We start from the raw sequence: 72,089 nt of genomic DNA, 5'->3' as shown, positions 1-72,089 counted from the left end.
ATCTGCCCATTTTGTTAGCTACCATATACTCAAGTGACTGACACATGCAGGTGCTTGAGAAACACCTGTTTCATAAATGCACGTACACTCGAGGGAGTGTTCGGAGGAATGAATCCCAAGTATTAACATGCTTAGAACAGCACCTAGTCCAGGGCGGGTGCTCAATAATGTCATCCTTATTTTTAATATTGTCATAGAATATTCCAGCTATATTATCTTCAGCATTAATGATATTGAGATGGTCCAAGTTTCTGAATGGATTCACTCATTGTGTGAAGTGCCCACTGCAAAGCACTAACATCCATTATTCTGCTAGATAGAATTAGTGAATTAGTAAGTTGGTCTTCTTATTTAAAGTGAGTTTTTTGTGTGAATTGGTTGGTATGATTCCTCCTCCTTGTCCCAAAACTGATTACATCTGGATTAAAAAAAGAAAGAAAGAAGGAATAATCATGTGGCCTGCTTTGCAAAGCTGAAGGCTGGCCATTGGGCAAGAATTACTTTCCTTTAAGCCCCTGCCAGAAGCCATCAGCTTGCTGCTCTCTCTGTACTTCTACTGTGCCCTTCATCCTTCCTCTTTACTATAACCCTTAGACTCCAGTTTTGTTGCACTGAATTTAGCTAAATTATAGTTTGTCACTTTGTTACTTGAGGGAGGGTCAGCCTTTTTGTTCAATTCAGGCCTTCAACTGACTGGATGAGGGCCTCTCACATTGGGGATGCAATCTGCTTTACTCAGCCTATCTACTCAAATGTTAACCTCCTCCAAAATACTCTCACAGACATATCTAGAATGTTTGACCAAATATTTGGGTACTCCATGGTCCAGTCAAGTTAACACATAAAATGAACCATCACTAGGGACAGAAGATGAAAACTGTAAAGCCCAGCGGATTGGTGAACCCTGTATCTCCATAACCCCAGGTTATCTGTATGAATTGGGTTATATCATTTCAACCTGACACAGAGCCATGGGTGAACCTTCTCTGGACACCACCTGAGTGATTAAGGGTTTAAAGAAGACAGTTCTGTTTTGGTCAAAAAGATCATTCCCTTTTACAATGAGGGAATAGCTCAAGGTATACATATATACAATTTTTTGACAATTAAGTTCACCCAAGATATCCATATCATGTGAAACAGTGTAAAACTGAGTGGATACCATGATTCTCTGCTCCAAGGTTGCTGTCTGCTGTCAGGATAAGTGCCCACAAGACATCTCTATTGGAGCCCTATCCACCCTGTGCCTCATTCTTCCCCCAATCCTCTTCTCATGCTTCTAGAACCTAGGTCCTAAACACATCTGTCACCAACACAAGGGCAGTTCAGACCCCAGGTTCCCCTAATGAGACTGAGAGTTTGACTAGCATCTAAACATGAAGTCCAGAAACACGGACAACTTGGATTCATACGAGTTTAGCACCACCTGCGTGCAGAGCACTGAGACAGGCCTGCTGGAGAGAGGAGACTACTGTGCAGGGCACAAAGACCATGTCTGCAGGGATGTTTTAAGGCCTGGAAAATCCCTTTTTGGGTAAGTGCCCTCCTTATGCCATTGTTTATACATCGTGCAGCATATTGTTCTTGGTGCAGAGCTGGCATCTCTACATTGAGGAACCTTCTATGGTCTTTGCGTGCTTGGTAGAGCCATGGGATATCCCTTCAGGAACATACACACTCAGGCAATAGAAATAGATCCTGCAATCTGTGACAAGAGTCCACATGGCCAAGTGTTCTAAATCATTCTCCGGATTCCTCTGCATCCACGGGTCTGGGTCAACAGTTAAAGGGCTGAGTGGAGTGACTGCTAAAAAAGAAGAGCCATGTGGGGAGTGGGCACAAGGGGTGGAGGGATGCATTTATACGGTGACTGAAAAACAATAATGTACAACAAAAATTTCACAATAGAAAAAAAAAGAAGAGCCATGAAATGTAGTCACCAAAAAGCAGAAGATTCACCATGAAACAAAGTAGAGAAAAGAGCCACTGGGGCCACCTGTAGTACCATTTCCACCTGGAGGAGAGAAGAGGTCAGGGTCAATGTCATCCTGGCTCCACTCCAGTTTCTTGGCCCTTCCTTAGCTTCCACATCTAGGGCCTACAGACGCAACCTTCATCTCCTACTGAGTGGTTCACACTTGCACAGCAATTGAGGCCCGGGAAGAGTAATGTCTGCTTTTCCTCACAAAATTAAAAAATAAGCTGCACATTCATCTTTTCACCTGAGTCTCTCAACTTGAAGTTACCGGAGGACAAGTAACCGAACAGGTGGACAATCCAGGACTAGAGAACTCAGAGGAGGTGACACTCGGGACAGTGTCCTTTCTCATGCTCCCATGGCCAAAGACCACTCATCCAAGGAGAGGTGGTGGCTTAAAGTGCTGAGCGACTGGCCCTGGGTCACATAACAAGTCGTATCTGGCTCCCATATCTGTACTTTTCTCCAGGAACACACATGGGCTGAGGCAATCAGACAAGATGTGCACACACAGAGGGGCTACTAAGAGATCTGTCCCAAATTAGGTGGGGCACCCCACAGCAAGGATCCCATTCATTATCTCTGCTTCTAGCTGTTTCCCTTTCTTTTTCCCTAACCCTCGCCCACAGTGACTATTTGGCAATTTCTCAGTTGTTTTCAAGTCCAAACAACGTGTTGGTGAGAGTGTCTTATACCTGAGGGACAGTCTTTCCTTAAAGAAGGAACTAGGAAGTAAAATTTATTGTCCACAAAAAAAAGTGGCCATATTAATCTCCATTTAAGAGTATATGAGCTCATATATGTTCCCACACATTGACCAACATAGGATCTTATCATTCTTTTTAGTTATTGTCAATCTGATAGGTGACAAGTAGCATCTAGTAGCACCATTAGTTGCCTTTTTCCTAATTGGTGGTACTTGTTATCAGTCACAGTCCAGTCAGCAAAACAGAAAATTTCCTCCAGCCTTCTAGTCCGTCTCCTGTAATTGGTGTGGAAAAACTTGAAACAACCGCAACAAAAATCGGCTGGCAAAGAAGAAATGGAGTCAAAGGGACTGGAGCGCCAGCATCACAAAGCAGAGTTGAGGAGAACAGATTTGGAGCTGGGACTTGAGCTTCAGGACCAGCAGACTAGTATAGTTCCCCATATTCACTGGGAAATCATATTTCTTCTGTGAATTTTCTATTTACAGAAAACGCACTGATTGCTTTTGCACTGTCCTTTCTTAGTTATTTACAGAAGTTCATTATTCATTTTTTATATAAACTCTTTGTTTTATACAGGCAGTAGACACACACACACAGTCTGTAGGGTCTTCAGATAGATCCCAGATCCCACACTCACGCTGTCTTTCTCCTCGCTCTCTGCTGCCCATTCTGGGTTTCCTTTGTGACATCTAAATTTGTGGTTTTCTTGTGTTCAGTGCCCAGAATTCTCTTCAGTTTAAACTCATGAACTAGGTCCTGACCTAATCTAGTTTTCAGGGCTTTAAAAACAACCTCGATGCTGACGTATTCCAAAGGTAAATTCTGGAATCATATATCCAACTGCCTATTTGACAGTTGGTATCTAATAAGCATCTCAACTTTAAGTCACTGAAAATTGAAATCTCCTTTAAAAAAACAAAAACCAAATAAAAACAAACACAAATCACCCTCCTTTCTTATTGTTTCCCGGTCAGTTAATGGCAACTCCATACTTCTAGGATTTCAGGTTAAAATACCTGAAATCATTCACAACCTTGCTTTCTCTGTCATCATGTATCCTGTCTGAGTGTAATCGAGGTTTTACGCCATTGAGGGTTTTCATCCAGGAATGTGGGAAAGCTCTGCAGTTTGAGCACAAGACTCCTAAAACCTACTTAATTATATTAATAGCTGTGGTGTAAGCATCCTTGAATTATTAGACAAACTCTATTTGATTATGATTCACTAATTATTAACATGCCTTCTGATTTATTTTACTGATATTTTACCTATGCATCCATAGTGTTTTTAAAATCTGAATTTCTTTTATTTTATACTTTTAGAATAATTGAACCAAGATTTTATTATTCTCAACAAAGAAGGTGGATGACTTTTCACTTTTTCCCATGACCTGTTGAAAATAATGTTAACATGTTTGTGGGTGTTTTCTGATAAATTTCCTACTTTACCACTTCTTTAAGATGCTTCCCTGAAGAATCTGCCTGTTAATTCTAAAAGTTACATGCTGAAAATTTCCCTAGGAAAGAGCAGAAAGGCCCCTAATTATTGTGAAAACATTTCCCTCTACACACATTTTCAGGTTATTTGTCTATGTAAATTTTACCTTTAAACCCAGCCTGCACTCCTCTGTCTTGCCCATCTGTCAGATACTTATATAGACGCCACTCAAATATTTTGCAAATCAAACACAATAAATGAAATGTCAATTTGTAGTTATAATTCAAACCCATGATATTTGACTATTTGAAATATGTCAAAGCATCTCATCTACACCCAGCACTTATTCACCACCGTGGACTGAGGTCTGGCAGATATTTGAGCACGGGATTAATTACTGGAAATAGCATATGTTCCCTGTCATCAAAGTGTATGATATTCTAAGAGAGATTTAAAAATCAGCCTGTCGAAGTACTACACAGAACATATTGCTACTGTGGTATATCCGATTCCTGCACCAAAGACCCAGGGTTAATTTATTAAATTTGACAAAAAAAAAAAAAATCCTACCAAGGGTTTATACATTTCATTTAATATATTTCAACTTTTATTATTCCAATAATTTCCTAGGGTCCTGTACTTTTCAAGGGCAAAGTCCTGCCCTCTACTTTTATCCATCCCTGCTCCCCACCACCCTCCCTTGCCCAACACACACATATACTCGGCCAGGGCTTTATAATTGAGAGTCACTTAAACAAACGCTTGTCATTAATTGACTCCCCAGAACAGGAGCACTTCTTCATTTCTTATTCCCATCCCATATTCTGCGCAACATTAGGGATATTGTGGGTTTCAGGGTTGTTAATAAAAGTGATAAATATAATAAGCTTAAAATAGTTGTGCCTAAAACTGTTTGAAAACTACCGTCTGCTGCATTTTCTGTTGTGGGTTACTCTTGTCTTCTCAGGTGACCAGTAAATTTGTTTATGGGCATCTCCTTAGTCTTTCCCTCAACTTGATGCATGATTAGGGCAATTGTTTCCATTTTCCTATAGTGGTTTCTCAGCTTTAAAATAGGGATAATGAGAATACTGTATTCCATTCAGTGTACCATTCACGTTATAGTGTCTAAATAATGAGAATATAACCATTCATAAGTTGTTATCATAACTGAATAAATTATATAAAGCATCAGAGAGATATTAAACATACTTATGACAGTTGCTGGTTGTTAGCGTGACAGGTGTATACAAAGGTGCAAAAGCCACTATTCCATGTCCCCCAAAGACAATGATGCTGCATTTGTGCCTTGCTCAGCTCAGAATTTTATTATGCAAAAATTCTACCCTTGTGAATTAACACAGGATCATCTTTTTTAGTCTTATACAAAGGCTATACACACATTTTTGAATTCAAATAGCAAACGAAATATCCTCATGTCTCTACCAAATACTACATTAATAATACCTAAGGATATCTAGTGGGCATCAAAATAAAATGCAATCAGTGCATTTGGCACCTAAGATATTAAGTAGTAAATTATATGTAAGTGAAAACCTACATTACGCTGAAATGGAAAGCACTTTGATGCAAATAGATTACCAATTTGAATGCAACTTATCCATGTGGGATGACATTTTGAAAAAGTTAAAACCCTCCACTGAAAAACCATAACTATATACAAAGCTGAATGCTTAATAAAAGACTCCTGCTTAAAACAAATGAGAGAAAAAAAAGATTTTGTAAGTTGAAATTATTTAAGATAGTGACTGAGCCACAAGATATTGCCAAACATGGCAATTCTCTCAACTGAAAATGAGATAAGCAGAGAAGTAATTTTGAAAATATTACTGATGAGTTTGCTTCCATTAAAGCCAGGACCTTATAATAAAGTCTGCTTTGCGCATAAATAAAATATTTAAACTTAATGTGCTTTAAATACTTTTACATTTTAAAATATTTTTCGACCACTTTAACGTTGTAGGAGAAATTAACTATTAAAATGGAATGAAATCATATATATACAGGCACACATTTTCTCTTCCTCCCGGGGCTCCTTTAAAGTCAGCTGTGTCCCCAAGTCATTCCACTGGAGGGTCCCAATATTTCCTAGATTCGTGTCCAGATTGTAGAAGCGCTTCCCTTTCCCTGAATTCGTGTCTTTCTCCCCAGAAACCATCCTGAATCTGAAAAGAGACCGCAGCACGCTCTGATTTCGAGCCGTCAGTCCCCTGAATAAACGGGCGCTTTTGTGAACGGTCTGCTAGGATCTCCCAGGAGAAAGGAAAGGACGGATGGACGCGGGGCAGGTGCAGACGGTGAAAGGCTCTGGCGACGCCGCGGCGCAGCTCCCCTCGGCGTCAGGCCCGAGAAGGAGGCGTTGACTCCGGTTCTCGGGCCCCACGCGGTCCCTGAGCCCGGCGGCGCCCCTCCCGGGCCGGGGCTCAGCGGACGGCGAAGCGCCGGGTCTCCCCGTGGAGGCGGCGCCCGAGTGCGCGGCGCCGGAGCCCCAGGCGGGTCCCGCTGTGCGGGCGGCGCCGGCTGGTCGATTACGGCGAGTTCGGGCGCCCCCTGCCGGCCGTTGGGGACAGCGAAGGGAGCTTTGCGCGCGCTGCTGAGCGGCAGCTGCGCGCAGTTTCACTGTGGTCCAGGTGAAGCGCTGAGATTCTGGCCTCCCTGGTCTCTGTGCTGACGACAATGGTGATGCTGTGCTTCATCCTTCACATTTTACCCGTTAGTGTATATCGTTTTACATTTTTCCAATCATTTCCCATATTCGTGTAAGTTGGTAGCATAAGTACTTATTCCTTTTCATCCACAAGAGCCAGAAGCTCAGTGTTTTCCACAGAGGAGCCACCAAAATGTCTGTAATTCACTCACTCTGCGGTGCAGGGGCCATAAGCCTCACAGGTCTTGTCTCCCATGCGTCTCATAAATTTATGGTGAGAATTAATACGAGCAATCTATACGAACCATCTGGAATATATATTAAATGTGGTTATTTTATAATTATTAGAATTATTAATCATGTTGATCTCATTTTACTCTCTGAGAAATAATTGCCAATTGATAATTTCATTTTGCTTATTGCAAATACTTTGTTATTTGGTCAAGGCATCTACAAATGTGGAAGTGGAAGACAAATTAATGAAGAAATAAAGAATTTGTAATCAGTGAGACAATAAAGGAACATCAATTTGTTAAAGTGTAGGGTTTTCCAGAAAAGAAGTGATGGTTCAATACATGCAGTTTGCACAGGCATCTAATGTTGTGGGTAAGGAGGTGGAGTTTGGGATCTGACATAGTAGGTTTTGAAACCTAGATTTGCCATTTACTTATTAGATCGTTTTATTTATATAAACTCTTAGCAGGTGGCTCTTTGGAAAGGAGAATATTAACACCTCAGTCTCAACTATGTTGGAAGGATTAAATGAGTCCCTTAGAAAAGGCAAAGTAATTTGAAGGTGCCATCAGCAGCAGCAGCATTTTTGATAATGACTGAAAGAAGTCTGTGGAATTTGTCTCGTTAGGTCCTTGATGATCATGATCAGAGTAACATTGTAACATTTAATCAGTAATCAATTCAGGATTAATGTACCATAAGAAAATGAAGGCAGCATCAAGGAATGTGTTATTTATCCTCAAATAAATGTAGAGAATGGAAAATACTCTAACAAACCTTGCCATAACCACAATACCATGGGATCTTCTTATCACGGTATTATGAACTGAATGTTTGCATGCACCCAAAATTCATGTGATGAAACCCTATACCCCCCAATAGGATGGAATCAGGAGGTGAGGTCTTTGGAAGGTAATTGGGATTAGATGAAGTTATGAGAGTGGAGCTTCATGAGTGGGATTAAGGCCTATATGAGAGTCCCTCAGATCTCCACCATGTGAGGATACAAAGAGAAGTTGGCAGCCTGCAACCTAGAAGCGAGCTCAACCATGCTGGCACCCTGATCTCAGACTTCCAGCCTCCAGAACTGTGACAAATAAATTCCTGTTGTTTATAAGCCACCCAGTCCATAGTACTTAGTTACAGCAGCCTGAACTAAGACACATGGCATCATTCATACAGTACCTATGATACACTGCTTCAAATAGTGCCTGAGTATTTCAAGTTCAAATCGTACATGACAGAGATGAAATTGTCATGTATAATTATTCTTAATCCCTTTCTTTAAGAGAAAACCTGATATCTGTGCTCACTGGTAAAGAGCATAGACGCTGAGAGAGAGAAGAGGAATGACGGCCCCATGGAAAAGGCAAATGAGTATTAACAAGAGAAGGGACCAGCAAGGAGGATGAGGCTACAAGAAAGAATACACTGGTGTTCAGTTCTCCCAGGGGATAATGCCAAATACATTTCTAAAATAATTTGTATTCTTTAGTTTTTGAAAAAATCTCGGGGGCCATTTAACCAACTGTTCCTACCCATGGCCTGGTCTAAATATTTACATCAACCATTCCTTTAGTGAGTAACTAGTCAGATGGGGGCAGTGAAATCAGTCATTTGCTGGCCTTCATGTACCAGTGAAAGCCAGTGAGTGTCCGTATCTTGAGAGTCAAAGTATGTTTCCTTAATTCCTGAATTTTCCTGTCAACTTGTTAATGAAGAAAAGTCAAGGCCCTACTTGATTCCAGGGCCTAAATTATTTTTATTTATTTTCCTATTATCCTTAAATAGGCCAGAAAGAGGATATTATTTCTTTTAAATTTAATCTGCTAAGGGAAAAATATTCTTAAGGCAGTAAGCCATTCTGCCTGGTTTCTTAGGAAACTCACATTTACTTGAATGCAAAAGTGGGTGTGTAATATCTATCAGAGAGGGGCTGAGGAAAGGATCTACTGGTGAATCCAGACTCATTCAATGTGTAAACATGTTTTGAGTTTACGCTTTGTAATATATTGATCTGAAGATCTGCTTCTTAGTACAATATATTTCTGTACACGTTTAAAATTATTATAAATGTTTAGGCATATAAAGACTTAATATGTGATTGTGATAGGTATCAAAGGAAAACGCCTCTCTCAATTTGTTGTCTGATTTTACTAATTCATGGTACTGATATTAAATCCTAGCCACCAATTATGCAAAAGTTCTTATTGACAGGACTAGGAAAATTCTGTTTTTCCCATGCCAAACTGTTGTATTTGTTAATTATTCAGAAGACAATCCATTGTAATATTTTCTAAAAAGTGTTCAAAGTTGATGTAAATTTTTCATGATGTAGATTTTTAACATCCTCAACACTGAGAAACACCCTTACATAAAACTGATCTGCGTGAGGAGACAGAAGCTTGGCCTAGCTCCATATCCACTTCTGTTCTCACAGACAATTGAGACTTTTTATCATTATTTTATAAAAGAAAGTCCCTTTTACGAATCCCAAGCCTCACCATGTTGCACTGCTCCAGGGTGCAAAACCTCTGTGACACCAAACAGATGGACAATTCCAGAAGGCTTAGCTTTGGGGAGAGAGTTCCTTGATGCTAAGTACAGAAAAGATATTGATGCTTTGTCAGTTACCTCCTCTCTCCCATACCAACATCTACCTTTTTACTGGCTAGTTTGGATCAACATTAAAGGTGCTTAATTTTTATCTTCTTCATCCTAAATATGATCGTTCAGTCCTCAGCCCTACAACCGTTACCTGTATTACCTCACTCCTGTCATTCTCTTCATACTCAAAACTTCTTGAACGTTCTCTGCACTATCGGTCCCTACTTCTTCACCTGCAGCTCATTTCTGCTCTTGCTGTCCTGTGGCTTCAGCCTCCCTGTTCTGAAACAGCTCAGCCAAGGTTGACAACACACTCCGTCTTACTGAGCTCAGAGGTCACCGTCAGTCAGCCTTAGCCGACACCTCAGAAGCATCTGACTCTTTGGACCACGTCCTCCTTTTAGAGTCGGACCTTCATCTGGCTTCTGTGTCACCACCATCTTCTGCTTTTCTGCTCCTCCTCCTCCTCTCTCTCCTTTGTTGACTGCTCCCTCTCATCTCATCTTAGGGAATTTTGGTGTTTCTGAAAATTCTGTGCTAGGCACCACAGTTTATCCTCTCTGTACACGCAGTCTCAACCTCCCAAATAGTTCCAAATTTCATCTCTATGATTATGACTTATATACATATGTCTTTACCCAGAACCTGTCTCCAAATGTGAGACCCATATTTCTACCTGCTACCCTAGAACACCTCCACTTACCATGTCCAAACTTGAAGCATCATGCATTTTCATTGTATCTGGCACCCCCCACAGTGCCAAAAAATAGAAAGTATATTCACAACTTATTTGTTGAAGTTTAAATTCCATGAATGTATAACATATTTCACTTTAGATTCTTGTTCATGCACTTGCTGAAATGGAGTCAACAACCATTAGACATGATTTCTCCAAGAAAGCATAAGTACAACTGAATAGCTCCAGCTGCTACAATCTGTCAGAGTGTCTTGTGCATCTCCTCCAGAGCCCTAGAGAGGGTTCCTACTAATGACTTCCCTGTCAATGGCTCCACCTGTCCTCTCTGCCAGAAAGCTCCATTAAAGAAAGCAATATCTTTGTTTTATTCACAAACACAAGTGAATTACTTGGAGCAGAGATACTTAAAAATATTTTATGAATCAATGAAATGAATAAAAATATTTATGGTCCTTTTGGATTTGAAGGCAGACTGAACATGTAAGGGCACTTTTTATCTCTTTAAGAGTATGAGTAAGACTCAACATTTAAAATATAGATTTTACACTCCCAAAGCAAGTGAAAATAGAAGACAAAGCGAACCACATAACATGAAGAATAAATTTTCTAAATACAACAATCATCATAGAGAAATAGATAAATTCTAATTATTACAAATTAAAAACACAGTTTCTCTTGATTCAAAAGTACAGTTTCCTCTTGTTATTAAAAAATAATCTGGAAAAGTGACAACGCATTTTATAACTGAAGCAGAAAAAACGTCTTTGAATTGAGTAAATATTTACAGCTTGAGGCCATTTACAAGTAGGTAAGACTCAACTGTGGAAAACTGGGTCTAAGTCTCCTTTCCAACTTCCGGGGTTTCTGTGACTTGAGGACACAGAGGGAGCACTGACTGACTTTCGCTTCTTAACTTCCAGTCTGACAACGTCTGGGCACCGCAGCTGTATTCTTTCTTCCTCAGATGGAGACTGGTTCTTTGGAAATACCTCTTCACAGCCAGGCTGGAGCCCTCACTGCCCAGGAGGCTCTTTTCCTCCCCCATCTCCCGCACAAACTGGTCTCCAGATCTTCCACCTGCTGATCCAGTCCAGTGAGGACCTGCAGCTGTTAGTGCTGAGGAGGCTGAAGGTCTGCTGGATCGTCTCAGGGACAAAGAGGTGGCCTGAGCTTTCGGAACTGGCTGCCATCCAGCTGCTTCTGGGGGAACCTGAAAACATTTCTTGTCCTTCAGGCTGGAAAAGAAGGGAGACTCTCCCCATTGGTCCAGAACTGTGCAGGCCTCCTGCTTTGGCAGGCCATGGTTCTGGGCCAGGTCACAGCTACGGGTGCAGACAGAGCTGGACAACATCATCCTCGGTGTCATCGGCGAAGAGGGTGGCCGGCCCTTGTGATGCAGACGTCTGGCTGTGCGAGCCTTTATCCAGCTACTCTGAGTGTCTTCTTGCAAATGAGATCCTTAAACAAGCTAGAATTGCCATTTTCAGTACTTATCCCAATTCGGTTCCCACTCTCTTCTTCTTTTATGGGCCTCGGGTAACGTCATGACTTTAACACTTCTTTTGTATTATTATACTGGAAATTAAGCATATTCATAGAAAATGACAGAAGTCTCAATCCAATAGGATGTATCCATCTAAATGAGACCCAATGTTGAAGTAAAAGCCTGAGTCTCAATATAGCTCTCCTTTTTTTTTTTTTTTCTGCTGAGAAAGGTTTGCCTGGGCCCAACATCTATGCCAATCTTCCTCTATTTTGTATGTGGGTTACCACCACAGCGTGGCCGCCAATGAGTTTTGTAGTTCTGCACCCAGAAACCCAACCCAGACTGCCAAAGCAGAGTGCGCTGAACTTAACCACTAGGCCACAAGGATGGCCCCTAACTCTCCTTTTTAATTCTAATAAGGAGAGGACTTAGAGCTTTGATCTTGGATGCCATTTTTACACTTTTTAAATTGCACTGAAATACAACTGGCCTCACCCCTCTGCATTTCCCTTTTGAGGGGCTAATACATTTGATTTGAATCCTTCCACATTTCCTTTCAGGAGCTATGGCACGCGTGCTCTGATATAGTCTACAGACAATAGTGGCATAAAACCAGAACACAAGGGTTAATTCATGCAGTTCTCTTCATTCTGTCACCAAAAAGGTGCCGACTGCACAATGTGACAGACATGTGCTTGGCAACGTGGATTCAGGGAAATGAAGACAGGGATGGCGAGTGCCCTCCGGGAAGCAGGGCAGACAGACACTAAAGGCAGGAGCAAGTCCTCAGAGCTGGTGAAGAGGAGGGACTGGGAGTCAGCACTTTCTGAAAAGGTTCCATTTTCTGACAAAATCCATAGATCCTGAATTTAAATACCAGATTTTCATGTCGTCTTCTAAAAACCTGAGACAACTTTAGTAGTGGTCACACAGGAAATTGTAAAGATTAAATAAACTTTGCAAATTACAGGCTGAGAATCTGAATGTAGTAAAAGAGAGCAGCCTTTAGAAATGACGCAAATAATCCATAATCAATCTACAAAACAAAATTGGGGTGAAGTTATTATGAGCCAAGTTGAGGACTATACCCTGAGGCCTTCCTTCCCCAAAGAAGGAAGGGCGCCAATGAAGTGGGGTTGTACAGAGTTCCAAGATATACCATCTTGGAACAAAGAGCATACATCACATATGACAGAAATATCTTTTATTACTTGCAGGAGATGCTCAGCTGGCACAACAGGTCGGTGGTCACCAAGTGAGCACAGCAGGTCAGCAATTAATCGTTAGTTTTCAGGGAGAGATGCTTATCCTAAAGGAATTGCCAATATGGGGAAGCTACACCCCTGTGTTTAGGGGCATCACTCTTATCTTTGGGGCATTTTAAATGTTTAAAGCAGACGTACAATGCATGCTCAACAGGCCACATCAGGCCCTTTTAGACAAACAAGGTCAGGCTGAATTAGTTTTACACCTAATGGCTTCCTCATATACTCCAATATATCCTATTGCTTTCCATTTATTTATCATTTCTCCATTTTCGATCTATAATCTTTCAATATAAAGCATTGATGATCAAAATATTGTCCCTCAGGGGCCGGCACAGTGGCATACTGCTTAGGTAGCCCACGTTTGCAGGTTCGGATCTTGGGCGCAGACCAACGCACTGCTTATCAAGCCATGCTGTGGCAGGCTTCCCACATATAAAGTAGAGGAAGATGGCCACGGATGTCAGCCCAGGGACAATCATCCTCAGTAAAAAGAGGAGGATTGGCAACAGATATTTGCTCAGGGCTAATCTTCTTCACCAAAAAACAAGCAAACAAACAAACAAATTGTCCCTCAGCACCAGGATTGTTGCTGCCTGCCTTGGGTCCATCATGTCCCTCTGTGCCAGGCTTTTATCTCATTGATTTGCCTAGTTATCTACATTGGGGAGAAATAGTCAGACAAGCATAGAGGTATATATTAACAGAGAAAGCTTTTCATAGGTTATATATTTCTCAATTAATTTTAGATTGTTCCACAAACATTGTACATGTGTTTTTACATGACTCACATGCTCACATTGTTTACAATTATAAAAGATTGAGTTTAAGACATTCACTTACTTTTTCATGTGCTTTAGCAGAGATGATACAGTAGAAGATTCATCAGGTATAGAAACACAGCATTCAGTTTGAATGACTGTATATATACCACCTTGGGATGCTGACAGACTATCTAAAGCTATTGTAATTTGAAGGACAGCCTTTCTCATTTAAAGACATTTCAGTATTTACTAAGGCTATTCCTGCTTGAATATCATTAAGGGCTTATAGAGTAAATTTAGTCAGAGCTTCTATATGTGATGTGACATCTTCTAGCCCCAAAGAAGGAACAAATATAGCTGCTCCGTGGCCATATGAGTGGAACACTGAATGCGCCCATCTGGGCTTAAAGAGAAGAAGGCTGGCAACAGGTGTTAGCTCAGTGTGAATCCTTCCCTGCATCCAAGGGAAGCTCAGGGTGCAGTCTTTTAGCCATCCAGGCAGTAGCCAAGGCCAGAGATTTGTTCCACATGACCACCGAGTTCCATTAGGAGCCACCCAATAAATGCCTGCCCTTGGAGACCAGTCTGTTCTAAATCAATGACTTTCTTTAAGTATGATAGTATTCTTAAACCTTAAATGGAACAATTATAAAACAGGTAAGTGGTTTAAGCATTACAAAGGTTTAAATAAGGAGATATAAGGTTGGGAACACAGGCCTGGTCTGGAATCTTGGGACAGCTGTCTACAATGGATGCCTTCTTCTTCTCATCCTGGTATGGTCCTTTCCAACAGGGCTGCAAAGAGTCTGTCGTCTGTTACCTTTTCCAATAAACAAAATCTCCAGGTTGAAGTCCATGATCCTTAAGGTCTTCATCTCCTAGGAGCTCACTGTGAAAAGAATCAGCTACCAACCTCTCATTTCTTTTAAGTGTCTCAATGAGACTTTAACAATAATGTAAGATATCTCCTTTAAGCAAAATTGGTTCATACATTTCTTCGTCTGATTGCATAGGTCGTCCAGTTGTTATCTCGAAAGAGGACAGCTGATGCTTACCAAAGTTGTAGCTCCAAGATTGAGGAACACTAGCGGAAGAGCTTTTGGCCATGAGAGATTAAATGCTCTGAAAGCTTTGCCAATTGAGTTTTGATTGTGCCGTTAGTTAAAATGTTGCATTATTGGCCAAATGTCACAAATAGTTTTAATTATTTGTTTGATGAAATGAGTTCCCTGGTCACTGTGTAACTCAATAGGAATTCCTCAAACAGGAATTATTCTTTCCAATAATAATTTACCTAAAGCCATTGCTCTTCTGCAAGAAAAGGCCTTAACCCAAAGTGAGAACATACAGATCATTACAAGATAAATTTATTCTTGAGATGGTGGCATTTGAACGAAGTCCAATTGCCATATCTCAAAGGGTCCCTTAGGAAGGGGAAAGTGGCCTTGTGACCCAGGAAATAGTTTCCCTAGATTATATTTTGGGCATAGAGCACAACAAGTATAGGCTTTATGAGCCACTATGGGAGAACACTTTCTTTTCCCCCATAAAATCATCTTTTCAGGTGCCCAATGGGTTAACTGGTGTATAGGCTGGAGCAGTGGCAATTGTGCTCCAACAGGCACTATGGTTTGTTAGCAGGGCCTGAACCACATCTGCGTGGTGGTGTCAAAAATTCCTCCTTTTGATGCCACCTTTGTTTCTCTTCTATGGTGATTTTTTGAGCCTATAGAAGGAAATCTTTTACTGGGTTAGCAGAGTTAATATAAAGTAGCAGGTATTTTCGAGGCTGGATAGCATATCCAGCTTGATAATGTCCTTGCTTATCATTTAAGTAAGACCTATCTGTAAACCAAATTAGATAACATAATGCACTCACTGTCTTTTCCTCCTGTGGTGCTGGAAGCAATGTAGCAGGGTTAAGATAGTGTATAATATTTACCTACACAATAAAACTTAAGAAGACTTAGCATCATTTATTTGACAATGCTTCCCATGCAATCCAGCATACCAAATAAGCCTAATTAGTTTAGTATCTCCCTCTTTATAGGAAGAGAACAGATTATTTTGAGAAGTCCCAGGAGCTCTCTGAAAATTCTCAAAGAAAAAAGTAAAAAGAAAGATTTCATTTAGGATATGAATTTTGGGGACCTTGTCAAAAATATCAAAAGGTTTTAAAACGCTTGGTCAAACAAGATCAAGTGTCACTGTGAAACAATGGTCACTATGAAACAATGCTTTTAAGATATTTAACCAAAATGAGACTCACTCAAAAGTAAAGAAAATCTTTTATAATCTCTTATCAGGATCAGACTAAAAGTTCAAGAAAACTATTCCTTTAAGAGAGAGAAAACCAAATTCTAATTTTTTGTACCAGCTTACTTTTGATATTAAAACTTATTCACTTAATTAAATTTATTTTAATCTTAGCCAACTTGACCATGCACAAAATTCTTAGTGTTTTGCTTTTTTGTTTGTTTGGTTTTTTTACAAATCTCTACAACTTTCTTTTTTCATTCAGAATTTGTCTCATGCCTTCTTTCTTCCCTCCTAGTACTTTAGGACAAATTTATCTTTCTTAACAAAACAATAGTATTTCCATTCTTTATACCTCCTTTACTGAAAACATACATCTTACTTTCCTTGAATACAAAGATGTCTTCCTTATTTTTAGTAGCTCTAATCACACATATGAATTAGAATTTTTAACCCTTACAGACCTTAATTTTTAGTGGAAACTAAGAAGTAAGCAATTATAAACTGTCTTTGCCATTAGCATTCTGTAGCTCAGCAAATTTATAAATATTTTTTATAATTTTTTGAAACATGCTACTTCATAGTACAATCTCTTTAATAAAACACAAGACATGTTTAGATCCAAACTTTTTTTTTAATAAGAAGTCAAAAGTAGATAGACATGTTTAGCAATTAATGTTTCAGTACTTTATCTTATTTGGAAATTATCTAAATATTTAATGAATTTTCCATCATTTAATTCAATTTAGCAAAACTCTAAGATTTCAAGTTCTATAAGTTTATCTATAAACCCTTGTCTTCTTTACATCTATTTAGTTTACTTGTTTCCATGCTGATAACTTCAAAACCATGTTTATTTTAATCAAACAAATTTAAATAAGCTTTTATTTATCAAAGATTATATCATGTTAGCTTGAAAGATATTTGGGTTAGTTTCCATTACATTTGTATAAGTGCTTACTTTAAGCCAATGGAATAGAACTCTTCAGAAATTCTACCAACTGGAGGTAAAGTATCACACATATATAACATACATAAACATACAAACACAGAGACTCCAGAGCTATTGTTTTAAAATTACTGCCGTGAATCAGATACAGTAGCATAAGGCTCACTAGTTATGAAAGAATAACTGAACCCAAATTTTTTTTAAGCTTTTTCTACTAGTATTTGTGGAGAAGACACTCAAGATGCTAGATTTTGGGCAAGGGTGCTCTTAAGGACATTTTTCTTCCCTTTTTTCTTTTTCTTTCTCCAGCTTAGGAATTGGTGATGGGCTAAATAACAGTTCTCTGAAAGGTGAGGTGATAAGCCTTTTGAGATCAGGGAAATGAGTGGAATCTCAACTGCCTCCAGAGCTGCATTTCCAGTCTTGCAAGGATTTGTAAGTCAAGTTCAGTTGCTCTTCTACCTGTTCAACAACATCATCCATAATTTGCTTCTTTCCCTCTGGGTGTTTAGCTTTATTTTAACTTAGGGAAGAAGGCCTGGAAAGAAAATTCCTATCAGGATTTGAATATTATCTTCCAGTTTGGCCAAATTTCTGATTGTAATTTACTAAATCCTTTCAAATATCTTGCCAGGTTTCAGCTGGGACAAACAGTAACTACCTGGTCGTACTGAACAATGCCATAACCTTTAAAGTAGCAGTTTCCCAGAAAGTCTCTCCGAGTCTCATTGACTCTGGGAGCAGATTACCAGGGGTGTCTGTAAAGCCATGGCCTAATCTATTTTCCTTTAGGTACCTTTTATAACTTAATTTTCTATTAGCTTTTTGCAACAAAACTTTCAGTAAGGTTATTTTGGAATTTTGAAGTCTTTCTTTTTAAGCACACTTCTTAAATAATCTTATCTAATGGGAATGTTCCTTCTAACAGCCACTGTAATTCCACAGAGGCTGGAGGCACTTTGGTAGGACCCTTACCCATAAATGGAGTGCAACCCACATTTCCGTCTGACTATATCTTGGAACCCCAACCTGACGATTATTTTTTTTTAATTTTTAATTTATTGCAGTAACATTGGTTTACAACATCGTATAAATTTTAGGTGTACATCATTATACTTCTATTTCTGCATAGATTACATCATGTTCACCACCCAAATACCAATCACAACCCATCACCACACACATGTGCCAAATTATCCCTTTCACCCTCCCCCCTCCCCCCTTCCCCTCTGGTAACCACCAATCCAATCTCTGTCTCTATGTGTTTGTTTATTGTTGTTATTATCTACTACTTAATGAAGGAAATCATACGGTATTTGACCTTCTCCCACTGACTTATTTCACTTGGCATGATACCCTCAATGTCCATCCATGTTGTCACAAATGGCTGGATTTCATCGTTTCTTATGGCTGAGTAGTATTCCATTGTGTATATATACCACATTGTCTTTATCCATTCGTCCCTTGATGGGCACTTAGGTTGCTTCCAAGTCTTGGCTATTGTGAATAACGCTGCAATGAACACAGGGGTGCATGTATCTTTATGCAATGGTGTTTTCAAGTTCTTTGGATAAATACCCAGCAGTGGAATAGCTGGGTCATATGGTAGTTCTATCCTTGATGTTTTGAGGAATCTCCATACTGTTTTCCATAGTGGCTGCACCAGTTTGCACTCCCACCAGCAGTGTATGAGAGTTCCCTTCTCTCCACATCCTCTCCAACATATGTTGTTTCCCGTCTTGTTAATTATAGCCATTCTGACGGGCATGAGGTGATATCTCGTTGTAGTTTTGATTTGCATTTCCCTGAAAGTTAGTGATTTTGAACACCTTTTCATGTGTCTGTTGGCCATCTGTATATCTTCTTTGGAGAAATATCTGTTCAGGTCTCCAACCTGACGATTATTAAGCTAAGCCCTCAGAACACAAAACAAGCTTGGCAAGGTTTGTTTTCTGTTTTTTGTTTTTTGGGTTTTTTTTTTGCTGTTCTTAATAAATATTAACAGCTTCCGGAACCTTTAGTTTGAGCAATCGTGCTGGAAGTTGGCAAGCTCAACTCCCTAAAAATTTCTCTCTTACGTGGCTCTTAAAAAAGGAGCCCCACAGGCCAGCTCTGTGGCCTAGTGATTAAGTTTGGTGCGCTCCACTTTGGCAGCCTGGGTTTGGTTCCTGGGCGTGGACCTACACCACTTGTCCGTAGCCATACTGTGATGGTGACTCACACACAAAACAGAGGAAGATTGGCAGAGATGTTGGCTCAGGGCGAATCTTACTCAGGAAAAAAAAAAACAGAGTCCAACAGTGGTCACTGTAATTTTATCTTATCTTGGGTCATCTTGCCAGCTATTTATAGTTATGCCCATTTTGTTAAGCACATGCAAGTTTCAGCATGAAGCCAGCTGGAGTTCCAAGGGGAGACCGCCCATTTGGGAAATGGTCGGCTTTCAGAAGCTCAATTTCCTGTTTTTCTTTTACTTTCATTTTATTATAAAGTCTGAATAATTTCTAGGGACAGCATAGTGGGTCAGACACTCCCATGAGATTCTCAGTCATCTGAAAATGCCCTACAGCTGGGGGGAGCTGGTGTCCCTTCTCCTCAGATTGCAATAAGTTCAGACTCTCATTTCTCTATCAAGCAGTTTGCTCAGACTTTATAAACACAATTCTTTCCAAAACAAAGCCAAATTAAAAAGGTTAGCCTATGCCATTCACTCCAAAGTTCCCCCTGGCCTAGGAAATTCCCCCTAGGTTTCTTTTTCCTAGGAATTACCCCTAAGTTCCTCTAACCTAGGAAGTGTACTGGTACCCCCTTAAGATACCTAGTCTTAAGGCTCAAAACAGCTCGTATAAACTCTGGACCATTGACTTAAAATAAAGAGGTCCAGGATTCAGAAGAACTCATTGGGGTCACCTGAAGAATGCAGGGACCTGGGGGGTGCTCAATGTGCCCCTATTGGTCCAAATGCCAGTTCAGTGTAGATTCCAAGTGGTCTCCAGCAGGTTTCTCTGAATTCCTGCTGCGACTATGCCAAGAAATGTGGAAGCAAATAATCTATAATCAATCTATAAATCAAAATTGTGGTGAGTTTATTATGAGCCAAGTTTGAGGACTATACCCCAGGGCCTTCCTTCTCCAAGGAAGGAACAGCACCAAAGAAGTGGGGTATACAGAGTTGTTATATACCAGCTTGCATACACCCTATATGACAAGAATATCTCTTTTACTACTGTCACGAGATGCTTAGCTGGCACAGCAGGTCGGTGGTCACCAGGTGAGCACAGCAGGTCAGTAATTAATCCTTAGTGTTTAGGGAGAGATGTTTATCCTAAAGGAAATGCCAATATGGTAGAAGCTAGATCCCTGTCTTTAGGGGCATCATTCTTGTCTTTGGGGCAGAGTAAATGTTTAAAGCAGATGTACAGTGCATCCTCCACAGACCATATCAGGTTCTTTTGGAAAAACACGGTCAGGCGGAATTAGTTTTACACCAAATGGCTTCCTCTTACACTCCAATATATCCTATTGCTTTTCACTTACTGATCAGTATTAATACAACATACGATAATCTGCACAGTCCACGTTCAGCCAGGTCAGAGAAGGTTTGATTGCAGCTCCCTTAAGATTCTCGGGGCTCTGTATATGGAGGTTCCTCAAATAAACACTAGAGGAGGGGACTTTCTGCAGGACTATGGCTGAGGAAAGCCCAAATTCCTCCATTAGATCAGTATCCAGCACATTGAGGAAAGAAACCTGACACCACACTTGAAGCTCTTTGCAGAGAACCCGCCTGGAGGAAAGTTGTCTGACCAAAAATGGCTGCTCTGTGCACAGCACAAGTGAGATAAATAGGCCCTTTTCTCCTCCTCAGTTTCAGACCATCTCTGATGATATTTTTTATGGCACAGATAAAAAAGAAAAAAAGTTACAGAGACCAGGGAAATGGTTAAAAAAAATATGGGGGAAAGGGTGAGGAGAAATAGGACACCCCTCGATTTTCAGCTGGGGCAGATCACAACGCTAAATCAAAAGCCACTTCCCGGGTTAGCATCAAGGTCAAGTGAGCAAGTACTTCCCTCAAGCATGGAAGTTAAGGAGGCACCAAATCGAACTCATCAAGATAAATACTATTTTAATCCAATATTAAAAAGTGAAAATTAATGCCAAAATATCCGTGATGAACAAAATATCAAAATTTTACATAGACAAGAAATAACCCTGCCCTGCAAGGCCCTGAGAGTCTCACGAAGGAAGGGGGCACCGTGTCAACGAAATGTAGGCAAATTCCTCAGTCTGTAAAATCCTTACCAAAGCAAATTCAAAGCCCTGACCTGCTGAATGTCCTCAGCGGCTTGTACACAACACTAATTCTTCTCCAACAATACAGTCAAGGTGCGGACCTGTGACAGTCCTTTCAACAACGTGAAGTGAAAAAAAAGTTATTTACGATTGTCAGGGTGCCCCGAGACATTGGCAATCCTCTCAACTGAAAACAAGTAAAGCAGTAATCTTGAAAATATTATCGCGTTTACTCCCATTCAACCTAGGAAAGAATTATTATATTAAATTCTTCTTTAGGTATCAATGAAATATAGTTTAAATGAAGTTCAAGTTTAATGAAATGCTGTTTTAACGCTAAAAATATTTTAAAATTTTGTTTCATACTTATATTTAATACTAAAATATTTTAATCGCAAAAATGTTTAATAGAATGCACTGTCCCTATTCCCACTTTTCAGTTTCTCAATACTGTCCTCCACCACGTTCCCGCTGTCGCGCTGACAAGTCACCAGGAGAGTCACCGAGCACGTGGGGGGCACCCGCCGCGGCCCACGGCCCCGGCCCCCCGTCTCTGCATCTGTCCCCGCGTCTCGCCCTCACACTCTCCCGAACCTGTAAACACGACTCAACCCGCTCGGATTCCGGCCTCAGATCCTCGGGAAACGGGTTCGCTGTAAAAATAGCCCCGCTGAAGTTTCTGTGCGAAAGGAAAGCGCAAAACTCAGGCGAAAGCGCAGAAAACGCCGGCTTCTGTGCTCGCCCCCTGAGAGACACGTCCCCGGCGAGGCCGCCGCCACGCTCCCTCCTCAGCAGTCAGGGCCGCGGAAAGGGAGGTTTCTCCACTATTAAAGCAACGCAAAGTGGGTCCCGGGGGCCGCGACTGTATCTCCCTGGAGCGGCCCCAATGACCGAAAGCAAAGCTCCCAAGTCTTTCCCTCCGAAACTCGGGCGATAGTAAAGGCCCCTGCACGCCCTCTGGCGGCCGCCTAGAGAATCCCGCGTTCCGGGCAGCCCGCGAAGGAAACTGCGCTCATTGCTCAGCGGTGCCCGCGCGCCCCCTGTTGGCAGACTGGTGAATCACCGGAGTTCTCCATGGCCCAGATCCACTGGCTTGTGGCAGGAGTGATGCTCTGCTCCATCCCTGCCTGCTCTCTTGGCGGGGACTCGCCTTGGACCGGTAGCCTACGAAAAACGGAAATCCTCATGTTGTTGAAACAGCTGGAAAGTATCCCCTCTCAGTCATGCCTGAATGACAGAAACGACTTCAAATTTCCTGGGGAAACAGACAATATCACCCAAATCGAGAGGACACAAGTCACCTGTTTCCACCAGCAGATGCTCCAGCAGGTCTTCAACCTCTTCAGCACAGAGCACAGCCGTGCTGCTTGGAACACCACCATCCTCGACCAGCTACTCTCTAGACTTGATCACAGCCTGGAGCAGGTGGAAGAAGAAAATCTGGCTTGTCCTTATTTGGGAATTGTTGTCCGGAAGTACTTCCAAGGAATTCATCGCTATCTGAAGGAAAAGAATTTTAGCCCCTGTGCCTGGGAGATTGTCAGAGTGGAAATGCAAAGGTGCCTTTCCCTCATGTGACAATCTTCAAAGAAAAGTCAACAAATAAATAAGCAATTTAAACACATGACCCTCCCTGGTAAATTATATCATTGTCTACTAAGCCCCCAAACAGCAATCTCGACTCATAATTCTGCACCAGCTGAAAAATACCTGAACAAAAATCATGATAAAATTTTAAAAATGTATTGTACATTATGATTTCCCAAAAATTTCTTTATAGAGAAGAATATGGTCTATTTTCTTAAATAAATAATTTTATGACCATTTTTTAAAATTATTTAATGTCTAGAGGGTATTTGCTGTTCCCAAAGGGTGAAGTTCATTTTCTTATGGAAAGATTCTTCAGGATAGTATATGGTTAAAGATACTTGTCAGTTAAGTTAATGCTCGCTGCTGTAACAGACAAACAGAAAAGTGTAATTTGATCGTAACAGAAATCTATCTTTCCTTCATGTAAGAGCACAATGCAGGCACTTCTGATTAGATAAATCTTCTTTTCTTTTTTGTTTTTTCTTTTTGCTGAGGCAGATTCACCCTGAGCTAACATCCGCTGCCAGACAATCTTCCTCTTTTTATATGTGAGCCACCTCCACAGCACTGCCACTAATAGGCGCGTGGTGTAGGTCCACGCCCAGGAACCCAACCCAAGCCACCAAAGCAGGGCATGCCAAACTTAACCACTAGGCCACCAGGGCTGGCCCAGTTGAATCTTCTTGTTGACTCTTCTCCAAACAGTGATTCAGGGACATGGTACCCTCTATTTTGTGGCTTAGGCATGTTCAACGTGTGACTCCAAATCTGTCTGTGGTACTTGAGTCTATTCCACTCGGTTGTAAAGAGAAAAAGGAAGGTGGATCACATGGGATGTTTTCAAGGGCCAGGACCATACAGGGCAATATCACTTCTGCTCACATTAGGTGGCCTGAATTTCTTCTCATGGGACTTCTAAGTGCAGAGAAGTTGGGAAATAGACTCCAACTGGGTGACTAATGGAAAAGAAGACAAGTATAGTGAATGAGACCACTCTTCATTTTTGCAGTATTTATACGGATGCTTTTTTAGGGGAAAAAATAATAAATGTCTTCACTGCACACAATTCAAGTAAAGAAAAAAAAACTGACCCAAAATCTGATTCCACCATTGAAACCTGGGGAGATGACGTAGATATCACTCGTTCGAGTTCACAGTCTCATTGACCCTTTGAAAGACTCATTCAAGTTGAGGCCCAAAGGCATAGGCTAGAGTTGGAAAATAGCCACGAGTGTGGAGACAACACAAGTTGTTTCCTTATTACCTGAGGGAGCCCAGGAAAGTACGACCAGGTAGCCCCTTGCAGGTATTGAGGATACTGGAATAAAAGTGGAGAGTGAGTCTTCCATTCATGACCAGGCCTAGGATTTCCATTGTGATATTTGAAATATTGAAAATGCACACTTGAAGAAAATACCCCTGCAACCAAACAGTTTCTTTTAAATACCACACAACATTAAATTATAACTTCCTTTGTAGAACCATGAAGAATTTACAGTGTCATTAGATCTATTGTCCTCTCAAATCATAGCTATCTAGCATATATCGGTGTTTTTCTTTCTCCTATGATTACCATGATTATTCTGCTCGTGCACATTGATTGAGCTCCTCAGAGGGTTAGGACTAGAATAGATGCCTGGGAAACAAGGTTGGGTAAGATGATTTCTCCACCCACAGGTATTTTACAGACTCCTGCGGGGTAGTCTAAGGAGAAAAATAGGTCAGGTCGGGTCTTAGTCCAATCGGGCTGCTTTAACAAAACAGCATTGACCGGGTAGCTTGTAAAGAGCCGAAATTTATAGCTCACAGTTCTAGAGACTGGAAATCTAAGATCAGGGTGTCAGCATGGTCCGGTTCTGGTGAGAGCCCGCTTCTGGGGCCCACACTGCTGACTTCTTCTATCCTCATGTGGCAGAAGAGCAAAGGATCTATCTCAGGCCTGTTCTATTAGAATACTAATTCCCTTCAGGAGGGCTCCACCCTCCCCCCCAATCACCTCCCAAAGGCCCCACCACCTAATACCATCACTTTGAGGTCAGGATTTTTCAATGAATTTTGTGGGGACACAAATATTCAGACCATAGCGGCGCACTAAAGCCCACATGTCTGGCATCCAGAAGAGAGAATACAGCCATGCCTTGTAAATAAAGAAGAATGAGCAGGTTAGCAGGCAAAAACAGCAGAGCAAGATCTCAGAATTCAAAGTCTTGTTTCTGACCTGAAGTAACGCTCTAGTTATTACACGCCAAATTTTGGAAATCAAACTGAAATGGGGTCCACTATCTCATGGGAATGGGTGGAGATAACAGGAGGCAGATGACCATTCATCATTCTTTGCGAGGAGACTCCAGAGGTTCTCAGGGTCAAGATAGGCAACTGCCACTTCGGTAAAGAGCCGCCAAAAAGTAACGTGGTCAATTGTGTGGCTGCTGTGAGCTGTGTAAATCAGGGAGAGGGTGAGGTTAGATATGTGGCTCTGTGGATGACACCAGGCTAATTATTTCCTATTCTCACAAACTAGATGGCAAATTAGAGATGAGGTCACACGTGTGAGCACTAGGCAAAGGCTGAAAATCATGCTGCTCTTGCAACTTGAATCCCCAGAGCCGCATGCACCTTAAAGGAAATAGAATCCTAGTGGTTCTAGCAATAAACTCAGCAGGCATTATTGCCATCAGTAAGGGTAGAGTGTCTAATCAGCCATGTCTACTATAATCCTAGCCAATGTGGCCGTGATGAAGCAAAATAGCTTGGTCATTCAGGAACACCCTCCAGGAGGAACAGAAAATCTGAGAAGCTTCTTTAGTAAAAATTCTTTATTGAGTGATTGCACTGGGCCTGGCGCCCAGAATAATACAGTGAATAAGACCGAGTCCAGTTACTAAGGAACTGATTGGCCAAAGACAGTCTCACCCCTACCATTTCAAGAGCAGGAATGGAGAGGGCCAAGGAACATAACTTCTTATGCAAGATAAAAAAAGTTCAGGATCGGAGCTGAAAGTTAATTCTTTACATGATAATAATATTTATCCACTTCCAAAGTCATTACAAAAAGAGTTTCCTTTTGTTTGAAAAGAATAGACTTGGATTGGAACTTCTGAAAGTCCTTTGGGAAACAGGAAATTTAATGCAAAAATACAAAGAAAGATTCAAAATGATAATGTTGTCTAAATCCTGTATTGTCATTCTGGATGATATTGCTCCCAAAGGTGCAAAAGTTAGTTCTCAAGGGTGTGAACAAATCTTAGATATTACGATGCTTTGTGGTGCTCCAAAGCTCAGCCCTGTCCAAAAATATCTTATTCCTTAGTATTCATTTTCCTCTTGGTGTTTGTGTGTGTGTGTATGTCATACAAGAAGCACTGACACTTAGTTCGTGAAAGATAAACTGTATGCAAGATCCGTGCTACAAATCTACGGTGACTTGATGCCTCATTGGAGAACTTTCTCTCCATCATCTGCTTGCTCTCAAAGCCATGTTGTGAGAGGCGGCCTTCTTACTTCCGAGCTGCCATTGACTGTCCTGTGGATGCTGCTTATGTCTGAGCCTCAGTGTGACGTGGGCCTTGAGTATTAAATGCAAGTACTTTGTATTTTATGATTTAATTCTACTATAGATATTCAACACATGAATAATTATGTCAAGTGCCAAAAAAATGTTGACAATATCTGGACGAATATCCAGCAACTAGTGAAGGTAGAAATTATTTTCTTACATGAAAAAAAATTAAAAGTACCTAAAATACATGTTATGAAAATAATTTAATTTTCAAAGGTTTGTAGCAGTTTTGGTAGAGTTTTAAGTACGTCTATACATTGGTATTAGTATCAAGTATTTACATAAATTTTTATTTGAATATGGAATTGGACACATTCCTATTTATATAAGTGAATATATTACCTTAAAGTCGCTCTACAAATTTAGATATAAAGTTAAGTTAAATGTCAATAGCTTATAAATTTAACTTCTAGCTTAAATTTTTTAGTCATTCTTAATCCTGCATTGAATATAAAGAGTAAACTTTGTACATTCTTTTTGTATGTATAAAGCAGAGATATAAATAGGGTACATGTACATGATATACAGTATATCCGTGTTATCAAAATTTCCACAGGTCCAATTAGGATGAAATATCTAAAAAGGCTCTGGGGACAAGCGAAGGGGAGGCAAAATGAAAAAAAAAAAATGGTTGAGAAACGCTGCTCTTGCCCACATGGATAGTGCAAAATGAAAAGCAAAAACAGAGGTAGAAAGTAAGGGAAACATTCAGAAAATGGAAACTGGCACGTACCCTATTTAAGACTCATGCACAAAGCAAGGTCTTCAGAGAACCCAGAGACAAGGGTCACAGGTCACCCACCTCAGCCAGGCCAGCAGCATCTGCAAGATCCCCAATGGCCCTACCCTTTTCCTTCCTGACGGCCCTGGTGGTGCTCAGCTGCCACTCCATCTGCTCTCTGGGATGTGACCTGCCTCACACCCACAGCCTGGGCAACACGAGCGTCTTGATGCTCCCGGAACAAATGAGGAGACTCCCCGCCTTCTCCTGCCTGAAGGACAGAAATGACTTTGGATTCCCCCAGGAGGTGTTTGATGGCAGCCAGATCCAGAAGGCTCAAGCCGTCTCTGTGGTCCATGAGATGATCCAGCAGATCTCCCACCTCTTCAGCACAGAGGGCTCGTCTGCTGCCTGGGATGAGACCCTCCTGGACAAATTCTACACTGGACTTGATCAGCAGCTGACTGACCCGGAAGCCTGTCTGACCCAGGAGGTGGGGGTGGAAGAGACTCCCCTGATAAATGAGGACTCCACGTTGGCTGTGAGGAGATACTTCCAGAGAATCACTCTGTATCTGCAAGAGAAGAAATACAGCTCTTGTGCCTGGGAGATTGTCTGAGCAGAAATCACCAGATCCTTCTCTTCATCAACAAACTTGCAAGAAAGATTAAGGAGCGAGGAATGACACCTGGTTCAACATGGAACTGTTCTCACTGAGTGATAAAGTCACACTTCCACGTGTTCTGTCATGTCAAAGACTCTCACTTCTGCTGTAATCATGACCTGAATCGAATCAATTTGTCAAATGTTTTCAGGAGTATTAAGCACCATCATGTTCAACTCTACAGGCACTAGTCACTTACAGATGACCATGCTGATCTATCTAAGTATTTATTTATCTACCCATCTATCTATTTATTTATTTATAAGAGTTCAATTATTTTTGTTCATATAATATTATGGGCACCTTTTCATCGTGGTTAAGAGAAAAAATGTATTCTTTCTATTTAGTCAATTTATTATTTTCTCTGTTCATTAAATTGTTTATATAGAAAATTCCTGGTATTTGTGTATTATTTAAAAAAGAAACACCAAGTCTGAGTGTAACCTGATAAGGAATGCATGGTACAATGCACTCACTCGTTATAATGTTTTCCAAGTTAGAAATAGAAACAGATCTCCTCTGAGCCGGGTGATAGGTTGTCCTCAGGATATAGAGGTGAACACAACAAATCAATCCTGCTTTCTTGTCTCTCTGATTTTTCTTGAGAAACCAACCTCATACACTCAGCCAGGGCCTTAGAATTGAGAGTCACTTAAACAAATGCTTGTCGTTAACTGAGTCCCCAGAGCAGGAGCACTTCTTCTTTTCTTATTCCCACCCGGTATCCTGCACAATGTGAGGGATATTGTAGGTCCTCAGAGCTGTCAATAAAAGTGATCAATAGTTTAAGTGTCTTGCTGCATTTTCTCTTGTGGGCTACTCTTGTCTTCTGAGGTGACCTGTAAATTTGCTAATGGGCATCTCCTTAGTCTTTCCCTCAACTTGATGCATGATTAGGGCAATTGTTTGCCGTTTCCTATAGTAGTTTTTTCAGCTTTAAAACAGAGATAATGAGAATACTCTATTCCATTTAGTGTATCATCTCATGTTATAGTCTCCATATAATGAGAATAGAGCCACTCATAAACTTGTTACCATAATTGAGTAAATTATGTAAAGCATCAGGCAGATATTAAACATAGGTATGATAGTTCCTGGCTGTTACAGTGACAGGTATATACAAAGGTGTAAAAGCCATTATTCCACATCCCCCAAAGACGATTATGCTGCATTTGTGCCTTGCTCAGCTCAGAATTTTATTATGCAAAAATTCTACCCTTGTGAATTAAAATAGGATCATCTTTTTTAGTATTATACAAAGGCTATACACAAATTTTTGAATTCAAATAGCAAATGAAATAGTCTCATGTCTCTACTGAACACCACATTAATAACACCTAAGGATATCTGGGGGCATCAAAATAAAACACAATCAGTGCATTTGGCATCTAAGATATTAAGTGGTAAATTACGTATAAGTGCAAACCTACATTAAGCTGAAATGGAAAGCATTTTGATGCAAATAGACTACCAATTTGAATGCAACTTATCCATGTGGGATGACATTTTGAAAAAGTTAAAACCCTCCACTGAAAAATCATGACTATATACAAAGCTGAATGCTTAATAGAAGACTCTTGCTTACAACATATGAGGGGGGAAAAAAGATTTTCTAAGTGAAAATTATTTAAGATAGTTACTGAGCCATAAGATATTGCCAAACAAGGCAATTCTCTCAACTGAAAATAAGATAAGCAGAGAAGTAATTCTGAAAATATTACTGATAAGTTTGCTTCCATTAAAGCCAGGACCTTATAATAAAGTCTGCTTTGCGCATAAATAAACTATTTAAACTTAACGTACTTTAATATTTCTACATTTAAAAATATTTTTTCGACCACGTTAACACTGTAGGAGAAATCAACCATTAAAATGGAATGAAATCATATATATATAGGCACCCATTTTCTCTTCCTCCCCGGGGCTCCTTTAAAGTCAGCTGGGTCCCCAAGTCATTCCACTGGAGGGTCCCAATATTTCCTAGATTCGTGTCCAGATTGTAGGTGCGTTTGCCTTTCGCTGAATTCGTGTCTTTCTCCCCAGAAACCATCCTGAATCTGAAAAGAGACCCCAGCACGCTCTGATTTCGAGCCGTCAGTCCCCTGAATAAACGGGCGCTTTTGTGAACGGTCTGCTAGGATCTCCCAGGAGAAAGGAAAGGACGGATGGACGCGGGGCAGGTGCAGACGGTGAAAGGCTCTGGCGACGCCGCGGCGCAGCTCCCCTCGGCGTCAGGCCCGAGAAGGAGGCGTTGACTCCGGTTCTCGGGCCCCACGCGGTCCCCGAGCCCGGCGGCGCCCCTCCCGGGCCGGGGCTCAGCGGACGGCGAAGCGCCGGGTCTCCCCGTGGAGGCGGCGCCCGAGTGCGCGGCGCCGGAGCCCCAGGCGGGTCCCGCTGGGCGGGCGGCGCCGGTTGGTCGGTTACGGAGAGTTCGGGCGCCCCCTGCCGGCCGTTGGGGGCAGCGAAAGGAGCTTTGCGCGCGCCATTGAGCCGGGTCCCGGAGCTCAGTTTCACTGTGGTCCAGGTGAAGCGCTGAGATTCTGGCCTCCCTGGTCTCCGTGCTGACGACAGTGGTGATGCTCTGCTCCATCCCTCACATTTTACCCGTTAGTGTATATTGCTTTACATTATTCCAATCATTTCCCATATTCATGTAAGTTGGTAGCGTAAGTACTTGTTCTTTTTAATCCACAAGAGCCACTAGCTCAGTGTTTTCCACAGAGGAGCCACCAAAATGTCTGTAATTCACTCACTCTGCGGTGCAGGGGCCATAAGCCTCACAGGTCTTGTCTCCCACGCGTCTCATAAATGTATGGTGAGAATTAATATGAGCAATCTATGCGAACCATCCGGAATATATATTAAATGTGGTTATTTTATAATTATTATTAGAATTATTAATTTTGTAGATCTCATTTTACTCTCTGAGAAATAATTGCCAATTGATAATTTCATTTTGCTTATTACATAAAATCATCAAAATACTTTCTTATTTGGTCATCTACAAATTTGCAAGTGGAAGACAAATTGATGAAGACATAAAGAATTTGTAATCAGTGAGACAATAAGGAATATCAATGCTTTCGAAGTAAAGTATAGGGCTTCCCAGAAAGGAAGTGATGGTTCACCACATGCAGTTTTCACAGGCATCTAATGTTGTGGGTAAGGAGCTGGAATTCGGAATGTGACGTAGTAGCTTTGGAAACCTGGGTTTGCCATTTACTTCTTAGATCGTTTTACTATATAAACTCTTCACAGGTGGCTCTTTGGAAAGAAGAATATTAACACCTCAGTTTCAACTATGCTGTAAGGATTAAATGAGTCTCTTAGAAAAGGCAAAGTAATTTGTAGTTACTGTCATTATTAGCTGCAGCATCATTTTTGATAAAGACGGAAAGAAGTCACGAAATTTGTCTGGTTAGGTCCTTGGCGATCATGACCAGAGTAGCACTGTAACACTTACTCCGTCATCAATTTAGGATTAATATGCCACAAGAAAATTAAGGCAGCATCAAGGAATGTGTTGTTTATCCTCAAGTAAATGTAGAGAAGGAAAAATACTCTCAAGAAACCTTGCCATAACCACAATACCGTGGGATCTTCTTATCACAGTGTTATGGACTGAATGTTCGCATGCACCCAAAATTCATCTGTTGAAACCCTGCCCCCCAACATGATGGGATTAGGAGGAGGGGTCTTTGGAAGGTAATTGGGATTAGATGAGGTTATGAGGGTGGAGCTTCATGAGTGGGATTAAGGCCTATATGAGAGTCCCTCAGATCTCCACCATGTGAGGATACAAAGAGAAGTTGGCAGCCTGCAACCTAGAAGCGAGCTCAACCATGCTGGCATCCTGATCTCAGACTTCCAGCCTCCAGAACTGTGACAAATAAATTGCTGTTGTTTATAAGCCACTCAGTCTATACTACTTAGTTGCAGAAGCCTGAACTGAGACACATGGCATCATTCATACAGCACCTACGATACACTGGTTGAAATTGTGCCTAAACATTTCAAGTTCAAATCATACACGACAGAGATGAAATTGTCATGTGTAATTATTCTCAACCCCTTTCTTTAAGAGAAAACCTGATATCTGTGCTCACTGGTAGAGAGCATAGATGCTGAGAGAGGAGGAATGACGGCCCCATGGAAAAGGCAAATGAGTATTAACGAGAGAAGGGAACAGCAAGAAGGAGGAGGAGGCTACAAGAAAGAAAACGCTGGTGTTCGGTTCCCCCAGGGGATAATCCCAAATACCTCTCTAGAATAATTTGTCGTCTTTAGTTTTTGAAAAAATGTTGGGGGCCATTTAACCAACTGTGGCTAACCATGGCCTGGTCTAAATATTTGCATCAACCATTCGTCTAGTGAGCAACTAGTCAGATGGGGGCCGTGAAATCAGCTGATCTTGCTCGTCTTCCCATACCAGTGAAAGTCAGTGAGTGTCCGTGTCTCGAGAGTCAAAATATTTTTCCTTAATTCCTGAACTTTCCTGTCAACTTGTTAGTGAAGAAAAAGAACCTACTTGATTCCAGGGCCTAAATTATTTTTATTTATTTTCCTATTATCCTTGAATAGGTCAGAAAGAAGATATTATTTCCTCTAAATTTAATCTGCTCAGGGAAAATATTCTTAAGGCAGTAGGCCATTCTGCCTGGTTTCTTAGGAAACTCACGTTTACTTGAATGCAAAAGTGGGTGTGTAATACCTATCAGACAGGGGCTGATGAAAGGATCTACTGGTGAATCCAGACTCATTCAATGTGTAAACATGTTTTGATTTTACACTTTGTAATACGTTGATCTGAAGATCTGTTTCTCAGGACAATATATTTCTGTACATGTTTAAAATTATTATAAAATGTTTAGGCATATAAAGACTTAATATGTGATTGCGATAGGTATCAAAGACAAAAGCTCTCTCAATTTGCTGTCTGAGTTTACTAGTTCACGGTACTGATATGAAATCCTAGCCACCAATTATGCAAAAGTGCTTATTCACAGGACTAGGAAAATTCCATTTTTCCCATGCCAAACAGTTGCATTTGTTAATTATTCAGAAGACAATCCATTGTAATATTTTCTAAAAAGTGTTCAAACGATGTCAATTTTTCATGATGCAGAGTTTTAACCTCAACACTGAGAAACACCCTTGCGTAAAACTGACCTGCGTGAGGAGACGGAAGTCTGGCCCAGCTCCGTTCCCACTTCCGATCTCACATTGAGACTTTCTATCATTATTTTATAAAAGAAAGTCCCTTTTACGAATCCCAAGCCTCACCATGTTGCACTGCTCCAGGGTGCAAAACCTCTGTGACACCAAACAGATGGACAATTCCAGAAGGCTTAGCTTTGGGGAGAGAGTTCCTTGATGCTAAGTACAGAAAAGATATTGATGCTTTGTCAGTTACCTCCTCTCTCCCATACCAACATCTACCTTTTTACTGGCTAGTTTGGATCAACATTAAAGGTGCTTAATTTTTATCTTCTTCATCCTAAATATGATCGTTCAGTCCTCAGCCCTACAACCGTTACCTGTATTACCTCGCTCCTGTCATTCTGTTCATACTCAAAACTTCTTGAACATTCTCTGCACTATCGGTTCTTACGTTTTCACCTGCAGCTCATTTCTGCGCACACTGTCATGTGGCTTCAGCCTCCCTGTTCTCCTGATACAGCTCAGCTGAGGTGGACAACACACTCCGTCTTACTGAGCTCAGAGGTCACTGTCAGTCAGCCTTAGCCGACACCTCAGAAGCATCTGACTCTTTAGACCATGTCCTCCTTTTCGAGTCGGACCTTCATCTGGCTTCTGTGTCACCACCATCTTCTGCTTTTCTGCTCCTCCTCCTCTCTTTCCTTTGTTAACTACTCCCTCTCTTTCTAGGGAATTTTGGTGTTTCTCAAATTTCCGTGCTAGGCACCACACTTCATCCTCTCTGTACATGCAGTCTCAACCTCCCCAATAGTTCCAAATGTCATCTCTCTGATTATGACTTCCATGTGGATGTCTGTACCCAGAGTCCCATCTCCAACCATGAGACCCACACTGCCACCTGCTACCCTAGAACACCTCCACTTACCATGTCCAAACTTGACCATCATGCATTTGCATTGCATCTGGCACCCCCCACAGTGCCAAAAAGTAGAAGGTATATTCACAACTTATTTGTTGAAGTTTAAATTCCATGAATGTATAACATATTTCATTTTAGTTTCTTGCTCATGCACTTCCTGAAATGCAATCAACAACCATTAGACATGATTTCTCCAAGAAAGTAGAAGTACAACTGAATAGCTCCGGCTGCTACAATCTGTCAGAGTGTCTTGTGCATTTCCTCCAGAGCCCCAGAGAGGGTTCCTACCTAATGACTTCCCTGTCAATGACTTTGCCTGTCTTCTCTGCCAGAAAGCTCCATTAAAGAAAGTAATATCTTGGTTTTATTTACCAATTATTCACAAACACAAGTAAATTACTTGGAGCAGAGATACTTAAAAATATTTTATGGATCACCTAAATGAATGAAACTATTTATGTTCCTTTGGATTTGAAGGCAGAACCAAGGTGCAAGGACACTTGGTATCTCTTTAAGAGATTGAGTAAGACCCAGCATTTAACATAGAGATTTTACACTCCCAAAGCAAATGAAAACAGAAGACAAAGCTGACCACATAACATGAAGACTACGTGTTCTAAACACAATAATCATCATAGATAAAGAGACAAATTCTAATTATTACAAATTGAAAACCCAGTTTCTCTTGATTCAAAAGTACAGTTTCCTCTTATTATTAAAAAACAGTCTGCAAAAATGACTCAATGAATTTTATAACTGAAGCAGGAAAAAAGTCTTTGAGTAAATATTTACAAGCTTGAGGCCACTTACAAGTAGGCAAGACCCCTTTGTGGAAGACTGGGTCTAAGTCTCCTTTCCAATTTCTCAGGGTTTCTGTGACTTGAGGACACAGAGGAAGGACTGATTTACTTTCACTTCTTAACTTCCAGTCTGACAACGTCTGGGCACCGCAGCTGTATTCTTTCTTCCTCAGATGGAGACTGGTTCTTGGGAAATACCTCTTCACAGCCAGGCTGGAGCCCTCACTGCCCAGGAGGCTCTTTTCCTCCCCCATCTCCCGCACAAACTGGTCTCCAGATCTTCCACCTGCTGATCCAGTCCAGTGAGGACCTGCAGCTGTTAGTGCTGAGGAGGCTGAAGGTCTGCTGGATCGTCTCAGGGACAAAGAGGTGGCCTGAGCTTTCGGAACTGGCTGCCATCCAGCTGCTTCTGGGGGAACCTGAAAACAAAACATTCTTGTCCTCCAGGCTGGAAGACAAGAAAGACTCTCCTCATTGGTCCAGAACAGTGCAGGCCTCCTGCTTTGGCAGGCCATGGTTCTGGGCCAGGTCACAGCTATGGGTGCAGACAGAGCTGGACAACCTCATCCTCGGTGTCATCGGTGAAGAGGGTGGCCGGCCCCTGGTGAGCTTGGTGATGCAGATGTCTGGCCATGCAAGCCTTTATCCAGCTGCTCTGGGCACCTGCTGGCAAATGAGATTCTTAAATAGGCTAGAATTGTCATTTTCTGTACTTATCTCAATTTTGTTTCCACTTCTTTCCAATTTCTGTCTATTTATGGGCCTCGGGTAACGTCATGACTTTAACACTTCTTTTGTATTATTACACTGGAAATTAAACACACTCATAGAAAATGACAGAAGTCTCAATCCAATGGGATGTAGTCATCTAAATGAGACCCAATGTTGAAATTAAAACAAGAATCTCAATCTAGCTCTCTCAATCTTTTTTTCTTTTTTTTTTTTATTCTTTTGCTGAGGAAGATTCACCCTGAGCTAACATCCGTGCCTATCTTCCTCTATTTTGTATGTGGGTCGCCACCACAGCATGGCCACTGACGAGTGATGTAGTTCTGCGCCCGGGAACTGAACCCGGGCCGCCAGAGTATGCTGAACTTATCCACTAGGCCACGAGGCCAGCCCCTAGCTCTCCTTTTTAATTCGAATAAGAAGAGGACTTGGAGGTTTGATCCTGGACGCCATGTTTACACTTCTTAACTTACACTGAAATACAAGTGGCCTCACCCCTCTGCGTTTCCCTTTGGAGGAGCTAATATGTTTGATTTGAATTCTTCCACATTTCTTCACAGGAGCCATAGCTCACGTGTTCTGACATAGTCTACAGATAACAGTGGCATACAACTGGAACACAGGGGTTAATTCATGCAGTTCTCTTCATTCTGTCACCAGAAATATGTCGACTGCACACAGCTGACAGACATGTGTTTGGCAACGTGGATTCAGGGAAAGGAAGACAGGGATGCTGAGTGCCCTCCCGGGAGCAGGGCAGACAGACACTAAAGGCAGGAGCAAGTCCTCAGAGCTGGTGAAGAGGAGGGACCGGGAGGCAGCACCCTCTGAGAAGGCTCCACTTTCTGACAAAATCCGTGGATCGTGAATTTCGATGACACCAGAATTTCATGCCCTCTTCTAAAAACTGACACAACATTAGTACTGGTCACACAGGAAACTGTAAAGATTAAATACAGTTTGCATATTACAGACTGAGGATCTGAACGTAGTGAATGAGAGCTACCTTTAGAAATGTCGATGCTAATAATCCATAATCAATCTATAAATCAAAACTGGGGTGAGTTTATTAGGAGCCACGTTGGAGGACTATAGCCCCGGGCCTTCCTACCCCAAAGAAGGAAGGAAGGAAGGAAGGGCACCCAAGAAGTGGGGTGTACAGAGTGGTTACATATCACATACCGCCTTGGAACAAACAGCATACATCACATATGACAGGAATACCTTTTACTATTGTCACGAGATGCTCAGCTGACACAGCAGGTCGGTAGTCACCAGGTGAGCACAGCAGGCCGGTAATTAAGCCTTAGTCTTTAGGGAGAGATGCTTATCCTAAAGGAAATGCCAATATGGGGGAAGCTACCTCCCTGTCTTTAGGGGCATCATTCTTGTCTTTGGGGCAGAGTAAATGTTTAAAGCAGATGTACAGTGCAGCCTCCACAGGCCACATCAGGACCTTTTGGAAAAACACGGTCAGGCTGAATTAGTTTTACACCAAATGTCTTCCTCTTACACTCCAATATATCCTATTGCTTTTCATTTATTTACCAGTATTAATACCACATATGATAATCTGCAAAGTCCACGTTCAGCCAAGTCAGAGAAGGTTTGATTGCAGCTCCCTTTAGACTCTCAGGGCTCTGTATATGGAGGTCCCTCAAATAAACTCTAGGAGAGGGGACTGTCTGCAGGACTGTGGCGGAGCAAAGCCCAAGTTCCTCCCTTAGATCACGGCCGGCACTTGCAGGAGAGAAATCTTAGAGCACATCTGAAGCTCTTTGCAGAGAACCCGCCTGGAGGAAAGTTGTCTGACCAAAAATGGCTGCTCTGTGAACAGTACAAATGAGACAAATAGTCCCTTTCCTGCTCCTCAGTTTCAGACCTTCTCTGATGATATTTTTTATGGCACAGGTAAAAAAGAAAAAAAGTTACAGAGACCAGGGAAATGGTTAAAAAAAATATGGGGGAGAGGGTGAGGAGAAATAGGACACCCCTCGATTTTCAGCTGGGGAAGATCACAACGCTAAATCAAAAGCCACTTCCCGGGTTAGGATCAAGGTCAAGTGAGCAAGTACTTCCCTCAAGCACGGAAGTTGAGGAGGCACCAAATCTAAGTCATCAAGATAAATACTATTTTAATCCAATATTAAAAAGTGAAAATTAATGCCAAAATATCCGTGATGAACCAAGTATCAAAATTTTAAATAAAGACAAGAAATGACCCGGCCCTGCAAGGCCCTGAGAGTCTCACGAAGGAAGGGGGCATCGTGTCAACGAAATGTAGGCAAATTCCACTCAGTCCGTAAAATCCTTACCAAAGCAAATTCAAAGCCCTGACCTGCTGAATGTCCTCAGCAGCTTGTACACAACACTAATTCTTCTCCAACAATACAGTCAAGGTGCGGACCTGTGACAGTCCTTTCAGCAACGTGAAGTGAAAAAAAAATTATTTACGATTGTCAGGGTGCCCCGAGACATTGGCAATCCTCTCAACTGAAAACAAGTAAAGCAGTAATCTTGAAAATATTATCGCGTTTACTCCCATTCAACCTAGGAAAGAATTATTATATTAAATTCTTCTTTAGGTATCAATGAAATATAGTTTAAATGAAGTTCAAGTTTAATGAAATGCTGTTTTAACGCTAAAAATGTTTTAAAATTTTGTTTGATATTTATATTTAATATTGAAATATTTTAATCGCAAAAATGTTTAATAGAATGCACTGTCCCTATTCCCACTTTTCAGTTTCTCAATACTGTCCTCCACCACGTTCCCGCTGTCGCGCTGACAAGTCACCAGGAGAGTCACCGAGCACGTGGGGGGCACCCGCCGCGGCCCACGGCCCCGGCCCCCCGTCTCTGCATCTGTCCCCGCGTCTCGCCCTCACACTCTCCCGAACCTGTAAACACGACTCAACCCGCTCGGATTCCGGCCTCAGATCCTCGGGAAACGGGTTCGCTGTAACAATGGCCCCGCTGAAGTGTCTGTGCGAAAGGAAAGCGCAAAACTCAGGCGAAAGCGCAGAAAACGCCGGCTTCTGTGCTCGCCCCCTGAGAGACACGTCCCCGGCGAGGCCGCCGCCACGCTCCCTCCTCAGCAGTCAGGGCCGCGGAAAGGGAGGTTCCTTCTTCACTATTAAAGCAACGCAAAGCTGGTCCCCGACGCCCCGACTGCGTCTCCCTCCAGCGGCCCGAACGACTGAAAGCAAAACTCCCACGTCTGCGCGTCTGAATCCCGGGCGTCAGGGAGGCCCCTGCGCGCCCTCTGGCGGCCGCCTAGAGAATCCCGCGTTCCGGGCAGCCCGCGAAGAAAACTGCGCTCATTGCTCAGCGGTGCCCGCTCGCCCCCTGTTGGCAGACTGGTGAATCACCGGAGTTCTCCATGGCCCAGATCCACTGGCTAGTGGCAGGAGCGATGTTCTGCTCCATCCCTGCCTGCTCTCTTGGCGGGGACTCGCCTTGGACCGGTAGCCTAGGAAAAACGGAAATCCTCATGCTGTTGAGACAGCTGGCAAGTATCCCCTCTCAGTCATGCCTGAATGACAGAACCGACTTCAGATTTCCTGGGGAAACAGAGACTATCACCCACATTGAGAGGACACAGGGAATCTGTTTCCACCAGCAGATGCTCCAGCAGATCTTCAACCTCTTCAGCACAGAGCACAGCCGTGCTGCTTGGAACAACGCTCTCCTCGACCAGCTACTCTCTAGACTTGATCACAGCCTGGAACAGCTGGAGCAGATGGAAGAAGAAAATCTGGCTTGTCCCTATTTGGGAATTGTTGTCCGAGAGTACTTTCAAGGAATCCATCGCTATCTGAAGGAAAAGAATTTTGGCCCCTGTGCCTGGGAGATTGTCAGAGTGGAAATGCAAAAGTGCCTTTTCCTCATGTAACAATCTTCAAAGAAAAATCAGCAAATAAAGAAGTCAGACTCGTGACTCCCTAATCAACTACATTATTGTTTGCTAAGCTCCACCAAAGCAATCTCGACTCGTATTTCTGCACCAGCTGAAAAATACCTGAAACAAAAATCATGAGAATATTTAAAAACTGTATTGTGCATTATGAAGTCACAAAAACTTCTATGGTCTATTTTCTTAAATAAACAATTTTGTGACCACTTTTTGAAATTTATTTAAGGTCTGGACGGTATTTGCTGTTCCCAAATGGTGAAGTTCATTTTCTTATGGAAAGATTCTTCAGGATAGTATATGGTTAAAGATACTTGTCAGTTAAGTTAATGCTCGCTGCCGTAACAGACAAACAGAAAAGTGTAATTTGATCATAATAGAAATTTATCTTTCCTTCACGAAAGAGCACAATGCAGGCACTTCTGATTAGATAAATCTTCTTTTCTTTTTTGTTTTTTCTTTTTGCTGAGGCAGATTCACCCTGAGCTAACATCCGCTGCCAGACAATCTTCCTCTTTTTATATGTGAGCCACCTCCACAGCACTGCCACTAATAGGCGCGTGGTGTAGGTCCACGCCCAGGAACCCAACCCAAGCCACCAAAGCAGGGCATGCCAAACTTAACCACTAGGCCACCAGGGCTGGCCCAGTTGAATCTTCTTGTTGACTCTTCTCCAAACAGTGATTCGGGAACATGGTACCCTCTATTTTGTGGCTTAGGCATGTTCAACGTGTGACTCCAAATCTGTCTGTGGTACTTGAGTCCATTCCACTTGGTTGTAAAGAGAAAAAGGAAGGTGGATCACATGGGATGTTTTCAAGGGCCAGGCCCGTACAGCGCAATATCACTTCTGCTCACATTAGTTGGCCTGAATTTCTTCTCATGGGACTCCTAAGTGCAGAGAAGTTGGGAAATAGACTCCAATCGGGTGACTGATGGAAGAGGAGGCAAGTTCAGTGAAGAAGGCCACTCTCCAACATTGCACTCTTTGCACTGATGCTTTTTGAGGAGAAAACAATAATAAATGTGTTTGCTGCACAGACTTTATGTAAAAATAGAAAACTGACCCAAAATCTGATTCCACCATTGAAACCCGGGGAGATGACATAGATGTCACTTGTTCGACTTCACAGTATCATTGACCCTTTGAAAGAAGCGTTCAAGTTGAGGCCCAAAGGCATAGGCTAGAGTTGGAAAATAGCCACGAGTGTGGAGACAACACAAGTTGTTTCCTTATTACCTGAGGGAGCCCAGGAAAGTACGACCAGGTAGCCCCTTGCAGGTATCGAGGATACTGGAATAAAAGTGGAGAGTGAGTCTTCCATTCATGACCAGGCCTAGGATTCCCATCCTGATATTCGAAATATTGAAAATGCAAACTTGAAGAAAATATCCCTGCAACCAAACAGTTTCTTTTAAATACACCACACAACATTAAATTATAACTTCCTTTGTAGAACCATGAAGAATTTACAGTGTCATTAGATCTATTGTCCTCTCAAATCATAGCTATCTAACATATATTGGTGTTTTTCTTTCTCCTATTATTACCACGATTATTCTGCTCGTGCACATTGATTGAGCTCCTCAGAGGGTTAGGACTAGAATAGATGCCTGGGAAACAAGGTTGGGTAAGATGATTTCTCCACCCACAGTATTTTACAGACTCCTGGGGGTAGTCTAAGGAGAAAAATAGGTCAGGTCGGGTCTTAGTCCAATCGGGCTGCTTTAACAAAACAGCATTGACCGGGTAGCTTGTAAAGAGCCGAAATTTATAGCTCACAGTTCTAGAGACTGGAAATCTAAGATCAGGGTGTCAGCATGGTCCGGTTCTGGTGAGAGCCCGCTTCTGGGGCCCACACTGCTGACTTCTTCTATCCTCATGTGGCAGAAGAGCAAAGGATCTATCTCAGGCCTGTTCTATTAGAACACTAATTCCCTTCAGGAGGGCTCCACCCTCCCCCCCAATCACCTCCCAAAGGCCCCACCACCTAATACCATCATTTTGAGGTCAGGATTTTTCAATGAATTTTGTGGGGACACAAATATTCAGACCATAGCGGCGCATTAAAGCCCACATGTCTGGCATCCAGAAGAGAGAATACAGCCATGCCTTGTAAATAAAGAAGAATGAGCAGGTTAGCAGGCAAAAACAGCAGAGCAAGATCTCAGAATTCAAAGTCTTGTTTCTGACCTGAAGTAACGCTCTAGTTATTACACGCCAAATTTTGGAAATCAAACTGAAATGGGGTCCACTATCCCATGGGAATGAGTGGAGATAACAGGAGGCAGATGACCATTCATCATTCTTTGCGAGGAGACTCCAGAGGTTCTCAGGGTGAAGATAGGCAACTGCCACTTCAGTAAAGAGCTGCCAAAAAGTAACGTGGTCAATTGTGTGGCTGCTGTGAGCTGTGTCAATCAGGGAGAGGGTGAGGTTAGATATGTGGCTCTGTGGATGACACCAGGCTAATTATTTCCTATTCTCACAAACTAGATGGCAAATTAGAGATGAGGTCATACGTGTGAGTTTAATACAGCACTGGGCAAAGGCTGAAAATCATGCTGCTCTTGCAACTTAAATCCCCAGAGCCACATGCACCTTAAAGGAAATAGAATCCTAGTGGTTCTAGCAATAAACTCAGCAGGCATTATTGCCATCAGTAAGGGTAGAGTGTCTAATCAGCCATGTCTACTATAATCCTAGCCAATGTAGCTGTGGTGAAGCAAAACAGCCTTGTCCTTCATGAACGCCTTCCAGTAGGAAGAGAAAATCTAAGAAGCTTCTTTAGTGAAAATTCTTTATTGAGTGATTGCACTGGGCCTGGTGCCGAGGATAATACAGTGAATAAGACAGAGTCCAGTTACTAAGGAACTGATTGGCCAAAGACGGTCTCATCTCTACCATTTAAAGAGCAGGAATGGAGACGGCCAAAGAATATAACTTCTTATGCAAGATAAAAAGAGTTCAGGATCAGAGCTGAAAGTTAATTCTTTACATGATAATAATATTTATCCAGTTCTGAATTTATTACAAAAAGAGTTTCCTTTTGTTTGAAAAGAATAGACTTGGATTGGAACTTCTGAAAGTCCTTTGGGAAACAGGAAATTTAATGCAAAAATACAAAGAAAGATTTGAAATGATAATGTTGTCTAAATCCTGTATTGTTTTTCTGGATGATATTGCTCCCAAAGGTGCAAAAATTAGTTCTTAAGGGTGTGAACAAATCTTAGATACTACGATGCTTTGTGGTGCTCCAAAGCTCAGCTCTGTCCAACAAAATCTTATTCCTTAGTATTCATCTTCCTCTTTAGGTTTTGTTTGTGTGTGTGTGTCATACAAGAAGCACTGACGTTTAGTTCATGAAAGATAAACTGTATGCAAGATCAGTGCTACAAACCTATGATGACTTGATGGCTCATCAGAGAACTTTCCCTCCATCATCTGCTTGCTCTCAAAGTCACATTGTGAGAGGCGGCCTTCTTACTTCTGAGCTGCCATTGACTGTCCTGTGGATGCTGCTTATGTCTGAGCCTCAGTGTGACGTGGGCCTTGAGAATTAAATGCAAATACTTCATATTTTATTATTGAATTCTACTAAAGTTATTCAACACATGAATAATTATGTCAAGTACTAAAAAAAAGTTGACAATATGTAGATGGATGTCTAGCAACTAGTGAAGTTAAAAATTATTATCTGAGACGAAATTAAAAGTTAAGTACCTAAACTACATGTTATGAAAATAATTTAATTTTTCAATGGTGTTGAGCAGTTTTGATAGAGTTTTAAGTGTATCTATACATTGGTATTATTATAAAGTATTTATGTAAATTTTAGTTGAATATGTAATTGGACACATTACTATTTATGTAAATAAATATATTACATTAAAAGTAGCTCCACAAACGTAGATATAAAATTAAACTAAATGTCAATAGCTTTTAAATTTAACTTACAGCTTAAATTATTTAGTCCTTCTTACTCCTGCATTGAATAAAAAGAGTAAACTTTGCACTTTCTTTTTCATTGTATAAAGTAAATATATAAATAGGGTACCTGAATAGATATACACTATATCTGTGTTATCAAAATTTCATCAGGTCCAATTAGGAAAACATATCTAAAAAGGCTCTGGGGGCAGGTGAGGCAGAGGCAATAATGAAAAAAAAATGGTTCAGAAACGCTGCTCTCACCCATTTGGAGAGTTCAAAATAAAAAGCAAAAACAGAAGTAGAAAGTAAGTGAGAACATTCAGAAACAGGAAATTAGTTACCTATTTAAGACACATGCACAAAGGAACGTCTTCATAGAATCCAGTGACAAGGGTCCAGATCACCCTCCTCAGCCAGCCCAGCAGCATCTGCAAGATCCGCAATGGCCCTACCCTTTTCCTTCCTGACAGCCCTGGTGGTGCTCAGCTGCCACTCCATCTGCTCTCTGGGATGTGACCTGACTCACACTCACAGCCTGGGCAAAATGAGGGTCTTGATGCTCCTGGAACAAATGAGAAGAGTCTCCCCCTTCTCCTGCCTGAAGGACAGAAATGACTTTGGATTCCCCCAGGAGGTGTTTGATGGAAACCAGATCCAGAAGGCTGAAGCCATCTCTGTGGTCCATGAGATGATCCAGCAGATCTTCCACCTCTTCAGCACAGAGGGCTCGTCTGCTGCCTGGGATGAGACCCTCCTGGACAAATTCTACACTGGACTTGATCAGCAGCTGACTGACCTGGAAGCCTGTCTGACCCAGGAGGTGGGGGTGGAAGAGACTCCCCTGATGAATGAGGACTCCATGCTGGCTGTGAGGAGATACTTCCAGAGAATCACTCTGTATCTGCAAGAGAAGAAATACAGCCCTTGTGCCTGGGAGATTATCAGAGCAGAAATCACCAGATCCTTCTCTTCATCAACAAACTTGTAAGAAAGATTAAGGAGTAAGGAATGACACCTGGTTCAGCATGGAAATGATTCTCACTGACTGATAATATCACACTTGCACGTGTTCTGCTGTGTCAAAGACTCTCATTTCGGCTGTAATCATGACCTGAATTGAATTAATTTCTCAAATGTTTTCAGGAGTATTAAGCAAAATCACGTTCAACTCTACAGGCACTAGTCACTTACAGATGACCATGCTGATCTATTGAAATATTTATCTGCCTATCTATCTATTTATTTATTTACAATATTTCAATTATTTTTGTTTATATAACATTATGTGCACCGTTACATCGTGGTTAAGAGAAAAAATATTCTTTATATTTAGTCAATTTATTATTTTCTATGTTTATTAAATCATTTCTATAAAAAATTCCTTGTGGGGCCAGCCCGGTGGCGCAAGCGGTTAAGTGCGCACCCTCCGCTGCGGCGGCCCGGGGTTCGCCGGTTCAGATCCCGGGCGCGCACTGACGCACCGCTTGTCAGGCCATGCTGTGGCGGCGTCCCATATAAAGTGGAGGAAGATGGGCATGGATGTTAGCCCAGGGCAGTCTTCCTCAGCAAAAAAAAGAGGAGGATTGGCAGATGTTAGCTCAGGACTGATCTTCCTCACAAAAAAACAAAAAAACAAAAAAAAAAAAAAAAAAAAAAAATTCCTTGTTATTTGTGTATTACTTAAAAAAGAAACACCAAGTCTGATTGTAACCTGATAAAGAATGCATGGAACAATTCACTTACTCATCATAATGTTTTTCAAGTTAGAAGTAGAAATAGACCTCCTCTAAGCCTGGTTATATGTTGTCCTCAGAATATAGAGGTGAACACAAATCCTATCCTGCTTTCTTGTATCTTTGATTTTTGTTGAGGAACCAACCTAAAAAACAGTATTCATACTTAATATCAGTTATGCCAAATCACTTATGCCAAATATCAGTTATACCAAACCATTTGGTATTCTCTCAGCAGAAACCGGAGCAGGCATGTCAAGAAATCAAAACAAAGAAGGAGATGTTCTCTACATTTGACTGCTTGACATCCACGTGCAGATATCCTTTGGAAAGTGGACATTTGAGTCTGCAATTACAAGTAATTCCATAAACTGAAGGCCTAGGAAAAGAAGTGTTCACATGGGAAGAGAGGCTAGAATGAGAAAAGGATGTGAAATTCATTCCTAGAACCTTCCACTGGTAAAGGGGGCAAAGAGCCACAAACGAAAAGAGGTAGAATGACAATAAGCTAATAGGATGGGAGAGAATGGGGATTAGATTCTATTTAAAATATTAAAACTGCTTTGAAGAATTGCATCATTGCAAAATGTGGATCGACACTGTCTGCCCCATTAGAAAATAGACGGCATTGGTGACCTTGCTGAGAGCCGGTTTGGTCGAATTAATCACCAGAGTCCACACTGGAGTAGGAGGAAGGGTGGAGAAGACAAGTTAGTGACTCTATATACAGAAAATAGTTTTGAGAGGTTTGCCTCCTGAAACGCAGGAGAGAAATAGAGTGGGAATGGGAAAAGAATGTGGATTTTTTTTTTCTGCAGAGTTTTCCCTTTTTTGAAGTTTATTTGTCTCTGGATAGATTCTTGGATTTGATGTATTGGCAAATCATATTACAATGTTTAATATTTATTTTAAATAATGACATATTTAATTATTTATAATGATAATTTATCATTACTTTGATAAGTACTATGTTGAATATCAGTAAACTGCTCTGTGGATTGAAACCATCCACCAAATGGGGAAACAGATGGAATTGACCTTAGTGAGAGCTGGTTTGGTGGAATAATGAGCAGAAGCACGATGGAGGAGTGGAAGGGCGATAAGAGAAGAGAAGAACTCCCACTGTCACTTTTCTCACCTGGGGATTCACTTTATTTCTTTCGTCATATTCAGACCGACATCTGTTTTCCTTTTGCCTCCGTGCTTCCAAATGCAGGGACAGCTTTCTAAGAAAGTTGAGTAGAGAAAGAACAATGATGTATTAAAAATGATGGAAAATAATGGTACAGGCCCATTATGTTTCCGTTTTTACTTCCCTATTTTGGTACTAACCTCAAGGTGAGACAAAAAGTAATTCAGAAGCAGCAAGACAGCCCTTGCCCAGAAAAATACTGAATTAAAACAAAAACATAAAATTTTAAAGACTCTGAAACTAGTAAAGCAAAGATGGCTAGTTTTCTATAGCATCCTATGCTGCCCTCACTGCCCTACAACTTCACTGTAGATGGAGAATGATGAGCCAAGAAGCTCTGTTGAAATGTACTGACTGAGTAATGTAGGGAGGGTTATTAATACTTCAATACAAGCTTCTAACGGGAGGTCAATCATCAGTGACTCCCCAGTGGACAGCTCAGACACTTAGAGCATAACAAGTGTTCAACAGTTTAATAAATTGAGCTCAGTGTAAAAATCAACGTTTAGCAAAATAAAATTCCTTTGATATTTGAGGTGAATATGAAAAAACAAAGGTAATTTACCCAAACCCGTGCCCCCTCCACACACTTGTAGTGCATAACGTTTGGCTTGTGTCATCTGGAAGCCCTGGAAATATTTGACCCCTGAGTACCTGAGGAAAAGAAGAGGGGTTGTCACAGAAACACTCTGGGGTCTTGGGAAGTTCATTATTTCGGGGACAAAAGCAATCACCCTCCAATACAGTTTTGCTAAAAGTTGAAAGTGTGATGAGCTGACTCCTGGCAGCCCATTAAAGACAGAGTTATTGAGAGTTAAATTGGAAGATATGTGGCTGTGTGCACATTGAGCCAGAGGGTCAGATAAACACGTGCTAATTGGTGAGGAGAGGTGGTGCTGGGGAAGGATAAACACGTTGCAGGTCTTGGAGTAGAATTGGAACACTGAGGTGCACTTAAAAAAGTTAAGGAAGTAGCCAGAGACGTTGGGAACAACCTGAAGTGTCATTCATAGGAAAATGTTGAGAGTGGAAAGTGCCCATTGCATTTCTGGCCGTGAGGCCCCGGTGCAACACTGCCACATGGAAAGTCTTCTTTTGTACACAAAATCTGGGAATATTTTTCACTAATAGTATGTCTTGAGTAATTCATATCAACCCTGGCTAATGATAAAATTGTGAACAAGATATAGAGCTTTCTCCTAGGGGGTTACTTGTCAATCAGGTCTAATAAATCCATTTTCAAGAAGACAGATCCAGAAGGATGAGGCAGCTTGGCTGACACGCAAAATAAAGACAGCAACACAGAGCCTAGAGGCAGACATGAAATTTTGTTCTTAGCAAGAAGAACAGTATTTGCATACTTTTGACTTTAACAAAAAGACTTTCCTCATTTGAAAGCTTTGAATCCATTTACATTGAAACATCTGAAGTTTATTTTGGCAAACTAAACTTAAATCAAAAAAATGAAAAGAATAATTTAAATGGTTATGTCTTCTAATCTATTCCAATCTATTTAGAACACACAGAGAAGAAAGCAAAAAAAAAAAAAAAGAATAAACGTGTATAGGAACATTCAGAAAATGAAAATTACTATGTATTATATTGAAGAGACATGTAAAGAAAGGACTTCAGAGAAACTCGGGGTCAAGACTCACACAGACACACACCTCATCTAGGCCACCAGCATCCCCAAGGTCTGCAATGCCCAGCCTCTGATGGCCCTCCTCCGGTTAGCTGTGTCACCATCTCATCTTTGGGCTGTGACCTGCCTCAGAGGCATGTCCTGGTTCACAGGATGACCTGACGCTTCTGAGACAAATGAGGAGGATCTCTCTGTTCTCCTGACTGAAGGACATCTCCTCTTGGAGGTGGTGGATGGCAGCCAGTTCCAAAAGTCTTGGCCATCCCTGTCCTCCACGAGATGCTCCAGCAGATCTTCAACTTCTTCCACACAGAGCGCTCCTCTGCTGCCTGGAACACCACCCTCCTGGACAAACTCTGCACCGGACTCCATCAGCAGCTGGAAGACCTGGACACTTGTTTGACACAGAAAATGGATAAAACTGAAGACACTCCTCTGGGAAGGAAGAACCTTACACTAGAGGAGAAGAGGTACTTCCAGGAAATCCATCTCAATCTGAAAGAGAAGCAATAGTGTGACTGTCAAACTAGAAATCACGTGATCATTCTCTTCATATTCAAACTTGCAAGAAAAATTAAGAAGTAGGGTAAGGAACCTGGAAATGATTCTTTTCAACTAATACACTTAAGTCACACTCCCACATTTTTAGTCATTTTAAAGACTCTTATTTCTGCTTTAGTCTTAGAATGTATCAAGTTAAATTGTTCAAACTTGTGTTAAAATGTTGTTCTTAAATGATTATCTCTGGGGCATATTCCTTGAGAGACACCTATAATGAGGTTATGTATGTATTCATGTACCGGGGGAACTTCTGGTTTCCCATTCAACATGTAACCAGTTTGGAGGTCGTCATTCCTGATCTCACGTGAACAACAACAAAAATGCAAAACAAACTGAAAAACAACAACTCTTCTTAGATCTGTCAGAGAATTGAGGTCACAGCGCAAGCTGCTGCCCTTATAACTGCAGAGAGAGGAGGATGCAGAGATTGTGGCTTACCTGGAGCAGAAACGCAGGAGCAGAAACCACAGCTGAAGCTAGTATTGGTAGGAACACTTCAACTATAATTCAGGAATTACTGAAGGGTCCATATGGATGAGCTAGAGATTTAAAAACTCCAAGATGCCCATTTTTTAATTGGGTTGTTAGTTTTTTTGTTGTTGAGATGCATGAGTTCTTTATATATTTTGGAGATTAACCCCTTATCAGATGTATGGTTTGCAAATATCTTCTCCCAATTGTTAGGTTGTCTTTTGGTTTTGTTGATGGTTTCCTTTGCTGTGCAGAAGCTTTTTAGTTTGATGTAGTCCCATTTGTTTATTTTTTCTATTGTTTCTCTTGCCCGGTCAGACATGGTGCTTGAAAATATGTTGCTAAGACCAATGTCGAAGAGCGTACTGCCTATGTTTTCTTCTAGAAGTTTCATAGTTTCAGGTCTTACATTCAAGTCTTTAATCCATTTGGAGTTAATTTTTGTGTATGGTGTAAGGTAAGGGTCTATTTTCATTCCTTTGCATGTGGCTGTCCAGTTTTCCCAACACCATTTGTTGAAGAGACTTTCTTTTCCCCATTGTATGTTCTTGGCTACTTTGTTGAAGATTAGCTGTCCATAGATGTGTGGGTTTATTTCTGGGCTTTCGATTCTATTCCATTGATCTGTGTGTCTGTTTTTGTGCCAGTACCATGCTGTTTTGGTTACTATAGCTTTGTAGTATATTTTGAAATCAGGGAGTGTGATACTTGAACAGACATTTCTCCAAAGAAGATATACAGATGGCCAACAGGCACATGAAAAGATGTTCAACATCATTAACTATCAGGGAAATGCAAATCAAAACTACAATGAGATATCACCTCACGCCCATCAGAATGGCTATAATTAACAAGACAGGAAACAACAAGTGTTGGAGAGGATGTGGAGAGAAGGGAACTCTCATACACTGCTGGTGGGAGTGCAAACTGGTGCAGCCACTATGGAAGGAAGTATGGAGATTCCTCAAAAAATTAAGGATAGAACTACCATATGATCCAGCTATTCCACTGCTGGTATTTATCCAAACAACTTGAAAACACCAATTTGCAAAGGTACATGCACCCCTGTGTTCATTGCAGCGTTATTCACAATAGCCAAGACTTGGAAGCAACCTAAGTGCCCATCAAGGGATGAATGGATAAAGAAGATGTGATATATATACACAATGGAATACTACTCAGCCATAAGAAACAATGAAATCCAGCCATTTGTGACAACATGGATGGACATTGAGGGTATTATGCAAAGTGAAATAAGTCAGAGGGAGAAGGTCAAATAACATATGATCTCACTCATTAAGTAGTAAATAATAACAACAGCAAACAAACACATAGAGACAGAGATTGGATTGGTGGTTACCAGAGGGGAAGGGGGGAGAGAGGAGGGTGAAAGGAATAATTCGGCACATGTGTGTGGTGATGGGTTGTAATTAGTATTTGGGTGGTGAACATGATGTAATCTATACAGAAATAGAAGTATAATGATGTACACCTGAAATTTATATAATGTTATAAACCAATGTTACTGTAATAAACAAAAAATTAAAAACAAAAAATAACTCCAAGATGTCCAGTCTTTGGGGGGGCTCACATGTTTGTGACTCTTACCTTTAGGAGCCCCACCAGGTTCTCACTGTGAAAATCAGAGAAAAATCTCCTGATGCTTCCAGCAGAGGAAGGGAAAAAGAAATCATTTTGAAATACTCATAACAAAGACCTGCCCTCAAGGGAAAGTACTTTACCAGAGCCTAGTCTACCTGGAGGAAGGCAAATACTCAACTCCAGCCTCCTCTAGCCTTCCACATGGGAGAAGGGAAATACCTAACTCCAAACCCCTCTAATGTTCCTGTCTCACCTCATAGGGTGGTAAAAAAGATGAGAAGCACTTGTGAAGGACACAGCCAAGGGGCACAGGCTCACTAAGAGACCGAGACATAATCACCGGATTCTAGAACACCGCCCCTCCCCGATATCGACCTTTACATCAATAGGGTTCCAGTACAATAACCAGAGATTACAAAGAATGAACTGCAAGTGTCAGACTTTATTGAAGAAGTCTCTAGGGAAACCCAAAGACAACATGGAGGAAAAAGCAAGGCCACAACAGGAAATTTTAGCCTCTGAGACTTTCAGCTACTGCAAACAGTAGACAGAGCCAAACAATAAACACTTACAGCTACAGCAAACAGTAAACAGAGCTGGATAAATGTAACACCTTGCCTAAAAGTTCCTTTTTCCCAGTACATCATGTCCAAGTTTCAAAAAAAACTTACAAGGCATACTAAAAGGTGAAAAACAGTTGGAAGAGACAGAGCATGCATCAGAACTAGACTCAGTTTTGGTAAAGATTTTGGAATTATCAGACCAGGAATTTAAAATAACTATGATTAACATGCTGAGGGCTCCAGTGCGTTCGTATATTCATTCATTTATTCATTCATCTACTTTATCTATGTCACAAATGCATGGTATTTAAAATAGTTTTACTCATATAATATCATATTTACCTTTATAATATCTGGAAATACAACCAAAGTTGTTTACCTTTTTTTGTCAAATTTTATTCTTTAATTCATGAAATTCTTCCCCAGAAGACATCTTGGATTTGTTTATTCTTAAAAAAAGAAATAGCCTAATTTGCAACCCATATTGAAGAAGGGAGGATGAATTCAAATTACTCCTTCATTTTTTCCAGTCAGTTATATTTTAAATCTGCATATTTCCATGACAGATTAGGTGGTTATTCTGGGGATACAGAGGTGAATAAAGCAATCACAAAACCTATTGTCTTGCAGCTTGCAATTTAGAAGAGAAAGGGACATAAAGCAGACAAAAGCCAAGGGATTCTGTCACCAGGAGCTTTAATGAGGGATGTCAGGAAGGGAGAAAAGGCCGATGTTCTCTATAGAGTCCTCAAGAAACATCTAAGGACAGCTGTCCCATTGGTAGATGCATATGTGAATGTGGAATCTCCAACAATGTACATCCTGGAGATATGAATTTATAATTGTTTGTTTCATAACTGGAAATCAGGGCATGGTAATGGATGTCATTACTGATGACTGGAGTGTAGAATGAGATGACCTAAAGCTTGTAAAAACTTTCAACTTTTAAGGCTGAGAAAGAGGAGAGCCTGCAAAGTGGACAGAGACCGAGTAGCCAGCGCAGTTAGCAGAAAACCAGGATGAAGAATCTCCAGAAAGCAGTGAAGAAGAAAACAGAGTTTGAGGTTTCACAGGATGAAACTTAAGTATTTATTTATGACATGTAATATGGGATTCCGCATTGAACCTAGATTCTGCCAGGACATATGTGTGATCCTGGGGAATTCACTCAACTTCCCCAACCTTCAGTTTTCTCAAATATAAAGTAAGGTGGAAATATTCCTAGAGTTATTGTGAGTATTAAACAAACTAGAACATTTCAAAGCACTTAGCAGAGTATCTTCCATTGAGTGAGGGCTTAACAGATGGTGGCTATTTTCTTATTTTTTCATATAGATCTGTAGGAGTATAGTGAGCTATCCTACATCTCTCTCTGTAACTGACTGCAAAATGCTGACGGTCTAAAAAACAGAACTAGGAAAAAGTGGCTCATTAATTGTACGTAATTATATACATAATAATAATATATACATATATAAATATGTACATATACACTACAAAATACACATGCCATAAAATATACTATATATACTATATATCTATAAAGAAATACAGTATTACATACGTTTATATAGTACTCATTTGCTGATCCTGGTATCTGGCACACTTCCCCCTTCCTCTCTGCTTTCCTGGATCCCATTCTTTCACTCTCGTATCACCATCGTTTCCTTCCTTCCAATGTAGAAACCTCCAGCGTGCTCTCCTCATTAAGCTGTTCTGCCCATTCACACAGCTGCTCTCTTTTCCATTATGGTTTCTGGCTGTCACTTTCCCCTTAAGAGTACAAAGCCACAAATTGAAGAAAAGTTGAGTGAAAGTTCTAGGTTTTTCTGAAACGCTCATAGGAGAGGCCTTTTTTTTTTTCTCCTTTTCTCCTCGTGTGTATTTTTGGAAATGAAGGGAAGTCCCTGTTACAATGATGTAACAGTTGCTGTTGCAAAAATGGAAACAGAAAGCTGGATCCATTTTGCTCTGTGGAATATTAAAATATTTATAAAGGAAGAGCGCCCGCTGCTGGGCAAGATGGACAAAGACAGAGACCAAGTCCTGAGACCGGCTTCTGCTGTATGCAGAATCTCTCCTGTTCAGCATTATCTCCAGAGTTTTAAAAGGCTCTTTCTTGGAAAGAATCAAACCTAATACTGGAAGAATTAGAAAAGCTCATTTCCTGAGCTTTTGTATATTTTTAAAAAATAGCCTTTGTTTTTTAGAGGAGATTTAGGTTCACAGCAAAAGTGAAAGCAGAAGGTGTAGAGATTCCCCACACACTCCCTGCCCCTCCATATGCCTAGTCTCCCCATTATCAGCATCTCCCATCAGATGCAACATTTGTTACAAATGATGAACAAACATTCACACATCATCATCACCCAGAGGCCACAGCTTATATTTAGGGTCACCCTTGGTATTGTATCCTCTACAACATTTGTTTGGACGAATGCATAGTGATATATCCACCATTACAGTATCTCTACCCTAAAATCCTCTGTGTTCCACCTATTCATCCCCCACCCCCTGGTAACCACTGATATTTTACTGCCGCCATAGATCTGCCATTTCCAGAACGTCATATAGTTGGGATCACACAGCAGGCAGCCTTTTCAGATTGGCTTCTCTCACTCAGTAATATGCATTTGTGTCCTTCATGTCTTTTATATTCTGTGGGCAAAAATGGTATGATTTGGCCCCATATTCCCACCTTACCTTGAAAAATCTCTGTAGTCATATTCTGATCATATCCAGAAGTTATTAATTTGTTACATCTTCCAAAATATTGGAGAATGAGGGCAAGGAGGGATGTAGGGGTGTGGTTCGCGGAGCTGTCATGGACGGGCTATAATCACCCGCCCGCCCAGCACAGGTAGGTCCCTGGGCAGCGCGATTGGAGAAGGGGCACAGGCGTCATGGTCCCAGCTATGGTTCCCTTGGAACGGTGACAGCAGGTCAGTGCAGCACCAGCTGGGGACCGCCGGGTCCTGTAAGCACAGGGAGCGAGTGTGAATGGGCCCTGCCTCCCCCCTCTCTGTCCGCGCAGAGCTGCGCGCTGCAGGTCAAGACTGTCCAGCCTCCCACGGGAACACAGTAAAGACCAGAGGGAGCGCTGCCGGCATGTCTACACCCGATGAGCCAGTAAAGACTCCAGGAGCTCGTCTGTGTCTCTATTTAGGTGCCTCCACGTTCTGATTCCACTAGGAGGAGGCAGCACCAGGCTCAGGACTCCCATTTACTCAAAAACCCAAAGGGCAGGAAACGTGGAGCTGACAGTCAGCAGCAGCCGGAGAACTTGGAAGGAGAACAGAGATGAAAGCTTTCACTGGAACAGCGGCAGGTCCTCAGGAGATGGAACGATACAATGGGCAGCACTGAGTCAAGTGTTTCTCCAGAACATTCTGCTTCAGAGGGTCAGAAGTTTGAGGTGGATGCTTAGAGCACAGAGTTCTCTCACGAAGACATGGCCAATAACAATGTCCCCAGCATGGGTGACACCGATAGCACAGCAGCCTGCAGAGTACTGGAAGGGATGAGGGTTACTCTGGTGCCAGCTGCAAACTTCTCTTCCCTCCTTCAGATTCAGCAAGTCATCACAGTGGAGGGAAAATTGTTCCTGGGGCCAATGCAATCCAAGGAATCTCCTAACTTAGGGTTGTGGTGCAGCCTCCTTTAAAAACAGACAAAATAAAACACTGCTTGAATAGGAGGGACACAGGCAGGGATTTGAATGCATGTAGCCACAAGCTGGTAGAGCCTCCCCAGCAGAACATGTATTAGTAATGTGCATGTTGGAAGATCACAATTTCTAAATGTAATAAGGCCTTTGTGAAAATTCATTTATTTAATTTAGGCAGTTGGAAAGAGGACATTGATGGAGCAATCCTCTTTCTTTTCTTTCCACTTGGTGCACACTGTACTGAGAAGGTACACTTAGAGTTTGGAAACCTTCCTGAGGTTAGGGTCAAAAAAATAAGCAAAGAACGTTCTTAAAAATATCACTTTATCAATTAATGCTGATTTTAATAATATGTTTACTTCAATCCTACAGTTTTATTTTATGAATTTTTAATAGGATGAGGCTAGAAAAATAAAGATAATGACACTAAGCAGTGTGGCTGAGTCTGGAGCTCAAGCAAGTCTCTCCTTGGTAAATAGCCTTTGAAAGCATTCCCTGCTTCTGTCTGGGAAGTCCGTAATACTCGTCCATCTTGGTCATACCGAAGTCTCTTCAGCACTCACATCGCAACCATTGGTTGCAAAGGCAGAGAGGAGAAGAGACTCTTCGCTGGACTCTATCAGTAGACAGCAGGAAGTGCAGTCTGGCCTGGAGGTGAGAAATGGAGTTGTCCTTGGGAGTGAGAAGAGCGGGCTGCCTGAAGAGGGCTCCGTGGAATCAGTGAGGTCCTGAAGGAGGCAAGCCAAAGAAATCATCAGGTGCTTTTTGTTTATTCTTAAAGTCATGAGAAAACTCAAGACTTAGAAATAAACAGGCTTCCAAGGGTCTGCAGTTAAGGGATTAGTAAAGTTATTATACTATATTTCATTGAAGAAATCACTCATAAAATCTTAGAATTTTTATTCAGTTGGCAGAAAAATTTACTCCCTTCTAACTATTAACAGAGATTTTGTGTGTTTTTTCGTAAACTTAAAATCAGTTCACTGGTCTTATACCACACGCCGTGTTGCCTACAAAACAACAAACAAGAATCCTTTGGTATTTGAAATGGAACTCAGGATCCTTTGTTGTCTTACTGTCTTGTCTCTATGATTTCATGCCGTGGCCTCTCATTGGTTCATAAAGCCCATATACATTTCTATCCATCACTTCCTTTAATGGACTCTTCCAGACAAGCCATTATATTGACACTCCCTAAGTTTGCCCTTGGATCTTTGGTACATTTGGAAGAGTTCAGCTCCACATTTATATTTCTAGCCAGCTGTATCAGTGACTGTAATCCAATCATATTTTATTGAGAGGATTGAGTTAATATTTTAAAGAACTTCGAAGAGCGGTTGGTCCATAATAAGCATGCAAAAAAATTCAGTTATTTTTTAATATCATGTTTACTATTGTCTAAATTAAGATCAGAATCTTTTGGAATCATCTAATTCCTTTCTTTTAATTCTAATTAATTTAATACCAATTCCCTTTCTTGTAGTTTTTCAAGGCAATCTTTTCATTGCCTGAGAGGATTTACCAAGTGGTAGAGGGCTCAGGCAAGGGCTGATAGCCACTATCCTGACAGAGAGGGTCAGTGTTCTAGCAACTAGGGTTCTGGTTGAAAGTCTCTGTGAGCTGGTTTGTGTGACTTCTTCCTTCTCTCCTCAGAGCTGATCACATGTGGATTAAATGAAAGCAAATCAGATGGCTGGTCTTGCAAACCTGAAGGCAGGCCATTGACCCAGGAGCAGTCCTTGAGTGTCTGGCCGAAGCAGCCATTGTCCTACCTTTGTGTTTTTCAAAATTGGCCTTAATTCTTCCCCTCTGTCATACCCTGATCCCCAATTTGGCTGTACTGAATTTTGCTAACTTAGAATATGTCATTTTGTCAGCCGAAAATCACTTCCGTTGTTTCACTTTCACGACACTCAAACTTACATTTGTTTTCTTTTTGCCCACAAAACAACTGTCAGATTTTGCTTTCTAGGAAAGTAGAAATGAGAAACAAAACATCTGAAGTCTTCATAATGATTGAGATTGCAGCCTCTTTGCCTTTCTTTTACTTCCTTTATTGTTCTCACCTCATGATGAATTAGAATGTCATGCAGGAGAAGCAAGACAAATCTTGCCCACTGAGCCACTGAGTGAAAAGAAGGTACAAAAATTTTAAGTGAAGAATCATGAGCCACAAAAAGCATAACCACATGGACCTGCATGAATGAGGAAAAGAAACATCAGACAAGCTGATTTCACTCATAATCACCAGCCTCCGCTGTGACTCAAACAGGAAATAAACCCAAGTCCTTGATTCTAAAGAGTTTAGTTGCCAAAGGTGGTCTGGTAAATCCCTCATACAATACAGAGCCCACTAGGGCTGAGGGAACCTGCCCTCCTATGTAAATAGGTTAAAATGGAGCCTAAGATCAGAATTAAAAATATGTCCTAGACAGAGAAGACAATATTTATGTGTGAAAAACAGAGTGTGTGCGTGTATGTGTGAGTACTGACATACCTATATCACTTCTGACTTTAGCACAAAGTCTTTTCTCATTTGATTGATAAGTATCCATTCAGATTGGCACATCTGAAGTTTCCTGGAAAAATTAAACTTCCATTGCAAAATTAAGAGATCGGATTGATGACACCTTGTTAGACCATATGGAGAATACATAAATAAAACAAAAAAGGAAGTAAAAGTGTAGAGAACTGTTTCGAAAATGAAAATTATTGTGTTCCCTATTTAATGGCCATGCTTAGAAAGAATGTCATCAGAGAACCTCGGGTCCAAGGCTCATAGACACCCAGCTTAGCAAGGGCAACAGCACCCTCGTTTTCCCCATGGCCCTCCTGCTCTCTCTACTGATGGCCTTGGTGATGTTCAGCTAGGGCCCTCGTGGATCTCTGGGATGTGACCTGCCTCAGAACCACATCCTGGTTAGCAGGAAGAACTTTGTGCTTCTGGGCCAAATGAGGAGAATCTCCCCTTTCCTCTGTCTGAAGCACAGAAAAGACTTGAGTTTCCCCCAGGAGATGGTAGATGGCAGCCAGTTCCAGAAGGCCCAGGCCATCTCTGTCCTCCACGAGATGCTCCAGCAGATCTTCAACCTCTTCCACACAGAGCGCTCCTCTGCTGCCTGGAACAGGACCCTCCTGGACAACCTCTGCACTGGACTCCATCGGCAGCTGGAAGACCTGGACGCCTGTTTGGTGCAGGAGACGGGAGAGGAAAAATCTGCCCTGGGAACTGAGGGCCCTACACTGGCCGTGAAGAGGTACTTCCGGGGACTCCATCTGTACCTGAAAGAGAAGAAATACAGTGACTGTGCCTGGGAGATGGTCAGAGTGGAAATCATAAGATCCTTCTCTTCGTTGACAAACTGGCAAGAAAGGTTAAGAATGAAGGAGAGAGACTTGGGGTCACCTTGAAATGATTCTTCTTGACTAATGTGCCATGTCACCCTTGCACATGTCTTTGCTCATTTCAAAATGCTCTTATTTCTGCTAGAGTCACATACTTTATTAAATTTAAGTCAGCAAATATTTTGTCAGTAGTATTCAGCAAGAATATGTTAAAAATATTCATGTCCTGGGGCATCAGTGCCTAAGAGATGACTGCCCTGATGTTTTTATTTATTGTGTATTAATTTATATTTATTTATTTATTTATTCTTATTTCTTATCGTACTTATATTTATAGTTTCATATAAAAGATATTTGCCTTTATATTGTACTAAAATTTAGAAAACATGTTGACCTTTCCATTTTATTAAATTTGTATTTTGTTTTATTTATTAAATTCTTATCAAAGAAAACTTCTTGAGTCTGTTTATCCTTAAAGCCTAAATCCAAAACCTGGTTTTCTAAATCAAATCAAAGAATGGACAGTGATATTTACCTACTCATTCATTCATTCAGTTCATGTCATACGTATGAATTGTGTTTCAAAGTGGGAGATTGTAGAATTGCCTTAAAGAAACACAGGGGAATACATCTAACACAATACTTTCTGTGTTGAAACTTTCAGTCTCACAGGGAAAGAGATATAAAAAGATTACAAGGATTTTTGAAATCTCAATTATATTAAAAAATACAAAAAGAAGTAAAGGAAAATTTTCTTACATCAGAATTAGATACAAATAATTTTGGGGGAAAAAAAGATATCCTTTCTAGGGTGCCTGGGAGATATGTAATTGCAGAAGTCTTGCTGGCTGCTGGGCATATAGGTCTAGAATGAACAAGCAATGCCATCGGCACAGGTATTAATTGGGGATACCTCATTGCATATTTGGGCATGAGGGCATGGGGATGGGTGTGGTCACTTATACAGTGGGTGATGAGGAGAGGACCTAAACCTCATTCTGCAGACCCTCAACATTTAAAGGTAGGGTAGAGGAGAGTCTGTAATGGGCACTGAGGCGGAGAGGCCAGTCCAGTTAGAAGAACATATGGGGACAAATAGTGGGGAGACTACTGAAGGGAAGAAGTGTGATTAAAAGACAAAAGTGGTGGGCTGGACCAGTGGCAGAGTGGTTAGTTTACAGGCTCCCCTCCAGAGGCCCAGGGTTCCCGGGCCTGGATCCTGGACGTGGACCTACACACCACTCTTAAAGCCATGCTGTGGCAGCGTCCCACATACAGAAAATAGAGTCAAGTTGGCACAGATGGTAGCTCAGGGACAATCTTTCTCACAAAAAAAATAAATAAATAAAGACAAAGTGGTGCTTGCAGGGCAGGTGTGGACTGAACTGTCCCAGTGGACCTGAAAACAGATGCTGCTTGTGACCTTAGCAGGATGTGGGTTAGTAGAAATAATGGGACAGAAACCAGATGGCAGTAGGTTGAAAAAGAAACACAAGAATGAGAATTAGGGGCACTGTGTATAAAAACACTATTCTGGGAAGTTTGTTTGTGGAGGAGACCCTCCTGGAGAAATTCCTCACTGGACTTGGTCAGTAGCTTGGACACCTGGAGATCTGTTAGTCAAGAGAAAAAAGTGAAAGAAATTCCTGAGGCCAGTACTTCCTCTTGGCTGTGAAGGGGTATTTCAAGGAAATAGTCTTTATTTTAAAGAGAAGCAACACAGTGAATGTATGTAAGAGGTTGCCAGAGTGGAAATCAAGAGCCAGTTGTCTTCACGATAAATCTTGTTTCAAAAACAGATAGCAAAAATCTAGTTGACCTTGGATTTGAGAATGACTTTTTAGATGCACAAAAGACATGATCCATGAAAGAAAAAAGTGATGTTGGACTGCATTAAAATTAAAAACTTCTGTTGCTCTGTGGAAGACACTGTCAAGAGAATGAGAACAAAAGCCACAGACTAGGAGAAAATATTTGCAAAAGACAGATCTCATAAATGATTGTTATCCAAAATATACAGACAACTCTTAGAACTCAACAATAACAAAACAAAAAACCCAATGCAAAATGGGCAAAAGATCCCAACAGACACCTCACCAAAGATGACGTAGAGATGGCAAAGAAGCATGAAAAGTTGCTCAACATCATTCATCATCAGGGAAATGCAAATTAAAATGAAAATGACATACCACTATACATCTAGTAGAGTGGCTAAAATCCAGAACACTGACAACAGCAAATGCTGGTGAGGATGTGGAGCAACAGGAACTCTCACTCATTGTTGGTGGGAATGCAAAATGGTGCAGCCACTTTGGAAGACAGTTTGGCAGTTTCTGACAAAACTCAACGTACTCTTACCACACAATCTAGCAGTTGTGCTCACTGGTACCCAAATGAGCTGAAAACTTACATCCACACAAAACCCTGCACACGGATGTTTATAGCAGCTTCTTTCATAATTGCCAAAACCTGGAAACAACCAAGATGTCCTTCAATAGGTGAATGGATAAATAAACTGTGGTATACCCAGACAATGAAATATTATTCAGCGCTAAAAAGAAATGAGCTATCAAGCCATGAAAAAGACATGAAGGAACCTTAAATGAATATTACTAAGAGAAAGACGCCAATCTGAAAAGGCTACATACTGTATGATTCCAACTATATGACATTCTGGGAAAGGGCAAAAATATGAAGACAGTAAAAAATCAGTGGTTGCCAAGGGTTTGGTCGGGTAGGGGGGTGGGGCAAAGGGAAGAACAGGTAGAGCGCAGAGGATTCTCAGGGCAGGGAAACTATTCTGTATGATATAATGGTGGATACATGTCATTATGCATTTGTCAAAACCCATGAAATGTACAACACCCTTATGTAAACAATGGCTGTGGTTGATTTTTTTTTAAAAATGCACGTAAGGAGTGAGTCCAGGGCTTTCATTTAAAAAAAAAATATGGGGGGCCAGCCCTGTGGCATAGTGGTTAAGTGCACGTGCTCCACTGCTGGCGGCTGGTTCGGATCCGCACCATCGCACCGCTTGTCAGCCCATGCTGTGGCGGCGTCTCACATAAAATGGAGGAAGATGGGCACGGATGTTAGCCCAGGGCCAGTCTTCCTAAGCAAAAAGAGGAGGATAGGCACGGATGTTAGCTCAGGGCTGATCTTCCTCACAAAAAAAATAAAAAACAAAAAATAATTTTAGGAGAGAGGAGTCAAGATGGCGGCGTAAGCAGACTCGGAACTCACCTCCTCCCATGGACACAGCCAATTTACAACTACTCGTGGAAAAATTACCCCGAGACAGAACTGAAAACTGGATAAGAGGAACTCCTGCAACAACGGACAATCCTAACTGAGGTGGAAGAGGCAGAGACTCCCTTCTGGAGAGGAAAACCGCCGCCTTCACAAGCCGCCAGCTTCACGGCCGCCGGGAGCAGCTCACAGGTACGCAGCCTCCCCGGAGGCGCGGGGCCCTGAGCCGGGAGTTCCCCCCGCTGTGGGCATTTTGTGGACCCAGCACAATCGACACCAGCGGCATAATATCTGACTGTGCCTGCTACTAAAACATTGGGGAGCACCCCCAGAAAACCCGGTTCACAAAGAAACTAAAACTGGCTCTTAAAGGGCCCGCACGCAAACTCACCCGTTTCAGGAAGCACCCTAAAATCACCAGAAAGAAAGGTGTACAGTGCTTTGGTGACAAGAGACTCACCTAATAGGCCCTGAGTGCATCTCGGTGAGGGGTGAGACCTCTCCAGGGACTGGGACATTGGCGGTGGCTATTGTTGTGGCCCGGTGTGGGCGTGCTGACACAGACGCCATTGGAGTTCTCCCTGAGGCCTGCTAGCCCAGGGTCTGCCCCACCCGCTAGAGCACCGATTTAATCCAGCTCAGCCAGGGCAGGCAGCCCACCCTAGAGACTGGCCCCACCCAACAACAAGCCCTCAGGCAACTTGTGGGCCTGCATAGATTGGTGACTGGATTCTCTGCAGCCTGGCAACTGAGCCCACTTGAGCGGGGCAGGGTGTGCACAAGGAGCGGGTGGAGAGTGTGGGGCGGTGGCAGAGTGTGTGGGGCTCCCGCCGTGGAGAGACTGGGTCTGCTTGGGGAGGTGGGGGCACTCACACGGGGCAGGACTGTGTTGACTGTGTGTGTGGACCTGTGGGTGGCAGGGCTTGTCAGCTGCAGAAGACTTGTGCTTCTCAAAGACCCACATAGGAGGTTTGCCCCACCTTCCAAAGCCTGAAATGATTGGGTGCTCCTGTGCCTGAGGCCAGCCCCACCCAGCTGCAATCCTCAGAGAGCTGACAAGAGACCTAATAGGCTAGAGGCTTACAGCAATTGTAAGGCCCTGAGCCTAACAACCTGCCACAGTGGGGGCCTACTCACTTAAAAGAAATACTGCAACACAAATGTGGTATTAGAACTTGCAGCCAACTGTGCTGGGGATCCCCACACCTCATAAAGAGACTGAAGGGCCCACAACAACTCCAAGCAGCTGAGCATTACAACAGCTGGCCAGGAGCGTAACTCAGCCTCCCTGGGCGCCTACAGGGAGAGCAAACAGGCCACAGCAGAAGGACACACGTAGCCCACATAGGGGTCACCCCTGGAACATTGAGAACTGAGGGAAGCACACTGGAAGCCTCCTAAGCCATCACTTACATAAGGTCACCTATCCAAGTGCAGGAGACGTAGCTGACCCACCTAATACGTAGACACAAGCACAGGGAAAGAGGCAAAATGAAGAGGCAAAAGAATACATTCCAAATAAGGCAACAGGACAAAACCCCAGAAAAGGAACTAAGTGAAACAGAAATGAGCAACCTACCCGACAGAGAGTTCAAACTGAGAGTGTTAAGGATGCTCACTGATCTGGGGAGAAGAATAGATGAACTCAGTGAGAATGTCAACAAAGAAATGGAAGATATAAAAAAGAACCAATCAGAAATGAAGAATACAATACTGGAAATGAAAAATTCATTAGAGGGACTCAAAAGCAGAGTAGAGGATACAGAAGAACGGATCTGTGAGCTGGACGAAAGACTAGAAGAAATTACCCGAGGTGAACAGGTAAAAGAGAAAAGAATTAAAAAGACTGAGGACAGTCTAAGGGACCTCTGGGACAACATCAAGTGCACTAACATCCGTGTTATAGGTGTCCCGGAAGGAGAAGAGCGAGACAAGGGGTCAGAGAATCTATTTAAAGAAATAATAGATGAAAACTTCCCTAACCTAAGGAAGGAAACAGACATCCAGGTACAGGAAGCACAGAGAGCCCCAAACAAGATAAACCCAAAGAGGCCCACACCAAGACACATCATAATCAAAATGTCCAGAATTAAAGATAAAGAGAGAATCCTAAAAGCTGCAAGAGAATGTCAAGTTACATACAAAGGAAACCCCATAAGGCTATCAGCTGACGTCTCTGCAGAAACCTTACAGGCTAGAAGAGAATGGCACGATATATTTAAAGTGCTAAAAGGAAAAAACTTACAGCCAAGAATACTCTACCCAGCAAGGTTATCATTCAAAATGGAAGGAGAGATCAAAATTTTCCCAGATAAGCAAAAATTAAAGGAGTTTGTCACCAAGAAACCAGTGCTACAAGAAATGTTAAAGGGACTGATTTAAGGGGAAAAGAAAAGACCACAAATAGGAAAAATTATCTATTTCCATGATTAGAATGTAATGGATACAAATGCACAACAAAGAGGTTAGATATGATATCAAAAACATGAGGAAGGAGGGGAGTTAAAGAGTAGAGCTTTCAGACAGAGGTCAAACTAAAGTGACCATCAATTCTGTATAGAAGAAGAAAGGAACAGAGGACTACTAAAACACTGAGAAAAAAAAAAAAAGTTAAAAAATGGCAGTAAGTACATACTTATCAATAGCTACTTTAAACGTCAATGGACTAAATGCTCCAATTAAAAGGCATAGGGTGGCTGACTGGATAAAAAAACAAGACCCATATATATGCTGCATACAAGAGACACACTTCAGACCTAAAGACACTCACAAACTGAAAGTGAAGGGATGGAAAAAGATCCTCCACACAAATGGCAATGAAAAGAAAACTGGGGTAGCAGTACTCATATCAGACAAAATAGACTTTAAAACAAAAACTGTAAAAAGAGACAAAGAAGGGCATTACATAATGATCAAGGGAACAATCCAACAAGAGGATATAACACTTGTAAATATCTACGCACCCAATGTAGGTGCACCTAAATATATAAAGCAATTATTAACAGACATAAAAACAGAAATAGACAGTAACACAATAATAGTAGGGGACTTTAACACTCCACTTACACCAACAGATAGATCATCCAAACAGAAGATCAATAAGGAAACATTGGCCTTAAACGACACACTACAACAGATGGACCTAGTAGATATATACAGAGCATTCCATCCAAAAACCGAAGAATACACTTCTTTTCAAAGGCACGTGGAACATTCTCCAGGATTGAACACATATTAGGCCACAAAACAAGTCTCCATAAATTTAAGAAGATTGAAATAATACCAAGCATCTTTTCTGACCACAACGGTATGAAACTAGAAATCAACTATAGGAAGAAAATCAGAAAAGCCACAAATACGTGGAGATTAAACAAAATGCTACTGAACAACGACTGGGTTAACGAAGAAATCAAAGAAGAAATCAAAAAATACCTGGAGAAAAATGAAAATGAAAATACGACATGCCAGAATTTATGGGATACAGCAAAAGCAGTTCTAAGAGGGAAGTTTATAGCGATACAGGCCTATCTCAACAAACAAGAAAAATCTCAAATAAACAATCTAACAATGCACCTGAAGGAACTGGAAAAAGAAGAACAAACAAAGCCCAAAATCAGTAGAAGAAGGGAAATAATAAAAATCAGAGCAGAAATAAATGAAATAGAGACCACAAAAACAATAGAAAAAATTAATAAAACCAAGAGCTGGTTCTTTGAAAAGATCAACAAAATTGACAAACCTTTAGCTAGACTCACCAAGAAAAAAAGAGAGAAGGCACAAATAAGTAAAATCAGAAATGAAAGAGGAGAGGTTACAACAGACACCTCAGAAATACAAAAGATCATAAGAGAATACTATGAAAAGCTATATGCCAACCAATTCGACAATCTGGAAGAAATGGATAAATTCTTAGAATCATACAACCTTCCAAAACTGGATCAAGAAGAAGTAGAGAATTCAAATAGACCAATCACCAGTAAGGAGATTGAAACAGTAATCACAAACCTCCCCAAAAATAAAAGTCCAGGACCAGACGGCTTCCCTGGTGAATTCTACCAAACATTCAAAGAAGACTTAATACCTATCCTTCTCAAACTCTTCCAAAAAATTGAGGAGGGGGGGAAGCTCCCTAACTCATTCTACGAAGCTGACATTACCCTGATACCAAAACCAGACAAGGACAACACAAAAAAAGAAAATTACAGGCCAATATCACTGATGAACATGGATGCAAAAACCCTCAATAAAATGCTAGCAAATCGCATACAACAATACGTTAAAAAGATTATACACCATGATCAAGTGGGATTTATTCCAGGTATGCAGGGGTGGTTTAACATTCGCAAATCAATCAACGTAATACACCACATCAATAAAATGAAGAATCCACCAGAAAACTTTTAGAAGTAATAAACGAATATGGTAAAGTTGCAGGATACAAAATCAACATACAAAAATCAGTTGCATTTCTGTACACTACCAACGAAGTAGCAGAAAGAGAAATTAAGAATACCATCCCATTTACAATTGCAACAAAAAGAATAAAATACCTAGGAATAAACTTAACCAAAGAGGTGAAAGATCTGTACACTGAAAACTATAAAACATTTCTGAAAGAAATTGAAGAAGACACAAAGAAATGGAAAGATATTCCGTGCTCTTGGATTGGAAGAATTAACATAGTTAAGATGGCCATACTTCCTAAAGCCATCTATAGATTCAATGCAATCCCTATCAAAGTTCCAACAACATTTTTCACAGAAATAGAACAAAGAATCCTAAAATTTATATGGAACAACAAAAGACCCCGAATAGCTAAAGGAATCCTGAGAAAAAAGAACAAAGCTGGAGGTATCACAATCCCTGATTTCAAAATATACTACAAAGCTGTAGTAACCAAAACAGCATGGTACTGGCACAAAAACAGACACACAGATCAATGGAATAGAATCGAAAGCCCAGAAATAAACCCACACATCTATGGACAGCTAATCTTTGACAAAGGAGCCAAGAACATACAATGGGGAAAAGAAAGTCTCTTCAACAAATGGTGTTGGGAAAACTGGATAGCCACATGCAAAAAAATGAAAGTAGACCCTTACCTTACACCATACACAAAAATTAACTCCAAATGGATTAAAGACTTGAATGTAAGACCTAAAACTGTGAAACTTCTAGAAGAAAACATAGGCAGTACGCTCTTCGACATAGGTCTTAGCAACATCTTCTCAAACACCACGTCTGACTGGGCAAGAGAAACAATAGAAAAAATAAACAAATGGGACTACATCAAACTAAAAATCTTCTGCACAGCAAAGGAAACCATCAACAAAACGAAAAGACAACCTAACAATTGGGAGAAGATATTTGCAAACCATACTTCTGATAAGGGCTTAATCTCCAAAATATATAAAGAACTCATGCATCTTACCAACAAAAAAACTACCAACCCAATTAAAAAATGGGCAAAAGACCTGAACAGACATTTCTCCAAAGAAGATATACAGATGGCCAACAGACGCATGAAAAGATGTTCAAAATCATTACCTATCAGGGAAATGCAAATCAAAACTACAATGAGATATCACCTCACGCCCATCAGAATGGCTATAATTAACAAGACAGGAAACAACATGTGTTGGAGAGGATGTGGAGAGAAGGGAACTCTCATACACTGCTGATGGGAGTGCAAACTGGTGCAGCCACTATGGAAAACAGTATGGAGATTCCTCAAAAAATTAAGGATAGAACTACCATATGATCCAGCCATCCCACTGCTGGGTATTTATCCAAAGAACTTGAAAACACCAATTTGTAAAGATACATGCACCCATGTGTTCATTGCAGCGTTATTCACAATAGCCAAGACTTGGAAGCAACCTAAGTGCCCATCAAGGGACGAATGGATAAAGAAGGTGTGGTATATATACACAATGGAATACTACTCAGCCATAAGAAACGATGAAATCCAGCCATTTATGACATCATGGATGGACATTGAGGGTATAATGCAAAGTGAAATAAGTCAGAGGGAGAAGGTCAAATACCGCATGATTTCCTTCATTAAGTAGTAGATAATAACAACAATAAACAAACACATAGGGACAGAATTGGATTGGTGGTTACCAGAGGGGAAGGGGGGAGGGAGGAGGGTGAAAGGGATAATTCGGTACATGTGTGTGGTGATGGGTTGTAATTAGTATTTTGGTGGTGAACATGATGTAATCTATGCAGAAATAGAAGTACAATGATGTACACGTGAAATTTTTACAATGTCATAAACCAATGTTACTGCAATAAACAAACAAAAAAATAATTTTAAAAAAAATGTTGATTGCCTTCAAAGACTGCTTTTGGTATGAAATATATTGCCTTCGATTTTAAAGATTTTTATAGAATAACATGTTTACTTTTCTATTGTGTGAAATAGAACAACATACTCATCTTAATATTTTAATTCTCGTCAGCTATTAAATTTTACTACAAGCAAAGTTTTCTTTTGTGCATTTGTAATGAAAACCCAACCAATCCAGATTTTTATGGAAGGTGAAGAGTAGATGGACAACTCCTTCATTCACTCTTTTTAAGATCTAAAGGCGAGCACCAATATGCCTGTTTGTGTGCTTGCCCTCAGGAAACAGACGTGAGGAAGCAAAGGTAATTCCTGCTTTCTTGTACCAGATATCATGTACACAAGATTTACATGCAAATTAATGAATGGTTATGAAGCATATAATTTTATGTATTTAATACATAGATTGAACTATTAATCAACACTGTAATCAATATATAAAATTCATCATCATCCCTCAACCCTCAATGCCCAGAGCAAACAATGATCTGATTTCCGTCACTAAGGATTCACTTTATTTCTTCTACCTCATATAATTGGAATGTCTCTTTTTGTGCCTGGCTTCTTTTGCTTAACACGCCTTTGGGATTCATCCACGTTTTTGCGTGTATTAGCAGTACTTCATTTGTTATTGCTCAGTACTAGTTCCATTGAATGAATGATCCACAATATATTTATGCATTTCATGTTGATGAACTTTTGGACTGTTTGTAGTTTTCATCTATATGAATGTAGCTGTCATGGACATTCTTGTAAAAGATCTCTTTGTAGACATATGTTTTCATTCTCATAGGTAAATGCCGAGAAGTGGAATTTGAGCCATAAGACTTGTGTAAGTTTAACTTTATAAGAAACAGTTTTCCAAAGAGGTTATAACTTTTTACATTCCCACAAGAATGCGAGTGCTACTTTCTCCACATCCTTGCTAATGCTTAATATTGTCACTCTTTTTAATTTAGGCATTCTGGTTAGTGTATGTGGTATCTCACTGTGGTTTCCATTTGCATTTCCCTAGTGAACAATGGTGTTCAGTACATTTTCATGCATTTGTTTGCCATTCGTGAGTTGTCTTTTTAACTTGATTTGTAGGGGGCCTTTATATATTCTGGTTAGAAATCCTTTGCTAGATATGTGTATTGGAAATATTTTCTCCCAAATTGCAAGTTGCCTTTTCATTTTTTAAATGGTATATTTTCTTAATTAGAAATTTTAAATTATTTAATAAGGTTTTTATTTTAGAGTAGTTTTAGACTTATAGAAAAATTATGAAGACAGTACAGAGAGTTTTCATATAACCCACCCTCATTTTCCCCTATTATTAACATCCTTATTTAGTAAGGGACATTTACCATAATAATGAATCAATATATATTATTACTACACGGAGTCTATACTCCGTTCTCATCTCATAGAGTATAGACCTGAGTCTATACTCAGGTTCTCTTACTCTTTACCTACTGTTCTTTTTCTGTTCTATGATCTCTTCCAGAATACCACATTACATTTACTGTCATAACTCCTTAGTCTCCTCTCTGCTGTGACAGTTTCTCAGAATTCCGTGGTTTTTGATGACCTTGACAGTTCTGAGGAATGCTGGTCAGGTATTTTATAGACTGTCCCTTAGTTGGGACTTGTCTGATGTTTTTCTAATAATTATGCTGGGTTACAGGTTTTTGAGAAGACCATTTGCAAAGTGCCGTTCATTCACTCCCTATCAAGGGTACATGCTGTCACCATGACATCACTGCTATTGTTGAGCTCGATCACCTGGCGGGGGCAGTGTTATGAGGTTTCTCTCTTGTGAAGTTACTGCATGTCCCCCCTTTCCACACTGTCCTCTTTGGAAGGAAGTCTATATACGCGCCCAGACTTAAAGAGCAGGGAGTGATGCTCCACCTCCTCGAGGGCACAATAGCTGTATAAATTATTTGGAATTCTTCTGAACAGGAGATTTATCTCTTCTCTCATATTTAATCATTTATTCAATAGTTTACTTATAGCACTATGCACTAATGGATATTTATTTTGTACTTTGAAATATAATCTGTACAATCTTATTCTGTTGCTCAAATTTCTCTAGAATTGGTAATTGTGAGCTCTTTCAGTGAGCTCCTGTGTCCCTCTGACATATCCCATCACCGTGTGTGTGTGTGTGTGTGCGCACGCATGTGTGTTTTAGCATTTCCATTCTGGCACTACACAATGATCTCAGTTCATATTGTATATTCCCTGCTGTAGTCCTAGAATCAGTCATTTCTCCAAGGAACCCCGGTTCCTTTACTGGAAATGGTATCAGTGACCTAGATCTGAGCACAAGTTGTGCTTGTTCCTACTCAAGCGTCATCGCTTTTAGGCCTTCTCAGGTGACAGAGCAATGGAACAGATGTGTTAAAACCAACCTGTGCATATATACATACCTATAAATATTTCTATATGCAAAGATGTGTATCTATACCACACATGAGTGCATGCTGCTATCTCCACATGGACCATTCTAGCTCCACTCTCTTGCTTACCTGTAACCTTTCACTCCATCAGTGAGAAACCTGAATCACATCACTTGACGTCAATTTACTTAATATTCTTAATATTTCACTTCTAGCATACATGTACAGCAGAATTAGAATTGTTAAGCCATATCCCGGAGGGAAACGTTATCAACTCGAATGCTTATGAGCAGTGTCTTTTGTCTTTAATCTTACAAATGCCACTCATTTTCAAAGTTACATAGCTCAGCAACTATGCCCCCATCTACTTCAGTGAGTGAATGGGGCAGGTGTCATGATGGTGAGAAGGTGACATTCCCATTCCTTCCTGCTTGCTGGGTCATTCTTCCTTCTTCACTTGTAGTTAAACTTGTTCATTTATCTGCAGTCACTATGGCTGCACCGTGAACATTCCCTTCCTGATCGCTGTGTCGTCCCTTTCCCTGCAGTGACACCATCAGGCGTCACGTAGTCTCCATGGGAAGGGCTTCCCTTTCCCAGGTACCCACGCAATGGAGAGAATTCATTGTTGTGTCCAAAGCTTTTTTCTAGACAGATAAACCCCACAGACACGGCAGATCCTTAAGCAGCACTTACCTTGTTTCTTGGACTTGCCACACTAACCCCAAGATCCCCTAAACACCCACCTCCTCTAAAGCTCAATTAGTTCTACATCCACTGTGGATAGTTTTTCTAACATTCAAAAGCCACTGTTTTCAGGAAAACGTTCTGACCTCTGAACCCTTTCAGAGAAGGGTTGTCTTGTGGAGGTTGGCAGGTGGGGCAAGGTGACCCAATTTTCACGTCCCTAGCTTTGAACCCAGTTCTCTTCCAGTGGTCAAGTGTGACCTGAGGCCCACTTGAAGATATGTGGAGATTTCTTTCTCAACTCTGATAATATGTTCTTCTATTCTCAGGTTTGCTAAGCCCTTATATCTGCTCTGCCTTCCCTTGGGTCTCCTCTCATTCCCTCAGCCCTCTAACCACACACAGAGCCAGGAATTCTGTTTTTCTGTTCTCAAGCCTGTCACATGGGGAGAGGAAATGGGAGTTGGTGGTTGGCTGTACATTTTCATTAAGGTTAAGATAATAATTGTTGGGGAGCAGTGCCCACCTCCCCAGCCTGCATCAAGAATAGAGGGGAGATCTGGGGGCAGGTGGAAGCTATTCCCCACCAAAAGAGTCAAGGTCATGGGGACTTCTCCTTACCCATCTGAACTTAGGGCCCTAGGAGTCCAGTTCTATTTTTGGGATATGTCAAGTCTCTTGTCTCTTACTGTTCCTAGAGGCTGAGTGGGTCATTTTTGTACTATGATGCCCGTGCAACCCCAACTATTCCACCCCTTGACCATATAATGTTCTAGATAATGAGGGAGCAGAGGGAAGGACAATTGAGTCTAGGTCCCGGGACATGGTCTTTGATTTTCTCACTTTCAAAGCCACTGAGCATTTCTATTTTTTGTTGTTGTATTCCTGTGTTAGTATTATATTAACAAGATTTTAGAATTGAGATGTATTCACAAATACAAATGAAGCAACCTGAGATGATGGTGGGTGTGCAGTGCCACCGTCAACATCCCTCCCTGACCCTGATCACCTTCAGAAATTCTCTCGATATGAGCTGAGGCTGACCCTCTGTTACTCTAAGCCTGAGCTCCTGGCTAACCCGACACTTCCCCAAATGTGGCTGAGGCAGAAGACACAAGTGTCCTTTCAGAAAAAAAACAAATATGTTTTGGAAATATACATCTCTGCTTAAATAGAGACAAACTACTTCAGAGAATGTGATAATTGAGACCCATTTAATATCCTCTGATTTTCTGGAAACATTTCTTTGAGAGGAGTTTTTCAGAGAGTAGGGGATGCAGGAGGACTTTCTGGCTGACCTAA

At 41.2% G+C, this 72,089-nt stretch overlaps 4 protein-coding genes and 1 pseudogene across 4 annotated transcripts; all 5 read left to right on the top strand.

Annotated features, from left to right (window-relative positions):
- Nucleotides 1-22,313: 22,313 nt before the first annotated feature.
- LOC131420114 (interferon alpha-2-like) lies at nucleotides 22,314-22,925 on the top strand. Its single transcript, XM_058565895.1, has one exon. It carries the CDS (start codon nucleotides 22,422-22,424, stop codon nucleotides 22,923-22,925), a length of 504 nt encoding a protein of 167 aa, XP_058421878.1. The 5' UTR covers nucleotides 22,314-22,421.
- A 4,396-nt stretch (nucleotides 22,926-27,321) lies between these two features.
- Nucleotides 27,322-27,836, top strand: LOC131420113 (interferon alpha-4-like). Its single transcript, XM_058565894.1, has one exon. The coding sequence runs from the start codon at nucleotides 27,333-27,335 to the stop codon at nucleotides 27,834-27,836; it is 504 nt and encodes a 167-aa protein (XP_058421877.1). The 5' UTR covers nucleotides 27,322-27,332.
- An 11,035-nt stretch (nucleotides 27,837-38,871) lies between these two features.
- LOC131420112 (interferon alpha-2-like) lies at nucleotides 38,872-39,384 on the top strand. The gene has a single exon (XM_058565893.1). The coding sequence runs from the start codon at nucleotides 38,872-38,874 to the stop codon at nucleotides 39,382-39,384; it is 513 nt and encodes a 170-aa protein (XP_058421876.1).
- Nucleotides 39,385-43,778: 4,394 nt separating this feature from the next.
- On the top strand, nucleotides 43,779-44,324 carry LOC131420111 (interferon alpha-4). The gene has a single exon (XM_058565891.1). The coding sequence runs from the start codon at nucleotides 43,779-43,781 to the stop codon at nucleotides 44,322-44,324; it is 546 nt and encodes a 181-aa protein (XP_058421874.1).
- A 13,190-nt stretch (nucleotides 44,325-57,514) lies between these two features.
- LOC131420103 (interferon omega-2-like) lies at nucleotides 57,515-58,178 on the top strand (annotated as a pseudogene).
- The last annotated feature ends 13,911 nt before the right edge of the window (nucleotides 58,179-72,089 follow it).

The sequence above is a fragment of the Diceros bicornis genome, chromosome 22, assembly GCF_020826845.1.
Source record: "Diceros bicornis minor isolate mBicDic1 chromosome 22, mDicBic1.mat.cur, whole genome shotgun sequence".
Lineage (NCBI taxonomy): Eukaryota > Metazoa > Chordata > Mammalia > Perissodactyla > Rhinocerotidae > Diceros > Diceros bicornis.
This window is presented reverse-complemented; position numbering and strand designations above follow the sequence as displayed.

Bases quoted from the DNA above. Each gene is read 5' to 3' on its own strand.
- LOC131420113 (XM_058565894.1), top strand. From the start codon at position 27,333: ATGGCCCTACCCTTTTCCTTCCTGACGGCCCTGGTGGTGCTCAGCTGC.
- LOC131420112 (XM_058565893.1), top strand. From the start codon at position 38,872: ATGGCCCAGATCCACTGGCTAGTGGCAGGAGCGATGTTCTGCTCCATC.
- LOC131420111 (XM_058565891.1), top strand. From the start codon at position 43,779: ATGGCCCTACCCTTTTCCTTCCTGACAGCCCTGGTGGTGCTCAGCTGC.
- LOC131420114 (XM_058565895.1), top strand. From the start codon at position 22,422: ATGGCCCAGATCCACTGGCTTGTGGCAGGAGTGATGCTCTGCTCCATC.